This window comes from Humulus lupulus, chromosome 4 (assembly GCF_963169125.1).
Source record: "Humulus lupulus chromosome 4, drHumLupu1.1, whole genome shotgun sequence".
Classification (NCBI taxonomy): domain Eukaryota; kingdom Viridiplantae; phylum Streptophyta; class Magnoliopsida; order Rosales; family Cannabaceae; genus Humulus; species Humulus lupulus.
Window position 1 is genome coordinate 3412925 of NC_084796.1, and position 72089 is coordinate 3485013.

At 38.6% G+C, this 72089-nt stretch overlaps 1 protein-coding gene across 1 annotated transcript; it reads left to right on the forward strand.

Annotated features, from left to right (window-relative positions):
* The first annotated feature begins 24909 nt into the window (after nucleotides 1-24909).
* Nucleotides 24910-37847, forward strand: LOC133829687 (cycloartenol synthase-like). Its single transcript, XM_062259448.1, has 15 exons — nucleotides 24910-25125; nucleotides 25212-25409; nucleotides 29248-29337; nucleotides 31199-31399; nucleotides 32148-32235; nucleotides 33057-33223; nucleotides 33327-33515; nucleotides 34311-34424; nucleotides 34511-34636; nucleotides 35101-35223; nucleotides 35310-35468; nucleotides 35911-36282; nucleotides 37072-37152; nucleotides 37267-37350; nucleotides 37455-37847. Exons 1-15 carry the CDS (start codon nucleotides 24922-24924, stop codon nucleotides 37578-37580), a joined length of 2322 nt encoding a protein of 773 aa, XP_062115432.1. The 5' UTR covers nucleotides 24910-24921; the 3' UTR covers nucleotides 37581-37847.
* Nucleotides 37848-72089: the final 34242 nt, after the last annotated feature.

Below are 72089 nucleotides of genomic sequence, written 5' to 3' on the forward strand. Positions count from 1 at the left end.
CCGGAGTCCGAGCTCGAGGCTTCATCATTGGCCTCGTTCCCCGACCGCGGACTTCTCGAGCGAATTGGGAGAGATGCTTTCCTTTCCCTCCTCGGGGGAAGGATGCCTGTGGGCAGAGGCACTTCCTCCCAGCATTCGTATTTTTTACTGGACCAGTTAGAGGTTGACTGGCCCCGTCCCAACAAGCCACAAGCTCGAAGCTTGTCCTCATGTAGCAGAAATGAGAGAGACCTCCTGCCATAAGGGAGTCGGAGCAGGCTCCCTCTGTGCTCCTTCATTGTCTCGTCGGGGGTGGGACGCTGAAAGTTAGCTGAAAGGCGAGATACACTTCAACTAAACATGGATACAAGGGCTAAAGATTCGAGCTCAAAAATAGAAAGTAACGAGAATACTTACGAATTCGCCTAAACGAACGATGTCGAGACGGGAACAGACCGTCTGTCCAGAAAAAAGCCCTTTTGAAGTCAGGGGGATGGTTCGGAAGGTCTTCAAAGATTTTTGTCTCTTTGGGATAGCTCGAAAGATAGTAAAAACCATCTCCTCCCCGAGCTCGGGAGGGATTACTCTTCAAACAAAAGAGGTATAAAATCTCTTGGGGTGAAGGTCCTATCCACCCCAGCTCGTGGAATAAGGACCTCAGGGCAGACAGCACCCTGTACGAGTTGGTGTTGAGTTGGAATGGAGCCAACCCAACGAAATCGGTGAAATCTCTGAAAAAGGACTTCAGGGGCAGCAAAGCTCCTGCCTTTAGGTGTTCCTGGCTCCAGGCCGCGTACTTCACACTGGAATCACGGCCCCCAGGAGCGAAGCAGCTCCGTTCATGCCTTGTCGGAGCTCGGCAGTTCAGTGTGTCCAACGAGCTAAGGCCATGAAGGGCCAGGATGTCAGTTATCTGGTCGGAGGTGGTAACCGAGCTCTGGTAGAACTCGGCTTCAAACATCTCCCTCCTAGGCTGCGAAGACGAAGGCTCCGCCATTAAGGAAAACTGAAGTTCCCCCGGATGGTATGCTACCGTGACTTTTAACGCGGGGTCGAGGGGAACTGGCCTAGGTCCGGGGTTCGGCTCCGGATAGATGGCTTCCCGAAGGACCCTTCTCTTCTTTTCGATGACCTCGTCAATCTGGCGGCGATAGTGGGCTCGAATGTCTTCTTGCTCGCGTGCGATCTCGTACTCTTTAATCCGACGCTGGTTCCGAACAAAGACCGATTCCGGGCTCGGAGATTTGGGCTCGTAAGGGATTGCTCGTAATGACCCCCACCGTCTTTCCAGATTCTGTGACATCTAACGAGAAAGAAAAAATGGTGAGGGCCATGCATGCAAGGATCACGAACTCGATAAGATAAGCTCGGATAACTAAGGGCAAGAAACTAAATATTAAGACCCTCACTAAAGAGTCAGAGCGCGTATTCCACAGGGAAGAAAAAGAACGTGGATGATTTTTTTGAAAATCCCGAAGTTCAAGGGAAAGAAAGGTGGCGGTTAGCCAGGAAAGGGCTTTTTCGGGTTTCGTGTAATTGTCAAGAATAAGGGTTTTTACCCGAAAACTTGGTGTACAAGAAACATAGCCTAAAATTTTCAAAACCCAGAAAGTTGAAACCACATTCAAACGTTGAATCTGAATATAAACCAGGGACGAACTTCCAGAGTGAAAATCCAGAAAGCCTAAAAACCTATCGGTTCAAACCCTCCTATCGCATCATGCTAATAACGTAAACTAACATACACAGCAAGCACAGCATAAAAGGAACAACAAAAATGGCGTACTTACACAGTAATGGGGAGTGCAGCGAAATCGTCGAGTGGAGAAGAGGTTGCAGGAAAGAACTCACTGACTCGTACAAACCAAGATTCTTTTGTTTCTTCGGCCTGGAAAACATGCAATGAGCATAAACTGTGGTAAGAGGTTTAGGGAGTGTTTCTTTTTTCTGGTCTGTGATGAGAAAATGTGAAGAAGACGAAGAGGGAGTCTTGCATAAATAGGTGGGAAAACTGAATTAATCAGGAGCGTTGATTGAAATCCTCAACAGATCGAATGGAGGGGAGTCGATGATAAGATAGCGCCGAAAAGCTGTCAGACGAACGATCGTGGGCATGTTCCCAAGGTACTCAAGTACCTAAAGTGAGCAATACCCATCTGGCACGTGTCCATTTTTAAGAGTGTGACGGTATGGTTCCCGAAAAGAGTAGTTCAAAAGTTTCTTTCTCTTAGGATTCGAACAAATACTTTTGAGGGGGCAAAATGTTATACCCAGATTTCGAGCCGTAGCAAATATGACCTCGAAAGCTGAGTTCACATTAAATGGTCTCGTGAGGGTTAGGGTATGCTCTACGATTGTAAATCGGAGCCTGCAAAGTATGGTACAGACCTCGAATATGGTGACCTCGAAATGATCTCGATCTCGAAGGATAGCTCTGTGAGCCCCTCATCTTCAGAAACAACTTCGGAGCAGGGATCTCGAGCTCGATATGCCATCTCGAAAGAAATGTCAGCTCGGGAAGTGTCAGTGGCTCGCACAATGACGTGAAGCCTTGGAGATACGCAATGACTACCTTGAATATCTACAAGTGTTGTGGATATGGGATATGATCCTCATTTATTGATGTAAATCCCCAAAAATCGTGGGATATTATTTAGTCAGTTATGCGTTTCCTGATCTTTGGGGAACGTTTCCTTCTATATCTGATTATTGGCATTTAAGGCCATTTATTTTTATTCACAAAAGAGTAACTACCCAAAATATGTGGGATAGTATTCTGCATCCTTCTCTATAAATAGAGAAGTGATGCACCATTGTAAAGGACCGAATTTCTGATTCTTGAGAGAAAACTCTGGAGAATTCATGCTAAAGGATTGTTCAGAGATAATCTTGAGATTAATAACAGAGACTCGTGGACTAGGCAGATTTAACTGCTGAACCACGTAAAAGCCGCGTGTCTGATTCGTTTGTTTGTTTTAGCCATTGTCTTTAATTGTTTACGTGCTCTCTTCTTTTATCTGTTGGCGAAAAACGGCGTCAACATATATCTATACTATATATATAAGCCGTGATCTTCAATATAGTAAGAATATTCTCTATAGTAAGAATATTCTTTATTTTTTTTGTCTTCTTCTACTAAATTTTAAAACCCATTCCTATCCATATATATAACAGGTTCAATATATATATATATATATTTAAAGTAAATTCTATTTTCTTGTTCTTATTCTTCTGCTCTTGTCTGCCGCCTCCAACGGTTTTTAAAAGCCCATCTTCTTCTACAGAATTTTAAAAGCTATTCCCATTCATATATATATTTATATATATATATAACAGGTTTAACATATATGCCGTGATGTTCAAATATAGCATAGAATATTCTTTAATGAATGAATATTCCATGTATTTATTTAAATAGAAAAATATAATAATTATATATGGTTTATTGTTATATTGTTTTAAAATAATTACAATATGGTTTGTTGCTTTATTGTTTTTTTAAAAAATATAACTATTATATATAGTTTGTTGCTTTATTGTTTTAAAATAATTACAATTTGGTTTATTGCTTTATTATTTTAAAATAATTACAAAATAATATGAATGTGAATTATATGTTTCAAAATAATTTAATTAGTTGCTTTAATAATAATTATATACTTTATTTTTATTTATTTAATATATTTATTTATATTATTTAAATTTCTACAAAATTGAACATATAAACATATATTTTTCTTATTTCATAATATGTATGTATATAGTTATATATTTGTTATAATAAATTATGAAGGTATTCGTTTTTTAAAATATTAAAGTAAATGAAAAGGTGTCAAGCATGCACACTTACACTTTACTTATTAATATTTTGAATACAACAAATTTTTTACAAGTAGAAATGGAAAGATGTCTCTAATATATAGAAACGGTGATAATTAAATAAGTTAGGAATATTTTTTAATAGTAGAAAGATTCCTTATAATTTTTTGTTATTTTACATCCCTTATTATAACTTTATCATTTAACGTTTGCTTGTTTATTTGGCTGAATCTAATCAATGTAATGTTTTTATAGATTTAAGTATTTATATCTTTTTTTTAAATACAAATTTATGTGTCTATTTTTTTAAAATTCTAATATTCTACTTGTTATATATGTTAGAGCTGTAAATACAGGCTGGGCTTTTGATCACGGCACGAAACCGGCACGAGCACGACACGGCACGAAAAAATATGGGCTTGGGCCAGGCACGACACGAAAAAATATGGGCTCGGGCCAGGCACGGGCACGACACGGGCTTAGCACGGCACGGCACGACAAGCCCGAAGGCACGACACGAAAGCACGACACGTAAGCACGAATATAAAAAGCCCAAAAGCACGGCACACAAAAAGCCCGAATTAAACTCAAATAAATAAACAAATTATTATTATATCATCATTTTTTTATAGTATGTGTTGACTGCGTTTTTAGCCAACGACGTAAGCACGTCAATAACGACAAGCCTTCAAGAGAAATCAAAACGACAACAAACGGTATAAACAAGAAAAGTAAAGAACACAAGAGATTTTTATAGTGGTTCAGCCCCGATTGTCGGTAATAGCCTAATCCACTTAGAGTTGTGATTTATAAATCTATACTCAAGATCAGATGGACTATGCCAACTGAGTTTCTTCAGTATAAATTGTGAAAATACAAGAATTCTCTCTAATTTCAGCACTTTCTCTCTATAGAATAGACAGACCCAATTTTATCTCTCTAGAAAGAAGAAGCAGAAGGAAGCCTCTCTCTCATCCCATAAACTCTCTATTTATAGGCTTGGGATCCTCAACTGATATCCCTTATGATAGGGATATTTTATTATATTTATTACATTTAAACATTCAAAATTCGAAATGTAACAAACCCCCCATTTGTGGGAAGAATGAGAGATTCCCGCGTATGTTGTTGGAGTTGTGTCTAACTTAGTCTCCTCTAGCTAGTTGGTCCACCTCCTACCCACTACCCATGCAAGTGCTGGTTGAACATGCATGGTGGTAGGATATGCATGGTGGTAGGACATATTTTTGGTGGGTTGAACGTGCATGGTGGTAGGACATGCACTTCTCTCCTCTAACATGACACTCTCCTCTAGCATGCCATGTTCCTCCTTGAACCAATCTCCTTGCTTCTCCTCGGACCAAGGTGGTCCGAGGCAACTTCCTTGGCACCCCACCTTGGACAACATTGAGGCAACCTCACCTTGGACAACATTGAGGCAACTTCCTTTAGCATCCCCCAAACATGTCCGATCGAACATTGTATAGCTCTCCTTATCAAAATCTAAGTCTCATTCGTCTTGCAGAGACTCCTCCTCCTTAGCTACTTACCTTGGACACGTTCGAGCCAACACTTAGGAAATCTTGGGAGGCTTGCCTCCTACATACCCTTGGGGTCTCTTAGGACCACATCCTCCTTGGGGTCTCCTAAGACCACATCCTCCTTGGGGTCTCCTAGGACCACTCCCCTTAGCTCTTCTAGAATGCATTCTCCATTTTTTGGGTATAACAGTATGTAAAAATATCATACTATTTTTATAGATTTTATTTCTTAAACTTTTTCTTGATAAAGTTTTTAATGAGGCAATGTTTATTTTATTTTTATTTTTAAATTTGGAATTTTTATTGTGTTAATTAAGTAAATATACATATATATATATGTAAAAAGTAAAACAAGAAAAAAAGTAAAACATGTAAAAAAAAGTTGGCTCAAATTAAGCCCAGATTTTGGCTGACTTGAGGCCCATTTTTGGGCACGAAAAAAGGCCATTTTAAAAAATGGGCTGCCCACTTTAAAAATATGGGCTGGCACGATCTGGGCCCGGTCCGGCCCAGCACGTGGCCCGTGAAGGCCGTGCTTGTGGGTCGTGCTGGGCATATATATTTTTATGCAGGCTGGCCCGGCTCGGCCCACTTTCTTACACGGGCTGGCCCGGCCCGGCCCGAATTTACCAGAGGCACGAAAAATGTGGGTCGGGCCGGGCCGGGCGGCCCACATTTACAGCTCTAATATATGTGTCACGTATTTCTCTTTTTCTTTTATCCATTCAGTCTTTCCATTATATAAAAAAAAAAAACTTTTATATAAATATTATTATATGATTTTTTTTTAAATATTATTAAATGAAAAATGTGCACAATTGTAACGCCCTGGCTACCCCAGAACAGTTACGGTGAACGGTGGACCGGAAATTTGACTCATTTCTTGAGTCCTTTGGTAAAAAACGTGCTCTAAGTGTGATTAACAGGTTAAGGTACAAAACCAATAAAAAGGAAATGGAGATTTTATTACAAACTGCTCTGCAGAGCTAAACAAAACATTTACAAGTGGTTCTCAGTACAAAATGGTCATTATAGTTTCAAATTTACAATCCCGCCGACCTACGCGGCAAAAATAGGGTAAACCCCCTTGTTCCTCTGAGAACACCATGACCGTGGCGGTCAAGCGGCCGCATATGTACACACCACCACATCAGCTCTCCACTCAAGGCTAGGTGAGCTTTTCTTTCCCTTTACCTGCACCACATAGCACCCATGAGCCAAGGTCCAGCAAGAAAACATAACACTTTTCAATAACATTATCAAATGATTATCATTATAATCATACTAAACATAAAGCTTTCAACAAGAAAATGAACATCACATGATTTTAGCGGGAGAGTGGCTGTTAAGTAAGCCACTAGCCTCCAAGCTCTCTTTTCTAGCGGGAGAGTGGCTGTTAGGTAAGCCACTAGCCTCCAAGCTCTGTTTGTTCATCGACCCTCAGGGTCGGTCAGGCATTAATGCTCCTTGAGTCATTCAATGCTAATGGTCGATTAGATCTAATCTCCATTGGCTTGCGTGAACCACGCTAAGTCCATCCTTGACTAATAAGTCAGCGCTAAGTGACCAGTGTCCAGTATCACCGCCGAACTTGACTAATAAGTCACAGCTTCACAGCTGACACTAACACCTTTGCCAATTCTGACTGACAAGTCAGTGCAACGTGACCAGTGCCCAGTACCACTGCCGAACCTGACTAATCAGTCACAGCTGCACAGTTGATACTAGCACCTTTGCCAAACCTGACTAATTAGTCAGTGCTATGCACAAGCGAACAACATACGCTAAGCATCCATATTCAATCCGTGTCCATATTACACAATGAACATGCCTTACAAATATCCATGCATGTCACACTTTGGGTGCAGTTTTCTTACCTCCGGTTCGACCAAGAACAAATAAAAGAGTGACCCTGGGAACGATCGACTTTTTGGTCCTTTAGCGGTTACCTGGTCATAACCAAATTATGGGATTCCATCAATAAAATGAATAATAAAAGGTTCCCAAACCAAAACCTAACCTCCGGGACCTCAAACACTACTCAACCGGGTAGTAGGTTCAATCCCGAGGCCTTAGACTTGAATCCCCATGCTTAAAAGCTCACTTTGCCCAAAAATGTCTTAAGGGCCGCGACCCTCCTTGGCCATGCCGCGGCCCGCCCCTCAGATAGAGGCGCCTAAACCCAGCAGCCCCCAAGGGCCGCGGCTCACCCCTGCCATGCCGCGGCGCAACACCCAGTTCAGCCAAAAACCCTGTTTTTCTTCCTCTACGATTTCACTTAGAACCAACCCTTCAAACCCAACTTAAACACCACCCAAACCTCTTTCAAACACCCATTTAAACCTCCAAACATCACCCATAGCTATCCCTCATCATAACCCAAGTAAAACATCCCAAGAACTCCCCTTAATTCCAACTTTCCACACCTAAATTAAGAGCTGAAATCCATGAACGAAAAACAGAGCAAAACCAGTAAAACAATGGATAAAACTCACCTCAAACCTAGAATAGAACCCTCTCCAATGGCTGAACCAAGTCTATAGCTTAAGCCCCTTGATTTCCTAGCTTAGTTCCACCCCTTGAGCTCAAAATCTCCAAAGAGGAAGCAAAGAAAATGAAGAGAAGGGAAGGTACGGGAAGGATGAAGCAAACTCTGTTTTGGGTTCTGTTTTACAGCCTTCCATACATCATATATATCCATATACCAAAAGACCATTATACCCCTAGGCATAATAAAGCTTCTAGAACCACTCAAGGTCAATTTTGACATTTTCCACCTACACCGTTAATCATAATTAACGCTTCCCAATTCCCGCTAATCTCAATATTCTCAAACTCCAATATTTCACCTCCCGTTACCCTTTAATACCCGATAACACTCTAAACATTAAAAGCACCCCGAGACTCACCCCGAGCCCCGAGCTTAAGCCCGTTATGACCAAACCGATATTTAACATTCCTTGATCGTCTCATGCCAATTAGCTCGAACAAACCCACATTATAATGTGGTCTCAAATTATATCACCAACATGTGAATAAATAATTCAATTTACCCTCAACGGGCCAAATTACCATCACACCCCTGTGGATAAAAATATGGACTCATATGCATGCATTTCACATCATATCATAATATAATCAACATATACATGCATTTAATCAATTAATAACATAATTAAGCAAGTACGGCCCTCCCGGCCTACTGTTCACGCCGTTAAATACATCGGAGAATTCGGGGCATTACAACTATCCCCTCCTTACTGAAATTTCGTCCCCAAAATTTACCTGAACAGCTCGGGATACTGACTCTGCATATCTGACTCCAGCTCCTAGGTCGCCTCCTCGACCTTGCTGTTCCTCCACAATACCTTAACCAAAGGTATTGTCTTATTCCTGAGGACCTTGTCCTTTCTGTCAAGTATCTGAACTGGCTGCTCCTCAAAGGAGAGATCTGGCTCAAGCTCCAGATCTTCATAACTCAGAATATGGCCCACATCAGACACATATCTCCGAAGAGCTGATACATGAAACACATTATGCACGGCAGGCAACGCTGGAGGCAAAGCCAATCTGTAAGCCACTTGACCAATCCTCTCCAGGATCTCAAATGGACCTACAAATCTAGGACTCAGCTTGCCTTTCTTCCCAAACCTTCTCACCCCTTTCCATGGTGAGACTCTGAGGAAAACATAGTCTCCTACCTGGAACTCCACGTTCCTGCGCTTGGGATCATCATAGCTCTTCTGTCTACTCTGAGAAGCAAGCATTCTAGCTCTAATCTTCTCTATAGCCTCACTGGTCCTTTGAACTGCATCAGGACCTAAGTACCTCCTTTCTCCTATCTCATCCCAATGGATGAGAGATCTGCACTTCCTACCATATAGCATCTCATAAGGTGCTACTCCAATGGTAGACTGGTAACTGTTGTTGTAGGAGAATTCTATCAAAGGCAGGTACTTACTCCAAGAACCTCCGAAATCCAGTACGCATGCTCTCAGCATGTCCTCCAAAATCTGAATCGTCCTCTCAGATTGCCCATCTATTTGAGGATGATAAGCTGTACTGAACTTCAATTTTGTCCCCATGGCTTTCTGCAAACTCCCCCAAAACTTGGAAGTAAAAGTGAGGTCCCGATCTGACACGATCGATCTAGGTGCACCATGGAGCCGCACGATCTCTCTCACATAGAGATCTGCATACTGATCAACTGTATAAGTGGTCCTCACTGGCAAGAAGTGAGCTGACTTGGTATAGCGATCCATTATCACCCAAACAGAATCATGCTGACCAGTAGTCCTGGGCAAGCCCATCACAAAATCCATCGTGATGTCTTCCCACTTCCACTCAGGAATATCCAGAGGCTGCAGTGACCCTGCCGGCCTCTGATGCTCAGCCTTGACTTGCTGACATGTCAAGCACTTAGCCACATACTCTACTACATCTCTCTTCATCCCCGACCACCAATATAACGATCTCACATTCTGGTACATCTTCGTGGTGCGTGGATGTAAAGAGTAAGGTGTAGTATGAGATTCATCCAGAATCTCTCGCCTCATTGCAGTGTCTAACGGAACACATATCCGCCATTTGTATCTCAACAAGTCTACCTTAGACACTGTATAATCCCTGGATGCTCCAGCCAGAACATCCTCTCTAATCCTGATCAGCTGTGGATCACTCAGCTGACCCTCTTTGATCCTCTCTAACAGTGTAGACTGTAGCGTAATGTTAGCCAACTGGCCCACCAGCAACTCTATACCAGCTCTGGTCATATCATCTACTAACTCTCTGGCTATCAGCCTCATACCATGAATCTGCCCCGGACCCTTTCGACTCAAAGCATCAGCTACCACGTTGGCTTTTCCTGGATGATACAAAATCTCACAATCATAGTCCTTCACTAACTCCAGCCAACGCCTTTGCCTCATATTCAGGTCTTTCTGGGTGAAGAAATATTTCAGGCTCTTGTGGTCTGTATAGATCTCACATTTCTCTCCATAGAGATAATGCCTCCATATCTTTAAAGCAAAAACCACCGCTGCCAACTCCAGATCATGAGTAGGATACCTCTTTTCATACTCCTTCAGCTGACGAGAAGCATAGGCAATAACCCTCTCTGATTGCATCAAAACACAGCCCAAACCCTGATGAGAAGCGTCACAGTAAATCAAAAACTTCTCCTGGTCTGTAGGAAGACTCAGAATCGGAGCTGTAATCAATCTCTGCTTCAGTTCCTGGAAGCTGTTCTCACACTTATCTGACCACACAAATCTCTGGCTCTTGCGTGTCAGCTCAGTCAAAGCACTAGCAATCTTTGAGAACCCTTCCACGAACCGTCTGTAATAACCTGCCAATCCAAGGAAACTTCTAACCTCAGAAGCATTCTTTGGCCTTGGCCAATCTCTGACCGCTTCGATCTTTGCTGGATCTACCTTAATCCCCTCCTTACTGACAATGTGTCCAAGAAAGGATACCTGAGACAACTAGAACTCACACTTCTTAAACTTAGCAAACAATCTGTGTTCTCTTAGTCTCTGCAGAACCAACCTCAGATGCTGCTCATGTTCCAACTCAGTCTGAGAATACACCAGAATATCATCGATGAAGACGATCACAAACTGGTCTAAGTAATCCTTGAACACTCTGTTCATCATATCCATGAAAGCGGCAGGAGCATTAGTCAACCCAAATGACATAACCAGAAACTCATAATGCCCATACCTGGTACGAAAAGCAGTCTTCGGTATATCTCCCTCCTTGACCCTCAACTGATGATAACCAAAACGAAAGTCGATCTTAGAGAATACCTTCATACTCTGCAACTGATCGAACAGATCATCTATCCTTGGCAAAGGATATCGGTTCTTAATTGTCAACTTATTTAGTTCCCTGTAATCTATACACATTCTCAGAGAACCATCTTTCTTCTTTACAAACAGAACTGGCGCACCCCAGGGTGAGAAACTAGGTCTAATGAAACCCATATCTAGCAGCTCTTGCAATTGCACCTTTAACTCTTTCAACTCAGCTGGGGCCATTCTGTACGGTGCTCTAGACACTGGCTCCGTCCCTGGTGCCAGTTCTATAACGAACTCAATCTCTCTGTGTGGTGGCAACCCTGGCAAATCCTCTGGAAACACATCCAGAAACTCACATACAAGTCTAGTATCCTCTGGTCTCACTGGCACGACCTGAGTGGTATCAACCACACTGGCTAAGAATCCAATGCATCCTCTCTGCAAAAGATCTCTGGCCCTCAACACAGAAATCATAGGAACACGGGGTCCATGCACAGTACCAACGAATACAAAAGGATCCTCACCTTCAGGCTCAAAGGTGACCATCTTCCTTCTGCAGTCAATAGTTGCCCCATACTTTGCCAACCAATCCATACCCAGTATCATATCAAAGTCAGTCATAACTAACTCTATCAAATCCACTGACAACTCTCTGCCCTCTACTGTCACTGGCAAAGATCTGACCCATCTCCTGGATACCACTATCTCCCCAGTGGGTAACAAAGTACCAAACCCCACAGCATAGAAATCACAAGGTCTACACAACCTATCAATAATGCTACTAGCAACAAAGGAATGTGTAGCACCAGAATCAATTAACACATGATAAGGGGTTCCTGCACTAAGAAGCTGACCTGTAACAACTGAGGGAGAAGCCTCAGCTTCTGCTTGAGTCAACGTGAACACTCGAGCTGGGGCCGAGCTGTCCACCTTTCTGGGTTCCTCTTTCCCTATCTGAGGGCAATCTTTCTTAAGGTGACCCACTACTCCACACAAAAAGCAGGCCTTTGCCCTACACTCTCCCAAATGGCGCCTCTTGCACCTAGGGCATTCAGGACGAGCCTTCCAGGCTTCACTGCTCCCAGGATGACCCATTGTAATACCACGAGGTCTCTTGTCAGAACCTGGAACTGGGAAGGTGTCAGGAACCTTCCTCTTCTGATCACTGGGGCCAACACCCCTACCAGAACCAACAAATGGAGGACCTGGCCTCCTGAAATCCCTTCTGGCTGCATTGTCACGCCAGATCTTAATCTCTGCACTCTCAGCTGTGAGTGCCTTCTCCACCACCTGTGCATAAGTAGTGACTCATGCCACAGTGGTGATGCGAACGTCACGAGCTGACCTGGGCTGTAGCCCCTGGAGGAATCTCTCTCACCTGGTCCCGTCAGTGGGCACCAGCTCTTTGGCAAACTTTGCCAAACGGTCAAACCTTAAGGCATACTCAGTAACTGATAAGCTTCCCTGAAGTAGCCTCATAAACTCATCGGCCTTCGCCGCTCTTATAGCATCGTTATAGTACTTCTCATTAAACAAGGTCTGGAATTCCTCCCAGCTCAGGAGATTAACATCTTTGGTCTGACCAACCACTTCCCACCATATCCGGGCATCTTCCCGAAACATATAGGCAGCACAGGCCACCCTCTCACTACCCACTACCTTTATAAATTCAAGGATAGTGTTAAGCATGCTCATCCATTGTTCAGCTTTAATAGGATCAGCGCTGCCTTCAAAAACAGGAGGTTATTGTTTCCTGAACCGCTCATAAAGAGGTTCCAATATGTTTTCAACCCCAGACTGCTGCCCAATAACTGGCACTGACACAGAAGGTGCCTCTGACACATTAACCACTGCAGGCACTTGTTGCTGCCTCAGGAGACGAAGCTCCTCTCCCTGTTTCAACACTATAGCCTGCAAATCACTAAACAACTGCTGCCAGTTTGCAGGTGCTGGCTGTGGAATCTGGGAATGGTCATTCTCTTGACCCTGGCTATTGTCATTATTCTGCCCCTGACCACTCTGGCCAACTGTAGTGTCTGTCTGTTCTGGGTTCATTCTGTCACTGATACCTTACTGAAACAATAATAACCAATACGGCCAGTCAGATAGTAATAACTAAACCTCTTGCCGCCTCACGGTCCAAGAACAAGCAGACAATTATCATATTCCACAGTCATTCAATATGCACAAACAGATACATGTTTATGGCACTCAGCACTCAGCATGTATCATATAACAGTTCATGATATCTCACACATACAGGTAAAGCATTTGCACCACATTTAGGCATTTATGCACATAACTACATAAAGAGTTACCAAACCGAGAGTCGAGCTTGACTTCAGTGATGTGTGTACATGCCCAGCCAGTATACAGGAACCTTAACCTTGGCATTGCTCTGATACCAAGTTGTAACGCCCTGGCTACCCCAGAACAGTTACGGTGAACGGTGGACCGGAAATTTGACTCATTGCCTGAGTCCTTTGGTCAAAAACGTGCTCTAAGTGTGATTAACAGGTTAAGGTACAAAACCAATAAAACAGAAATGGAGATTTTATTACAAACTGCTCTGCAGAGCTAAACAAAACATTTACAAGTGGTTCTCAGTACAAAATGGCCATTACAGTTTCAAATTTACAATCCCGCCGACCTAAGCGGTAAAAATAGGGTAAACCCCCTAGTTCCTCTGAGAACACCATGACCGTGGCGGTCAAGCGGCCGCATATGTACACACCACCACATCAGCTCTCCACTCAAGGCTAGGTGAGCTTTTCTTTCCCTTTACCTGCACCACATAGCACCCATGAGCCAAGGCCCAGCAAGAAAACATAACACTTTTCAATAACATTATCAAATGATTATCATTATAATCATACTAAACATAAAGCTTTCAACAAGAAAATGAACATCACATGATTTTAGCGGGAGAGTGGCTGTTAAGTAAGCCACTAGCCTCCAAGCTCTCTTTTCTAGCGGGAGAGTGGCTGTTAGGTAAGCCACTAGCCTCCAAGCTCTGTTTGTTCATCGACCCTCAGGGTCGGTCAGGCATTAATGCTCCTTGAGTCATTCAATGCTAATGGTCGATTAGATCTAATCTCCGTTGGCTTGCGTGAACCACGCTAAGTCCATCCTTGACTAATAAGTCAGCGCTAAGTGACCAGTGTCCAGTATCACCGCCGAACTTGACTAATAAGTCACAGCTTCACAGCTGACACTAACACCTTTGCCAATTCTGACTGACAAGTCAGTGCAACGTGACCAGTGCCCAGTACCACTGCCGAACCTGACTAATCAGTCACAGCTGCACAGTTGATACTAGCACCTTTGCCAAACCTGACTAATTAGTCAGTGCTATGCACAAGAGAACAACATACGCTAAGCATCCATATTCAATCCGTGTCCATATTACACAATCAACATGCCTTACAAATATCCATGCATGTCACACTTTGGGTGCAGTTTTCTTACCTCCGGTTCGAGCAAGAACAAATAAAAGAGTGACCCTGAGAACGATCGACTTTTTGGTCCTTTAGCGGTTACCTGGTCATAACCAAATTATGGGATTCCATCAATAAAATGAATAATAAAAGGTTCCCAAACCAAAACCTAACCTCCGGGACCTCAAACACTACTCAACCGGGTAGTAGGTTCAATCCCGAGGCCTTAGACTTGAATCCCCATGCTTAAAAGGTCACTTTGCCCAAAAATGTCTTAAGGGCTGCGGCCCTCCTTGGCCATGCCGCGGCCCGCCCCTCAGACAGAGGCGCCTAAACCCAGCAGCCCCCAAGGGCCACGGCTCACCCCTGCCATGCCGCGGCGCAACACCTAGTTCAGCCAAAAACCCTGTTTTTCTTCCTCTACGATTTCACTTAGAACCAACCCTTCAAACCCAACTTAAACACCACCCAAACCTCTTTCAAACACCCATTTAAACCTCCAAACATCACCCATAGCTATCCCTCATCATAACCCAAGTAAAACATCCCAAGAACTCCCCTTAATTCCAACTTTCCACACCTAAATTAAGAGCTGAAATCCATGAACGAAAACAGAGCAAAACCAGTAAAACAATGGATAAAACTCACCTCAAACCTGGAATAGAACCCTCTCCAATGGCTGAACCAAGTCTATAGCTTAAGCCCCTTGATTTCCTAGCTTAGTTCCACCCCTTGAGCTCAAAATCTCCAAAGAGGAAGCAAAGAAAATGAAGAGAAGGGAAGGTACGGGAAGGATGAAGCAAACTCTGTTTTGGGTTCTGTTTTACAGCCTTCCATACATCATATATATCCATATACCAAAAGACCATTATACCCCTAGGCATAATAAAGCTTCTAGAACCACTCAAGGTCAATTTTGACATTTTCCACCTACACCGTTAATCATAATTAACGCTTCCCAATTCCCGCTAATCTCAATATTCTCAAACTCCAGTATTTCACCTCCCGTTACCCTTTAATACCCGGTAACACTCTAAACATTAAAAGCACCCCGAGACTCACCCCGAGCCCCGAGCTTAAGCCCGTTATGACCAAACCGATATTTAACATTCCTTGATCGTCTCATGCCAATTAGCTCGAACAAACCCACATTATAATGTGGTCTCAAATTATATCACCAACATGTGAATAAATAATTCAATTTACCCTCAACGGGCCAAATTACCATCACACCCCTGTGGATAAAAATATGGACTCATATGCATGCATTTCACATCATATCATAATATAATCAACATATACATGCATTTAATCAATTAATAACATAATTAAGCAAGTACGGCCCTCCTGGCCTACTGTTCACGCCATTAAATACATCGGAGAATTCGGGGCATTACAACAATTCAATTAAACACATAGTTTTCTAAAAAAATATTTAATTTTGTTTCATCATTTTAGTTCTAACAATTTTTTTTTCTTATGATGATATATCTCACTGACCTGTGATGTATTTTGTTTTCTAATTGAATGTATTTTTTTTTTAAATATGCTCTTTTTATTTTATCTTTCTCCTTTTTTTCTTTTTCATTTGTTTTTATCTGTTAATTTACTATATTTATAATTTACTATATATAAATGTACGGTTGTTATTTTCTTAATAAATTAGAAGGAAATCATAATTTGGGATTAGATATTACTTCATGTTTCCTTCTCAAATTTTTAATCTACAATCTCAGTGGTTAATAATATATATTATTAAACAAAATTTACATTTATTATCCAGTATTTTTTAGGTTTAACTTTGTCTATTAAATTTTTTTATATAATATGAATATTAAATTACAAATAACCTAATAAAATAAATTACTAATTTATTATAAAGTGATTACATTTTTAATTCTTTACACCCGATGTATATACATTTTGAATAATATATTTCATAATTAGTATAAGTAATACAGAGATGGATAAATAAATAAAATCAATAATAACATGAAAAAATTGTAATAATTGAATTGGTAATTATTTATTTAGATAATTACTTATTTTATTTGTTATAATTTTTCATTTTCAAAATTTTAATTAAAATTAAATTAATATAATCTAAACAAATATTTTTACAAAAATGTTAAAAAATAATAATTAACAAAAATATTATTTTAAAATTACCGGGTACGTGCCTTAGGCACGTACCTATTAACTAGTTATATATATATATATATATATATTCATGCCAATCATCATCATAGTAATTGAAGATAATCTTTTAATAATATATTTATGATTCTTCAACACACCCAACTCCAATTATATTGAGCCCAAAATCGATAACTAGACTGGAAAATGGAGAGAAAATTGTACTATTTTGACCAGATTGCGTTTTTTCTTCATTCGTATAGACCATAGACTTGGTCTTAGTTTTCTTTCCCAATTTATCTTCTTAATTTTCGTTAATTATTTATTTCCTAGAAAGGCCTTTATTTTAATTTATATTATATGTAATATTTGTGCAGAGATTTAATAAGCAAGTTGAGACTTTGAGTTGAGAATTGGTAGTGTTTTTATGGGATAAGATGAAAAATTCTCAACAGGACCCAGTTGTGACACTTAATTGTCAGATGATGCAACTTTATCCATCAACTTGTTAATTAATACCCGTGAAACTAATTGGATATATATATATATATATATTTACAACGTGTAATGCTTGTTTGACTAGTTTTAATTTTAATAAAAATTACTTCATTATTTTTTAATATATATATATATATATATAATAGAATGAATTATAGTTCTATAATATATATAAATCTTTATATGTATGACATCTAAATACAACGTTCACATATATATATATTAACATGATTACATGACATATATATAATACAATATTATTTAAAAAGAAATTAATAATATTATAAAATAATAATAGAAAAAGTCATAGTCTAGAATACACATGCATCAACTATTTTTAGTTTCTAATATATCTCACAATATCATTTGACGAAGAAAAAAAATTTCAATCACTTGATAAAAAATAAACTATCACACAAATTTATTTATAAGATAAAAAATAAATATGTGTGCCTTTATTATTTTTAAATAAATATGATTTAATTATTTAAAATTATCATAAAATATCTTTAAAATATTTTATTTTAATTAATTTATGTATTTTTTTGTTTAAGTTTATGTTTGTTATAGTTTTTGAATTTGACAGTGACAACAAAAAATTATATATTATATGTCTAATATAATATTAAGTTTAAATTTAATTAAATTTTATTTAAGTTATAAAATGTATGATTTTATTATTTTTAAATAATTATTATTATAAAATATCTTATTTTAATTTGTTTAATTATTTATTTATTTAATTTTATTTAAATTTAAGTCATATTTACAATCTACAATTAAATATAGGAAGATTTAGTTAATTATAAGAATATTTCCTATAAGTTAACAGAAAAAAAACTACTAAAACCAAGAATTTATCTTATCTACACACTTTTTTATATAGAAGAGATATATGAACCACTATAGTAGTAGTGATTGTTTTTAATCACTATTTATAAGTATTTTTACATATAATTTATGATTTTTATTTTAAAATTTATTTTTTAAATAAATGAGTTTTCCGTGGGGACTCCCTGCCCTAATTGGGGATTTCTCACCCCACCTCCGACAAAGAATAAACAGGGATGGGGCGGAGACGGGGATTAAAAATATAAATGAGGATAGAGACGGGAAACACTCCTCGCCAATTCCCCGCCCTGTGTGCATCACTCTTAAGAAGAGACTAAAAATGATACTCTTCCTCATATAACTTAATAATTAATTTGAAGTTAACCGTTGTAGACTTAGTAAAACTCTCTCTCTCTCCTGTTTTTCTTTTAATTTTTTTTGTCTCTTTCTCTCTCTTCTTTTGTTTTGTGCGACTGCCGACATCACTTCCACCAGCCCTGCCGGCGACCACCACTACAGCCAGTAGTTGTTCTTTTTCTCTTTGGGCAGAGGCACTTTTTTTTATTACTGTCTATTTTATCTTTTATAGTATTATTAAATTTAATTAAAATAAATATTATTGGTTGTAATTTAAAATAAAAAATTAAATAATATTGTGCTTATTTTGAGGAAAAAACAGATTAGTATTCTGACTTTTGTTGTTAATGTTAATATATTTTCTAAGGTTAAATTTTCAGTGTTATATAATTTTTATAAAAATTAAATTCGATAATATAAGTTATAAATAATCATTGTAATATATATTAAATAAATAACATTATAATTACAATACTATTTAATATAAACTAAATGATCATTTATGAAGATTATTTTCTAATAAGGGTCAAAGTTTGACTTTTGATTACTCAAATTATGGATATTACAAATCTGACACAGCCTAGGGTTTGGGTTGTGATACTAATTGTTGTAACCTCAGTTTAATTGGTTATTTTAATCCGATCACATTACTGATTCTTGTGGATATATAAATAAATATATATACTAGGTATAAAATACGTGCAATGCACGTTTTATTTCGGTAAAGCAAAATATAGAACACTATACCTTCATTTGGTGCCTTGTTATACGCTTATATATATAAACACACACATAGGAAAAGAAAAGTTGAGTTTTTTCAATTATAGCCTTCAAAGGGGATTGAGTTCTTGATAAATGTAAAAAATATTGGTAGTTCAGTAGTGGATGTGGCTTTGTTTCTGAAGAACACTAATGGCTTGAATGAAACAATGATCGGTGACTATTTGGGTGAGAGAGATGAATTTCCTCTGAAAGTTATGCATGCCTATGTGGATTCCTTTAATTTTAAAGGGATAGATTTCGGTGAAGCAATAAGGTTTTTCCTGCGCGAGTTCAGGTTGCCTGGAGAGGCACAAAAGATCGATCGCATCATGGAGAAGTTTGCCGAACGGTATTGTAAATGCAATCCGAGTTTATAACGATGAGAGAGGAGGTTTGATGAGATAATGATTTTTATCATGACTGTAAATGCTAATGGTTGTGTCCTGTGGTAATGGTTGTATATTTATCAACAGTTACATTGTTTGACTAAATTTCTGTTAAAGTGTTAATAACTAACTGTTAAATCGTACCAAAATCTGTTAAATCATACCAAAATCTGTTAAATACAAAATACCATTTAATAGTCATTTATATAATAGGTAAGATATATATATATATTCATGCCAATCATCACCATAGTCATTGAAGATAATCTCTTTTAATAATATATTTATGATTCTTCAAGACACCCAACTCCAATTATATTGAGCCCAAAATCGATAACTAGCCAGGAAAATGGAGAGAAAATCGTACTCTTTTGACCAGATTGCGTTTTTTCTTCAATCGTATAGACCATAGACTTGTTCTTAAGTTTTCTTTCCCAATTTCTCCTCTTAATTTTCGTTAATTATTTATTTCCTAGAAAGGCTTTTATTTTATATTATATGTATTATATGAGCAGAGATTTAATAAGCAAGTTGAGACTTTGAGTTGAGAATTGGTAGTGTTTATGGGATAAGATGAAAAAGTCTCAACAGGACCCATTTGTGACACTCAATTATCAGATGATGCAACTCCCATCAACTTGTTAATTAATTCTCGTGCACCGCCGGCGAATTAGATTGTAAATTTTTTATTTATGTTGTTAAATTAGAAGAAAAAGATAGGTTTTATTTTTATAATTTTTTTTTAAAAAAATTGAGCCACTGATATCTATTAGTATGTATATATACAAGGCATCCATTAAGTAAAAGGTGAAGAATTATTAAATGTATATAAAAATTATAATTTTTTATTATTATAAAAAAAATTATAATTGTCTTACTTATATTATATTATTTTTTAAAATATTATAAAATAATTAAATATATAAAATTTTAAAAATATATATAATTTTGTATTATTATAAAACTGCGCAAAATGCGGTTATATTTTCTAATTTTAGTAGGATAATATATATATATATATATTCTGGTTTGTTCTATAATTGTTATCTGTAGGTTTTAAATTTTGGGATATGTTATAATATGGTTGTTATGTAGCTGAAATTTTAATAGATTAATAAAATTCAAAACTAATTATAAAATAATTTCTAATGTCAAAATTGAGCACAATTAATAAAATAACTTACTAATAAAAAATAATTAAGTAAATATAATAATTAATTATCATTAAATTTTAATAAATAACTAATTACTTTTAATTAATTATTTCAAAAATAATAGAATTAATAACTTAAATAAATAAATCATAATTTTGTAATAATTTTATATTTATTTGTTTTACACTAATTAACTAAGTTTTTTATATGCAGAAGATGGAGTTGTGCACGTTAGAGTTCAAGTTACATGTCTCAACGCCGTCCCCGTGAAGCTCGTTTTTCACCTAACCCCATCAGATATGGGCATTGCATTGTGACAAGCTTCGCCATCACTTTAATATAAATTCTGAGCTGGGTTGCAGTCACAACCTCCCTAAATGCCTCCATCTGTGCTCGCTCGTCAGCCACTACAACAAATTTGATATACAATGACTCCCTACAATGTCTAACATTATTGGTGTAAGACATTAACCATTGGTGTAAGACATTAAATCTTATATAGGATTTTAAATGTCTGGTGGTAGGAGACATTGAAAGATTTTATTAATAACTACAATTGGAAGACATTAAAAACAGTGAAAGACGTTGAAAATATACTGGATACGTGGCCAGGAGGATATCCAACATCTCTCACTGTGAGACGTGGGACACGTGGCACGTCTCCCACTAAGAGACGTTGGATGTATAAGGGGGGACATCCAACGTCCCACTGGGAAACGTGGGAAGTCTCTCACCTCTCTCATTGGGAGTCATGAGACATATACCTACAATGACCCCACCAACTACTTCTTACTTCGCTCCGAACTACTGCGGTTGCAGATTTTAGTGAAAACCGAAGTAAATTCAACTTAAAAGCCGAAGTAAAAGCTATTTTTTCTTGTTGGGAACGTCTCCCCAATTGGGAGACATTGTAGACTTTCAATGTCTCCCAAATAAAGTTATAAAACTCCTATTTTGTTGTAGTGACGATATCATTGAGTTTTGTAGATAACAGTGACGATGATGATGCTACGAGCTTAGGATTAGGATTAGGGTAGTCTAATGTTAGATTGTAATAAATATTACAAAATTAATTGAGACGATTAGTAATTGCGAATATTATTATATATTTATATTTAAATTAATTTGACTAATTGACACATGCATATCTAGTAATGTTGAATATTATTATATATTAAACTTTTAATTAATTTAATTAAAATTTTATCATATATTAAAATTTTTATTAATTATAATTTAGGGAAATTTATGGCGAAAATCATTAGGTAATTTGAAAAGTTACACTTAGGTCACTAAGTAGTTTTTTTGGCGACAATAGTCAATAAATATGCTGAAATGTTGCACTTAAACTATTAAATAGATTTTTCGGTGGCAAAAGTTAGTAAGTAATTTAAAATATTATACTTAAATCACTAAGTAGTTTTTTAGTTGCAAAAATCATATTTTATACTAATTTTTTATCTCAATTTTAATTAATTAATAAAAACATAAAAATATATAATTCTAATATTGAAAAATTATTTGAAATTTATTTTACAAATAAAAAAAATCAAAAGTTATAACATGAAAAATTATTTAATTTTAAATAAACTAAGTTTTGATTTAATATAAGTTGTATTATTTTTTTAAATTTAATTTAACTAATATTGAATAATATTTTTATATTAGAAATTTTAAAATCATTTTTTATTTTTAAAAGAGATTCCATTTATTATAATGATTTTATGAATATATATTTTTAGATATTTATTGATTAATTAAAATCAAGATAAAATTGGTGTAAAATATGCCTTTTGAAACAAAAATAATCACTTAGTAAAATTTGTATTAACGACGAAGTAGTTGCGGCAAATTTATGAGGTATTTGTCACGAAATCATTCGCCACAAATAAACCCAGATTCTTGTAGTGTATTTCTCAATTAAGGATGATCTCTTTCTCTATATTATTGGTTTTGGTCATAGTTGTAAAATCTTTGAAGAGATGAGAGCCAGAATTGTTATATATGATCACTATCATCATTACTAACCACCTATCTCTCAACGATATTCTCTATTATTGGTCTTAATTAGTTGAAAATCTCTGAACAGATAGAGCAAGAAATCACATCAAATTATGTAACATTATAGTTATACATCTCTTTCTCTCTCTCAAAAAAGGAAAAAGCATTCATCATCACTGTAATAAAGTCCAAATATATATATATTTATAGAATGACTTAATAATGATCCAATTTTAAGACAATAGTTGTATTTATAGATTTTGTACTTGATCACACCCAAGTCAATTTAACAGGTTATAAATTTAATATTTTCTACCATTTTGGGAAAGAAAAAAAAATCGGAGATTTTGTGTTTATTTTTGGGTTGAAAAATGAGAATTTTTTTTTGGGTCGAAATATAAAATTTTGTATTTTCTTTTTTGTAGTCGAAATCAAATATTTTGTTTACCATACCACACAACATGCTACTTATGGGAGCGAAAAGGAATTGTGTAAGAAATGTTAGTCAATCAGTACTACTCAAAAGTAAAAAAATATCATAAATAATAATATTGAAATGGAAGAAATTGGCTAATAAACTCCACTGGACACAAGTGCATACATCTTTTCTTGCAACTCTGATAAGCTCAAGAAGTAATAAATATGATTATTGCTATATGGGTATCATATTACTCAATAAATATTATTTTATAATGTATCATAATGATGCGGTCCTACATATTTTACACTAATTATATATATATAGGGCCGGTCCTGAAAAAAAAGTAGGTCTAAGACGATTTTAATAAATTTAAAAAAAATGGACCCTTTTGTATATGTAATTTTAAATAAAATTAAACTAATATTTAGTAATTGTTAAATTGTAAAATTGTTGGTAAATTTGGTAAAATTACATGATATTTGGTAAAATTGGTAAAAGATGATAGTTGGTAAAATTGTAAATTACATGATATTTTTGGGCTTGGTAGGGGTGGGCCCTAGGCACGGGCCTAGCCCGCCTATGCCCAGGGCCGGCCCTGTATATATATATATTATGTGATGTTGGATATTATATAGTACCAAATAACAATACTTAATATAGGAAAAAATTTAGGTAGGGGTATTATTTTTGTCTTTAATTTCCGTAAGTTGTTTTTGTTTTATTTTTGGCATATGAAGAAATTATAATCTAATTTGTTTATATAATCATGTATTACAGGTATAACAAACATCTCCGACTGGCTTTGAGAAATTTTAAATAATCGATGATGTAGAAATCAAGGTTGAAACAATCAGTTACACACACCTGATTTTTTTTATATGCGTGTAAAAACAAACTATTTTTTAACCCTAATTTTGACATCACAAATTACTCATAATGTTTTGAAAAATTGGCGAGAAGTGTCTACTATAACTATCATGTAGTTACATAAAGAAAAAAGTTTTAATTTCTCTAGGTGTCAAATATAAAAAAAATGTCACTATATTAAGAAGCTTCCTATATATATATATATATAATAAGAATGGTGGGGTGAGACTGTTAAATAAGACATCAAATGAAAGAAAGTGACCTAGATAACAATGAAGCAAAAGTAAGAGTTGTTTAGATCAATGATATTAATGAATGAAACCTCAGTTGGCCTCAGTGGTGGGAGAGTATTGGGGGCAAAGGGAGTTGTATGTGCTAGCTAGTTGATATTAAAAAAATGTTATATATATATAAGTGAGAATATGAATTGTGAAGGATAAGATTTGCCTCCAAATACATTAATTTAAGAAAACGATCAAACAACCACCAGCATTAGTTATGTAATAGCCAAATAAAGAATAATATGGTACGTACAAGTTGGCCAACATGACAAATATATTTGGGCCTTATTTGGGTATTTAATTTTACAAATTTTATTTAATTATTTTTTAGGGTTTTTTGCAGTTAATAATTAAATGCCAGAATTTTCATTCTATTGATACTTCAATACCGAAACTTTAATTATATATTTATTTATTCGGAAAAATGTCAAATTATTACTTTAGCAGCAAATAGGTTTGAGGGGTAATATTGTAATTTTGTAATGTTGCTCATTTGCTGACATATATTATAGAGAAGCGTAGTACTATACTGTACTACTATATATATGAGAGTCTTCTTCTTCTTCTTTGAACGTAGGAAGCAGTACGTAGAAGAATATATATATATATATTATACAGTACTATAAAAATCTTATATCATCATCATCATCATCATGTGGAAGCTCAGGGTTTCAGAGGGAAAAGAGGATCCTTGGGTGAAGAGTGTGAACGAGAACATAGGGAGACAGTACTGGGAGTTCGACCATTATAGCAGCTTGTCACCTCAACACACAGCTCAACTCCAACACCTTCGCTATCTCTTTCATGTCAACCGCTTTCACTCCAAACAAAGTTCTGACCTTCTAATGAGGCTTCAGGTATATCTATATCTATCTCTATCTATATTTTCATTTATATATATTTATATAATTATATGATGATGATTATTATGATATTATTGCAGTTTGCAAGGGAGAATAATAAGCCAGTGGAGAACACAATAACAAAAGGAGTGAAGGTGGAAAGTGGAGAAGAAATAAGCAGCAAGGAAGAAGTGAAAATCACGTTGAGAAGAGCCTTGTCATTCTTTTCAACTTTGCAAACTCAAGATGGTTTTTGGCCCAGTGATTGTAGCGGTCCTTTGTTTCTTCTACCAGGACTGGTATTAAGTAAAACTTTTCTTGACACACTCTCGATCGATATCTTATTAGAAATATTTATTATGGGCTCCATCAAGATTAACGTATCATATTCTTATTAATAACTTAATATTCTTAAATTTATTTCATATGCGTCATCGTACTCTAATATGCCTTTAAGATGGTGGTCATTTTTTGTTCATCAATGTTGAATCACCTAGTCACTAGTGGTTCATTTTCAGCTCGCTTATTTTGTTTAGATCTCAAGTGACTGTTTTTACTAGGCTTAGCTCACTACTTAGATCTCAAGTGTGTATTTTTGCACTATGTGAATTTTGTGCGGCTTGACTCACTCTTTAGATCGGTGTGTATCAAATGCTCGCTAGGGAATTGACTCATGATACCATAACAAGAATCGTGTGGCTTCATATCTAAAAATCAATAATTGGTGATTAGTGGAGCTACTCATGTTCTTATTAATGGCTCATCAATATTCTTATACTTATTCTATATAGGACACCATATACTCTAATAAATAAGAAAGGGCGGGAATATACTAAAATTAGAATATAAAATTAATTAAAAAATTATGTATATTAGTTTTAAAATTTTAACTTCTTTTTTCATAGATAATGACTAAAACATTTTTAGTGGAATCATAATTAATTGGTATCACCTAGACTAAAAAAATGAGAGAAACGAAAAATTCTTGAATGCAAAATTTTAAGAGTAGGAGATTCAAGCTTTGACGAACTTATTATACACTACAACAAAAATAAAATTGAAGTTTTATTATGACTTTATTTGAGAGACATTAAAAGTGTATCATGTCTCCCTTTGTAGATGGAGTCATTGTACGGGTAGATTTGATGTCTCTCATATGGAGACATAGGAGATATTTTTTTTAAATATCTACAAAAAAAATCTCTTATAAAATTTGCAGAAAATATTTTCCTTCTATTTTCCCTCATAATTTTTTTTTATTAAAATTCAAGGTCCAAATAAGGCCTATAGAGTCCCCATTTTTTTTTAATTTATTAATTAATAAAATTGAATTATATTTTATTAAATATAATATTAATTAAAAAATTTAAAATAATAAATACCATCTTATATTCTTTATTTTATATATTTAAATAGTTAATAAATTTTAAAAAAATTATTATAAAATAATTAATATATGAAAAATATAGAAGGATAATTATAAACTAGAGGAGAAATAGTAAAATATTTACTTTCTAAGCAATATGAGACTAAAATTGGGAAATAGCAAAGACTTCCAATGATGACTCCCCATAGGACACATGATATGTCGTTCATGTCTCCCCGCATGAGACATGAAATCTCTTTCAATGTCTCTCATATCTTTTTATGTCTTACAAAATGAGACATAAATAAAAAAACTTTCTATGTCTTACTAACTTAGACATAAAATACCCCTCCAAGTTTTTAATGTCTTACAACTATAGGGTAAGACATAATATGGAGTCATTAAAAATATATTTTGTAGTAGTGATACTTTGTAAAAAAAGATATAGTATCACTAGCTAGGTTATGCCTCTAATAATACTAAAAAAAAAGGTAATATTATGGATATGTGTGGCACTTTCCAAAATGTATTACTCATTTTAAGTTCTAAATTATATCATGCTATTAGTAAAATCAAATCTTGCTCAATAATAAAATATCTATATATATATATAAAGAATGTAGTGATGATTGTAGCACTTAAATACCTAAGTAATTTTTTTAGTGCAAAATTTTTTGTCATTAATGTTTTGGTTCGCAGTTGGTCCCTTGGCCACATGTCTATATCAGATTGGATAAAAAAAATAACTTCATAGGAATTTAAGTGCTACGAATATCCATATTTTATATAATTATTTTTAGCAACGCTTGTGTTTTATAAATAATTTTATTTCTAATAAAATCAATATATTTTTTTAATAATTTTATAGTACAATTTCTTTATTTTTTAAAATTAATTTATCTAAAATATTCTATATATCATTATTATAGTATAGTTTTCTTTAGTGAAAGTATATATTCGTAATCAATATTAAAGTATATATATTTATCATTTTATAGTATAAATATACATATTACAAATGTTATTACATTTAGTATAGATAAAAAACTATGGATACATGTACTTTTATTATTAATAAAATACAAATGTGACTAATAATAATAATAATAATATAAAATAGGAATATTTGTTGCGAATTTTTTTTAGATAATTATATTGGTAGCACTTAAATCTCTATGTAGTATTTTTTTTATCCAATTTGCTAGGAACACAGAGCCCCATTATCATAATTAATTAATGACTAGGTAGGGAGTAAAAACATTACCATATATATAGGAATTTTCGCTGCAATTCTCTCTTTTATATATATACACCAAAATTATACCTTAAACAAGCTAATTACTAAACTAAGCTCTTAATTATTATTGGGAAAATGTTATTTTGGCCCCTGTGATTTTTTCGAATACGTGACCGGTCTCTGTGTTTTGTTAAATAACAATTTGTACCATGTGTTTTACAAAATGGATCAAAATAGTACTCTAGACCCGATTTTGGTCAAAATATTTTCAATTATAAGATCACTTCTCGGGTCGTTAGTGATGCGATGGGTTTATAGAAGCGAAGAAAGTGATTGAGGAGTTGAGAATGAAATATTATATTTGAATTTTGTTTTACCAAAATTAAGTATAATGTACTATTTTGATCTATATCATAAAACACAAAGTCTGAATTATCATTTAACAAAACACAAGGGTTGATCGCGTATTTGGGAAAAACACAAGGGTCAAACTGGTATTTTCCTATTATTATATAATATTATAATACAAAATTTGCATAACAAATTATAGCTTGAGTGAATAATAATTATTTAAATTTAAATAATCTAATTAATTAAAATTTAAAATTTGTGAAATTAAAAAAAACTATTCATAAATTGTGTTAATTTTAATAATTTTTTGTGTTAATTTTAACAATTTTTTTTATCTATCTTTATAATTTTCTAAGAAGTAATGAATAATTTTTTTAATATTTATTTTAACAAGTTGTCATATTTTTTTCATTTTGTTTGAATGTTTTATGTCTAAACATTTAAAATTGGTAGTTTTTCGTATAAAAAAAGGTTGAATAGTTTTGCCGGAAAAAAAAAAGTTGGGTATTTTAAATGTTACGTAGTTTCATTGCCAATTTCCCTTCTACATAGTTAATGTTAAGCAGGTACAATAACTATGTTTTTGTAACTTTGGTAGTTTTGCCCCAAAAAAAAGGTAATTAACTGTAAAAAAATCGAAAACCTTGGTAGTTTGTATGCATTCGTGTGAAGCAAACAAATTAGATCAAGAAAATACACAATATTTTATATTTGATATTGATATATTATAAATAGTAGGTACTAATTCGATACCGTGTGTTTTAACAAAATATAGATTTGGTATCCTATACTCTTGATAATGATCATCAAGTACCCTGTAATTTGAAAAGTGGTATAAAATTTTATCTTGTGTTTTCAATAAGTCTTTGAAGTGCTTGTAATTTGAAAATCGATATAAAATGGTATCATATTATTCATGAAAATATATCCATTTAGTACTCTTTTATTTGTGGTCAAATTTGAGGTCAAATTTGGGGTCAAATTTGGGGTCAGGGTGTTATTTTATTTCGATATTGCAAATTAAGGGTACCATAATAGTATTATTTGTAACATATAGAAAGTACCAAAATTACACTTTGGTATTAAATAAGGAACCAAATAAGTAAATTTTATATTATAAATATATACATAAGTAATAATTAATGAGTTTGATAATGATGTATATATATATTTCTATATATAGGTAATTGGATTGAGTGTGACAGGGGCTCTAAATGCCATTTTACCCCTTGAGCATCGACGCGAGATCTGTCGTTTCATCTACAATCATCAGGTAATATAATTAATGGTAATACTATGCTCTTAATAAATGATTAAGGATGTATTTAATGTGTCCTATTATATCGTATTGTATTATAATGAATTATGTTATATCATATTTTTATATAGTATCAAAATATATTACTATATAAAAATATGTTATAAAATACAATTAATTAAAATACAATAAAATACGACATATTACAAGGTAATAAACTTACCCTAAGTTTCTTAATGTCACAACTTGGTGCATATTCTAAAGTCAATTTTGTTAGTTGTTGGGGTCTTATTGATAGTTAGAATCAAAAGAGCCTTCTTTCATTAAATTTGCTTTGAACAAATGTAGTCTTTCTTTGGCTCCATCTAAAAATTGCATTAAAAATGAGATAATAAAAGGAAGTCCATTTGAAAAGTTTACATAATATTTGTGCATAAGCATGTTTTTTTATAGCAATTAGTAACTATCAACTAAGTTACAAATCAATAGACATTTGATAATTAATAATTAAGGGTTAACTTGGGTCACGAAGAGAAGCTTTGACAATGTAGTCTTGTTATAATGAGAGCTACACCAGCTCTTGTGTATCAAAACGATAGCCTTTTTTTTCAGAGGGAAAATAGACAGATAAATAAATAAAAAAATACGGAAGAAGAAGAAGACAAGACAATATCTAGTTTTTCAAGTCAAGCCACATGAAATAAATTTGGTGCAAAACGTTGTCTACAGTATGTCTTGATTAAATAATATTCTCTAGATATATATGAGTTGACAAAGACATTGATATGCATATGGGACACACACTTAAGTCAATTATGATGTGTTATCAGCTATTTGAATATATTTTTAATAAATTATGTAACTAAAATTAAAATTAATGATATATTATTGTGCAACATTTGAGTATATAATTTAAGTGCGTTCCAATCATTACTCATAAGGATATATGTGTCTTCACTGATCTTATATAATTTCTTTGCAAAGTCGCCCTACTATATATCATGTGATGTACTCAATCATAGGTATAGTCTAATAATACTATATCTCTCATCACAAAGAGTAGGTCATGTGATTTTAAAATGAGAATTGCTAAGGGGTATTATTAGTGCTCTTGGCATATTGATATTGGTGCAATTTAATATCGGATCTCACTTATTTAAATTTAATAAGTATTATGAGATATCAATAATCAATCATAGAATGCCACCTCATGTGGTGTTGGACACCTTAAATTGCCAAATTACAATACTTTTTTTAAATTCCTCTCCCCAAATAAATTAATATAGATATGAATGTCATATAAGAAGCATTATGATAATGCTGTAGCAAATGATATCGTGTTAAAATGACATTTTTTTTAAAAAATATACTATTTTTCTATATACCTATATAAAAAATATATATTTAAATTTGAGACCCCAAAATTATGGTAAATCTATTTTTAGGCCTCCACTTTCTCAAGATCGACTTTGTTTATATTACTCTTTTGTGTCAACTGGCTTTGGATATCAGCTTAGAATTCAGTATTAAGATGTATTTGTCCAAATTAAGCAGAGTTTAGTCTCATAAACATCCAAAAGTGTTTTGTAATAGAGTTTGATTAACACTCTTGTGAACCACATATAATTTGTTTTCATACTCATTTTCTTGATTTCCTGCTTGTTAAATTTCTCAATTACCTACTCATTATGATTAGGTTTTTTGGTTTTCTACTCATTTGGTTAAGCTCTTTTTGTTCAGTAACAAAGTTCTGGTTAAGTGTGATTGTTCTAATAATCACAACATATATACTTTATATTATTAATTAATTTATTTTTATTAATTACCTATAATATATATTCATAACATGCATAATAATATTATTTTCAAGATGCAGAATGAAGATGGAGGATGGGGACTACACATAGAAGGACGAAGCACCATGCTCAGTAGTGGACTAAGCTACGTGGCTCTGCGATTGCTCGGAGAAAGCATGGACGACGGTGGCGATGATGGAGCCATGCACAAAGCCAGATCATGGATACTCCGCCATGGTGGCCTTACCTACATTCCTTCATGGGGCAAAATGTGGCTCTCGGTACAATTAAACATTTATTCACTCACAAAAATCATTAACGGAGCCAAGAATAAAATATAGAGGGGACCAAAAAAAATTATTTTAATAAAAATTATACTAATATATAAGGGAATAATTCTCCTATAAGGCTTCACTTTAAGCTTTACCGGTGGAGCTCTCAATGTTCTCAACCCGTGAACTGTTTTCGGTGCAATTTTTTTTATGACCGTGTATATTGTAGCTATTTAGAGCATCCTGCAAATTTTCATAAAATTCCGAATAGTTTACAGTACCAAAAACTAAGTTCAAATATGTTGTTGCACGCGTGACTAATTTTTTTTATGCGCGTGGAAAGCAACATGTTTGAATCTAGTTTTCAGAATTGTAAACTACTCGGAATTTTCTGAAAATTTGCAAGATGCTTTAAATAACTATAATACACACGTTCATAAAAAAAATCGTGCCGAAAACTGTTCACGGGTCAAGAACACTGAGAGCGACACCAGTATGACCTAAAGTGAAGCCACTATAGAAGAATTATCCCTAATATATATATAGATAGAAGATATATAAATACATAATTTCTTTTTCAATTTTAGAGAAATGAATATGCATTTTTACATATATTTATATTAATTTTTTGAAAAAATACAATGTGTGAAAATAATGTAGAAAACAAAGTTAGGAGGCCATGGTGACTCCTACTCCCCCTAGCTCCGTCAAAAATTATACCATAATATAGAGAATTAATAATATTATAATTAAATAGGTCCTTGGAGTATATGAATGGAGTGGCAACAATCCAATACCTCCAGAGCTATGGCTTCTTCCATACACTTTAAATCCTATGCACCCAGGTAGGTTATACGTACAAACATATATTATATACGTATATGTATATATATTTATATATATATATATAACATTAATGGAAGGAATTCACGACTTATGGTAAAAAAAAAAAGAAAATAATTAAACCAATATTAAAGATTATACCTTGTAAGTATTGTACGTAAAATTTAAAATGATGAGAATAAAAAATGAGTGAGAATTATTTTATTAGAATTACATAAAAAAAAATCTTATAAATTTCAAAATCACATTTTAATGATATTTAAATGGAGAATGAGGTTGACAGACAAGTCTATTTTCTATTCCACATGCAGTGTGAGGACACCACTTATTTCTTTTCTTTTTTTCGTATAAAAAATAATAATAAAAAATAATCATTTTTTTATATAGATGTTACAGTAAAACTTCTGTATAAGAATAGTTTCTGGACCAAACTAATTTTATTATAATTAAAAGTTTATAACTGAACAGAGGTACTGCAAAAATTTCCAAACACCCAAAAGAATCAATTTAACAACAATAACAATAAAACTCCTTAATAACTGTTATATATTTAAAAGTAACTTAAGTAATTCAAATGTAGAATAAATTCTTGATTTTCTCATTTGTATACAAATAATTGACATAATAACATATATATTTATTTACTGACTGCATATGTAATTATTACAAAGGTATATTTTTTTTAATGTAAAACTTAAAAAAACGTATAACTAATTATATTTTAGAAATTATTTCAATTTATAACTAGTACTTGACCAAATTTATATTTTTATATAGAATTTTTATTGTATATATAAGATTGTATGTGTATATATGATTGCAGGAAGAATGTGGTGTCACTGTAGAATGGTGTATCTGCCAATGTCATATCTATATAGGAGAAAATTTGTGGGTCCTGTTAGCTCCTTGGTTTTGTCTCTTAGGAAAGAGCTTTATACTCTTCCCTACCATCAAATCGACTGGGATGCCTCTCGTAACCTTTGCCATAAGGTATATGTATTTATATACATATATAGAAGAATAATAATCACATGTATTATTAGATGATGATGATGATGATGATGATGATGGTGATGATGATTTTCATTATTAGGAGGATTTGTATTATCCACATCCAAAGATACAGGACATACTTTGGGATTGCCTGCATAAGATAGGAGAACCTCTTCTCAAGAGTTGGCCTTTGTCGAAGCTAAGGCAGAGGGCTCTTCATACTGTCATGCAACATATCCACTACGAAGACCAAAACACTAATTACGTCTGCATTGGCCCAGTCAACAAGGTCAACCTCTAAATTATCACTTGCTGTACACATAATTTAATTTTAAATAAAATATATGAGACCTAATTATATTATATTAACTTGTGTTAGTCTCATTATGTGTGACTCTATATGTGATGTTAGAGACAATCGAAATCCCCTGTAATTAGTTATATTTTATAATATTTATTAAAGGGAAACATATGAGATATGATACTAGATTACAATAATAAAAGTAGAGAAATGTTAAGGAGTATTATTGGTGTCTAACATCACAATAAAGTGTCATACTAATTAACTATATAATATTGTTAAAGACCACCGATGTGGTGGCCTAAATATATGAGATACCTTATTGTTTCAATTAAATATATATATATTTATGAGAATTTTTTTATTGGAGTTTTACTTTAAGTCTTATCGGTGGGACTCTTCAATGTTCGTGATTCATAAATAGTATATATTGTAGTTGTTTAGAGCATCCTCCAAATTTTCACAAAATTCTTATAGTTTACAGCACTGAAAATTAGGTTCAAATATGTTGCTTTCTACGCGCATAAAAAAAATTAGTCACGCGTGCAACAACATGTTTGAACCTAGTTTTCAGTACTGTAAATTATTCAATTTTTTCTAAAAATCGCACTAATGCTCTAAATAGCTACAATATATATTGTCATGAAGAAAAAAAATCGCGTCGAAAACTATTCAAATGTCGAGAACACTAAAAATCACACCAATAGAGCTTAATGTGAAATCCATGGGAGAATTGTTTATATCCTGATATAAGTAATAATATACGATAATGCATGAATGCAGGTACTCAACATGGTTTGCTGTTGGGTAGAGGATCCACATTCTAATGCATACATGTCTCACCTTTCCCGAGTAAAAGATTACCTTTGGCTGGCTGAAGATGGTTTGAAAATGCAGGTTTATTATATAATTTTACTAATAATTTCTTATATATATATAAATGTGTATATATATATATATATCATCACCTCCTCATGCTTCAGATATATAATGGGTCTCAACTATGGGATTGTGCTTTGGCCGTTCAAGCCATCGTGGCAACCCGTTTGGAAGACGAATATTACAGTTCAATGCTTAAGAAAGCTCACTACTTCATCAAAAAAACACAAGTAATTAATATTTGTAATTATATATATATATATATATGTAGAGAATGATTACAAAGTTTTTTTTTTTTCAACACCGGTATATCTTTTTTCTATTTTTTGCACCTGAATAGATATAATTTAAAAAAAAATTATAAGACGGTGTACATTGTAGGTATATAGAATATCCTGTAAATTTTCAAGAAATTCTGAATAGTTTACGAAACCAAAAATAAAGTTCAAACTGTCAAATTTTACAGGCATACACAAAAAACAGGCACGTGTGCAACAGACAGTTTAGACTATTTTTCGGTACCATAATTTATTCATAATTTCTTGAAAATTTGTAGGATGTTCTAGATAATTATAATGTACACCAACATATAAAAAAAAATTAAGATTATAATTATTTAGGTGTCTTAGAAAAAAGATACACCAGTTTTTTATAATTAATTAATATTTATTGTTTTGAATTACATATAATGAAGATAAGAAAAAACAGTCGGGGTAATGTAAGTGAGTGGTATCGCCACATTACAAAGGGAGGATGGACCTTCTCAACTCCTGACAATGGTTGGCCTGTCACTGATTGTACTGGCGAAGCTTTGAAGGTCATATATACATATATATTATAAGAGTTTTTCATCACTGATCAACCAAAAAATTCACGAAAAAATTCATATAAATATATATACAGGCAGCCGTCTTACTATCAGAAATGGCATCTGAGATTGTGGGAGAAGCCATACCAGAAGATCACCTTAAGGATACTATTCATCTTCTTTTATCTCTACAAGACAAGAATAATGGAGGGTTTGCACCCTATGAACTCACAAGATCCTACGCTTGGCTGGAGGTGTATATATATCTCTATCTATATATGTATAAATATTTAGGACAATTCTCCCATGGCTTCACTTTAAACCCTAGCAGCATGCCTTTTAAGTGTTTTCGACTTTTGAATAATTTTCGGCTTAATTTTTTTTATGACTGTGTATATTGTAGCTATTTAGAGTATTAGCGCGATTTTTAGAAAATTATGAATAGTTTACAATACCGAAAACTAGATTCAAACATGTTGATGCATGCGCATGACTAATTTTTTTTAATGCACGTGGAAAACAACATGTTTAAACCTAATTTTCGATAATTTTCCAAAAATTTGTAGATGCTCTAAGCAACTACATGAGTCAAGAATACTGAAGAGTCTCGGTGATAGGAGTTAAAGTGAAGCTCATAGAAGAATTATATTTATATATTTACAAATATATAATAATGTATATTAATTATATATGCAGTTGATGAATCCATCTGAGATATTTGAAGACATCATGATCGAACACCAGTACGTGGAGTGCACAGCATCAGTGATCAAAGGGCTGAAGTCATTCACAGAGAAATACAAGGAGCACAGGAAGAAAGAGATCGAAGAATGCATAGAAAAGGCGGCAGAGTTCATAGAGAGCAAGCAAGAAAAAGATGGGTCGTGGTATGGATCATGGGGTGTGTGCTACACCTACGCCACTTGCTTCGCCGTAGAGGGCCTGGTCGCCGCCGGCCGCACCTACCACACCAGTCCTTCCATTAGAAGAGCTTCTCGTTTCTTGCTCTCCAAGCAACTTCCTTCTTCTGGGGGTTGGGGTGAGAGTTATCTTTCATGCACAAACAAGGTACACTATATATATATATATATTGATTTATGATAATAATAATATTATATACGGTTACCTTTGAAGAGTAGAAAATTGGATTATTTGATTTTGTTACGAAATTAGAAATAATAAGACCCTTTTCATTATTTTGGGATAGCGTAATCCTTTGAAAAAATATCCTATCCATTCTTACATATATTCATGGTTGAAAATAAAATTATAATAGCATATGCAAGGTATGAAGTTGGTAAAGCAATATTGATAAAATATATATAGCTCTTATTTTAAAAAAAAAAAAACTTGCTCTAAGTGTGCCGAAAATTGTGCCACTAAAAGTTGGGCCAAAATTTGGCATAGGCACACATTTTACATCATTTTAAATGTTATACTTTTTTATTTACTTTTATGACATTTTTATTATTTTAGTATTATATTTATCTATTTACATTAAATACTATAATTTTTACCATATTATTTTATTATTATCTCATACTATCATTAATAAAATATTTAATTTTACAACAATTTTTATAATTGTGTATTAGAGCATAATACTAAAAATTGTGTTAAATATGTAATATATTGATTTTTTGTGCTGGATATAGCACACTATTTACATTTGTCAACGAAGATCGTCTAACTATGCATCCAACTAGGTTTATCCTAATTTATTATTGACAAACAATGAACTCATTTATTCTTTTATGTTTTATAGCTTATATTTTTTTAATCTAAAAGTTACTCATACATACATATATAAAAACACTCACTATATACATACATATATATATATAAACTATATAATAGGTGTACACCAATTTGGAAGGAGATAAACCACACTTGGTAAACACTGCATGGGCCATGTTAGCTCTCATCGAAGCTGGCCAGGTACATATACTATATATATATGAATCGATCGATCATATATATATATATGCTATGCACTTTTAATAATAATTCACATATATGTTCATGTTCATGTGTATGTATTTGAATATATAGGCCGAGAGAGATCCCACACCCTTGCATCAGGCTGCAAAATTGTTGATTAATTCACAAATGGAAAACGGGGATTTTCCACAACAGGTAATGTTACAATAATTATCAAGAATGTGTATTTATAAATACTAATAATTAAGTTGTTTTTGGCATATATATAATAATTTGTTTATTGGAAAAATGATGAATAGGAAATTATGGGAGTGACCAATGGAAGCTTGATGATCAGCTATACTGCGTACAGAAACATATTCCCTATATGGGCCCTTGGAAACTACTTCACTCGGGTTTTGTTGCCTTCTTCTAACAATATATAATATATTATCGTAAGCTGATTTGGTATAAATAATAAATCATTGGCATTTATTGTCAATTTTTTCAGTCTATTTATTAGTACTATGTTTGTTTGTTTGTTTAATTATGTAAAAACGTTAAATTTAAGTCAATATAGCTAGTAATGGATGCATGTGTGGACGGTAAAAATTATATGTTCAAAGCTATGTATTATGAATGAATAAAACCAAAAAAGCTCATCTCATGAGTGCTACTGGTGATGTGTATTAAGTATCTTGTGTTTTGATAAATCAATATTGACCACTTTATTTATTATAACATTATATATATTCACCATTAGTTATTATTAAAGCTGAAAAAGTATCTAAAAATATCAAAATTTCGATATTTGTATGCTGTCGAAGTAAGAAATCATGACATATATGTTTGAAATATATTCAATATCTCGTTAAAAGATTTTATACACCTGCCTTTTCTCAAGACATTTCTTTAGACAAAAAACCCTATTTTTTCCTCTTTTCGGATGGTAAATATTTCTCATAATGTGGACGGAGTGAGAAAGTAGGTGATGGAGAGATCGAAAAAGAGGAAAAACAATAATGAGAGATGATAAATCATCTTAATTAGCAAGAGATAGAGATTTTGGGAGGGAGAGGAGAGTTGAGAGGATTGCAAGCCCCATCTCAAACCACCCATTTAGAATCCATTTCTATCTTCATTGTTTTTATAATACAAACATATCTTCTTAAAATATTATTAAAATATTATTTACTAAGCAATTTTAAAGAATTCTTACTCTCATCTCTCCTCTCCGCTCCCTCCATCCTTCATTAACTCTCCATCGTGGATCTAATCTTCCTCCACCCTACCATAGTGTATAAATGTTTTTTGATCTTAATATGTGAGAGTGTAAACGTATTTACCATGCAACATAATATTAAAATTGCATAAAAAATAGTCACACTTTAGCTATATATCATAACTAAAACAGAATTTTCTCATTCACATAGATCTAAAAAAAAATAAGTTAAATAAAAACCAGAAAAGAGTTGTTACCGCAATAGAACTCGAGATCCAAAGCACCAAAAGTCGGAAAGACTAGCTTTTTCACTAATTGTTAGAGTTATTATCTTAAGGTTATTTTAGTCTTTTTTGTTATTTTATTATCTTTAGCCTGTTATAAGGCATGGCTAATTATTTTATTGTAAGAGAATATTTGTTCTTCTTTTGCAATATCCTTATAGCTCCTCCCTTTCTTTCTTCATCTATCTTTTTGTCTTTTGCTTTCTTTTTGAGTTGTTTAGATTGTGTAATCTTTGCATAATTATCGGTGGTGTTTGGTAAAAATTTTGTTTTTTAATTTTTTAAACACAAAAATAAAAAAAAAATATCTTTGTTTTTTTTTATTTCAAAAAAATTAAATGTGTTTGATAACTAGTTTTTGTTTTTTATTTTTGAAAATAAAAAATATGTTTGGTAACTTTTATTTTTATTTTTTGGAATCTGTCTATCTTGGAATCATTCTTACAACTTATACTGAGCTGAAACAACCAATGCGGCCAGTTAAGCAATGATAACTAATCCTCTTGCCGCCTCACGGTCCAAGATCAACAGATAATCACCCATATTCCACAATTATACAAATATACAAATGGATACATGATCATAGCATTTAGCATATAACACATATCAGTTGATAATTGTTGAGTCTAGTTTTTGTCATGTTTAGGTGGTGTTTTAGGTAGTCTTTTATGTCATTTTTTCTTTCATTTAGTGGGGGTTTATGCTTTGTTTGTTTGTCTTGTAGTTTTTGTGAATAACAGGAAGATTTGAGTAATTGGAAGAAAAATTGCCAAAAAGAGAAGAAATATCCAAGTTTTGATATTATTTTTGACAAAGGTTGGATCTCGACATGATTTGGATGCGTTGGTGATCTTTTCGGGCTTAAAAAGGCATGGGTTGAAAAATAGCTTAAAAGTCGTGACATGAGCACTGTAGAGCTGCCGCCAGCCCTTGAAACAGAACCATTGTTTTGGAGGAGAGATGTGATCCGCGGCATCGCTAAGGAGGGTCGCGGCATGGCTAAGGAGGGCCGCGGCATAGAAGGACTAAACCCCAGATTCAGAGACATGGGCCGCGGCATGGCTTTGGGAGAGCCGCGGCTCAGCATTTCAGATCCGTGTGAATTTGGGACACGGGCCGCGACATGGTACATGTAGAGCTGCGGCCCGCCTATTCAAAAATTGAAAAGATTAGGTTTTATGAAAAAAGAGAAAACGAGAAAGAGAAACATAATGATTTTGGAGAGGCTTGAAGGCTAAGAAGGCTGTGAGAATTCAAAAACTGCATATTTTTCATCTATTTTCTTATGCTATTTTTAAAATTTCTTTGTGATTAGAATTACAATTATGAACTAATATGTTGTTTAGGATTTTTAATTGAATCACTTGAATCCCTATTATGAATTAATGCAATTTCAATTTTCTTCTTCAATCTCTTTTCAATTCCTTATAGCCTGTTCTTATTGATTGATTATTGATTGGCCGTCTATAGTCATTATCTATATGTTTGTGAATCAAAATCTGATAAGTGCGCTTTGAATTTGCTTTGGTTATATTGGACATAATTCTAATTTGGAACGAGAGTATCCAGGTTAGTTGTGTAACTATTTACTGAGTTATTAAGATTAATGTTGTCTTTGTGATTCAATGTACCATAGAAATATAGGAAATTGTCACTAAGGTTGAGTTTATAATTCATAATATGATTATAAGCTACTTTTGTCAACTCGTTAATTGAAATAGACAGAAAGAAGAAGAATTCAGTATTTTGTATTAGGGATTGATATGGAGGATAGTTGATGAGATTAAATATCCTAATTACTCTTTTATTTTTTAAATCCAAGGTTTTGCTGCTATTCGTTGTTTTATTTAATCTTTAATTATTGTTTCTGCATTTTATATTTTCTTTTACTTTGTCTACAAGAATCGAAATTCTAATTGACCAAATAGAAAAAAAAAAAAAAAAGATTAATTGATTGGTAATTGAGGATTCAGTCCTTGAGGACGATACATGATTTTACAAAGATTATTACTAAATTGCGATACGTGCACTTGCGTAGCTTTAAAACCCGCAACAATAATTCACAATGAACAATACTAATAAGCATGTTCTAGCAATATTAGTACTAATAAGCATGTTCTTGCTGATGATGCAGTAGTCAAGGCCCAGCCTTATCAATGTATTTCATGTAGACAGGTAAATAATTTATACTTTATTTAAGCAGTTAAGTATATAACTACATAAATAGTTACCAAACCATGAGTCGAGCTTGTCTTTAGTGGCGAGTGTACATGCCCAGCCAATCTACAAGAACCTTAAACCTTGGCACGCTCTGATACCAAGTTTTAGCGCCCTGGTTAATCCAAGACCGTTACTGTGAAATTTGAACCGTGCTTAACTCACTAATCGAGTCATTTGGTTACAAATGTTCATCTAGGTGTTATTAATAGGCTAAGGTGAAAAATCTCGATCAAAAGAAAAGTATATATTTTATTTAAAACATAAAATTGTACATGGGCCCATAAAAGCGTTTACAAGTTATTTACAATCCAAAATGGTCATTACAGTGTAAAAATTACAACCCGCCGACCTAAGCGGCAAAAATATAGGGTTAACCCCTAGTTCCTCTGAGAAACACCTTGGCCGTGGTGGTCAAGCGGCTGCATATGTACACATCGCCACCTAAGCTATCCACTCAAGGCTAGGTGAGCTTTTCTTTCCCTTTACCTGCACCAGATAGCACCGGTGAGCCAAGGCTCAACAAGAAAACTCATTACTGCATGTATACATCATCAAATGATGATTATGATAATCATACTGGGGTTATAGCCCTAAACAGATGAGTGACTAATGAGTAAGTTACTAGCTTAAAGCAGATGAGTGGCTGATGAGTAAGTCACTAACTTAAATCAAATGAATGACTGGTGTGTGAGTCACTAACTTAAATCAAATGAATGATTGATGTGTGAGTCACTAACTTGGGATCCGCACCCTTAGCCATGTGACGACGTAGTCACCTGGGCCTTCTTGCCCTGGCTCTAAGTAACTAGCCATTAGACTAGACAAGTGCTTTTGTGTTCATCGAACTTAAGGTCGGTCAAGCATTTCATGCTTATGACGATAAAACTTATGTCAATTAGATCTAATCTTTTCGGCTTGCGTTAAACATGCTAATATCATTCTTGACTCATAATCCAATAACATACAACCAGTGCTCAGTACTACTGCCGAACTTGACTAATGAGTTACTGCTTCACAATCAATACTGACACTATTGTGGATTCCTGACTCATAGGTCAGTTCCATTAACAGATAAGCAAGATTGATAAGCATTTAATATGCAATCAAATTCCACATATAATACACTCAACATGCCCCATTAATAACCATGCATGTCACATATGGAGTGTCGTTTTCTTACCTTTGGTTTGAGCGAAAATTAATAAAAGAACGACCCTTGAGAACGATCAATCCTTTGATTCCTTAGCGGTCACCTAGTCATAACCAAATATAACTTCCATCAATGAAAATGAGCAATGAAAGGTTCATGACCTAAACCTCACTCTGGGACCTCGAATCGTACCTAAATGGTTAGTAGATTCGATCCCGAGCCTTAGGATTTGAAACCCCAAGCCAAAAACCCTAAAAAATGCTGAAAATAGGAACCAGGAAAAATAGGGTAGCGTTGTAACACTGCCCCCTTAGCGCCATAGTGCTACAAATAGCGAAGCTTTTCCCTGGCTAGCGCTGTAGCGCCCTCCCTTGGGGGTTGTAGCGCTAGAACCAGGCTGAGCTGCCCTGGTTTTTCCCTCCTTCGACTTTTCCATTTCCAACCTTAAAAACCTTATTCTAAACTCCATTCAAACTCCCAAAAGAACCCAAATATCCACTCTACAAGTCCTAGTCATCATAACCCATTCAACCTTTGCCAAAAACTCCCATCAATTCTTAACTATCAACCTTAAAAATCCAGCTGAAAATCAAATGAAAACAGAGCAAGAACTAGAGTTTCTATGGTGAAAAACTGGCCTCAAGCTCAGTATGGAACCTTCTTCAATGGTGGAACACAAACCTAGACCATCAAAGCTTAACTCCCTAGCTTGATTCCTCAAATGAAGCTAAAAAATTCCAAAGAAAAAGAAGAAGAAAAACCTAGTCGGGAGAAGAAGGAAACTTACTCTGTTTTCTTAAGCTTCCTACAGCTTCTAATGGCTGATATATATCTTAAGGTCAAAAGGCCAAAATACCCCCAATCTTAAATAAAAACCTTAATAGCCACCAAGGGCATCACCATCCTTTCTCCCATATCTCGTTAATTATAACTGTTGACGTGGTTCTTCGCCAACAGGTAATTAAGAAAATAAGAGAAAGGGATTAGTGCTGGATAATGAACCGAAACAGATGAATGAGCTTAAAATGGACTGATGAAACAAACACGTTTTTAGGTGGTTCAAAGGTTAAAATCCTTTTACTCCACCAGCCAATATTATTGCTATACTTCTGGTATTCTTTAGAGGGTATTTTGTTACACAATCGAATCTGTAATGCCCCGGATTCCCTAATATGGTTTAATGGATGGATTAGTAGGCCAGAAGGGCAATAACTATTTAATTATGCTATTTAAATGTATTTATGCATGTTTATGAGAATTATATTATTATATAATGTTAAATGCATGCATGTGGGTCCACATTTGTTTACAAGGGGTGTTTTGGTAATTTGGCCCGTTGAGGGCATAATTGTATACTTGATTGCATGTCAATGATATATTGTGAGACCACATTATAATGTGGATTGGTTTGAGTATTTCGGCATGAGACGATCTTTAAACATGATTTATCGGTTTGGTCATAACAGGTTTGAGCTCGGGGCTCGGGGTGAGTCTCAGGGTGGTTTTTAGTGGTTAAAGCGTTATCAAGGATAATAGGGTAACGGGATATGAATCATTGGAGTTTGAGGATATTGAGATTAGCGGGAATCGGGAAGCGTTAATTATGATTAACGGGATAAGCGGAAAGTACCAATTTTACCTTTGAAATGGTTTTAGAGGCTTTAAGTAACTCAAGGGTAATTTGGTCATTTAAGGGTGGATATATATGACTTAGGAAACTTGTTGAAAGAGATCAAAACAGAGGCATTTCCTTCTTCTTCCCGTACCTTCTCCTTCCTTCATCTTCCTTGTGAGTTTTTGTGGTCTTGTTGAGGATTTGAGCTTGGGAGCTAGGCCTTGGTACTTTGGGAGAGTGTTCCACTGTTGAAGAGCACCATAACTTGAACTTGAGGTAAGCTTTTAGCCACTAGTTTCCATGTATGCTCTGTTTTCTCTTTTATTTTTTAGTTCTTGAATTTGATGTGGGAAGTGAGAATCAAAGGGAGTTTTTGTGTTGTTTTGGTTGGGATTTGATGAGGGTGAGCTAAGGGTGTTATTTGGGGGTTTAATTATATGTTTGGAGGAGGTTTAGAGATGGTTTGAGGGACTAGTTTGAGAGGAAAGAACACAGGGGAAAAACTGGGTTCGTTTGAGGTCGGTTGCTGGTCTGGGCTGGGCGCCGCGGCGCTGTAAGGGAGGGCCGCGGCCCTTAAGGCCAATTTTGCCAAAATGTGGTTTTTAGCTTGGGGATTCAAACCTTAGGCCTCGGGGTTGGACCTAGTACCCGGTTGGGTAGTATTTGATGTCTCGGGGGCTGGGATTTGGTTTGGGAACCCTCAGTTATCATTTTATTAATGAATCCTATAATTTGGTTATGACCAGGTGACCGTCAAGGAATTTAAAGGTTGATTGTTCTCAGGGGTCGTTCATATAATAACTTTTACTTGAACTAGAGGTAAGAAAACAGTGTATGGATACAGGTTCACCCTGTATATGTATATGACATGCATGGTTTGTTATTAAAACATGTTGGTTGATATATGTGGACTTGGAATGCATATTAAATGCTAGTGAACGCTGATTATCTGTTTATGGCACTGACTAGTCAGGGACCGACTCTAAAGTTGATGATCACGTATTGAATAGCTCCATGGCATTAATGCGGGACCGACCCTAAGGTCGAAGAACTTATAAGCGCTTGCCTGGTCTAAGACCAGATGTTTATAGCCAGGGTATATGACCCCGATGACTGTTTGTCACGTGGCTAGGGGACGCTGTCCATAGTTACGACTCTATAGTCGAGATGAAGGTTATGTTGGTGATTAATCACCATGCACCTGTCCTGATCAAACTTATGAAAGAACCAATTATCAGTTAAGCCCTGGTGACCCTATAGTCACATGGCTAGAGGGAGTTGTGCTCATTATTGTGACTTTTGGCTATTGTCACCTATCTGTTATGGACTGATAGTCCTGAATCGTTATTATAATCATTGTTGATATTATATCATGCTTTATTATGTTTTCTTGCTGGGCCTTGGCTCATGGGTGCTATGTGGTGCAGGTAAAGGGAAAGAGAAGTTTCACCAACCCTGAGTGGAGAGCTTGGGCGATTTTGTGTACATATTGGGCTGCTTGACCACCACGGTCAGGGAATTCTCAGAGGGACTAGGAGTTTATCCTATTTTTGCCGCTTAGGCCGGCAGGGTTTGTAAATTTGAAACAGTAGCAACCCTTTTGTATTAAGAACAACTTGTAAATGTTTTGAAAGGCTCATGAGCAGTTTATTTACTTAATGAAATGCATCCTTTCTTTTACTGGTTTTTCACCTTAACCTGATATTAACACTTAGATCACGTTTTTAACCAAAGGACTCGGGTAGCGGGTCAAATTTCCAGTTCACTGTTCACCGTAACTGTTCTGGGGTAGCCAGGGCGTTACAGAATCCAACCCCTTGCAACTCCCAGGGTCTCCATATTTATAGGAGAGGGCACCTGGGAGTTGGTAAGAGGGGTTATCCCGTGACCTTCTGACCCATCATGTCACTTCTGTGACATTCATGATAAATTCCTAAAACCTGACAAATGAAGTGTGGTCTAATAAATAGGTAAGGGGGATAATGGGCCGCACGGCCCAACTCAGTCGTGGGTGCCTGAACACGCACATTCATGCGGCGTGTCTGAGAATTCAAGGATATATCAGACACGTAATGTCTGATATATACACATTTACATTGCGTGGTTGACTTTATAAAGGGTCATAGCGTCCAACTCCAGCTCGTGCCTCGAGCTGGACGCCTTCTTGACCTGCGGTCTTTATTTTCCTGACTTGGCTCTTAAATAATCTTGATAAACCTTTGGCTACCTCGAGCTAAAGAGGTAGGACCTGATGACAGCAGCTCCGGCCATGCGGTATCCACGTGGCTGATATAATTAGGCCATATCTGAGCTCGCTAATAACCCGTGGATAATCAAGGCGTACATTTTCCCCCCAAGCCTCTGCTCGTGGCACACGACATCATCTGGTGCCAAAGTGGGGGCTTTTAGGCTTCTCCATGGACTCTCCATATTCCACCTATTACGCAGGCGTCGAATACGTGGAGCATTGTGGTTGGTGATGGTACGTCTTCCGAGAACCGCATTAAATGGCCTAACCTATACTCAGCCGTCGTTTCGCCTTTCGAGTGGAGAGCCTTGGATCCCACATCAGGGCAATCCAACGGCCCTCCTCACGTGGCCTTTCACGTATATAAAAGGGGTGGCCACCTTACGCATGGGCCACCCGTTTATTTGAAAATTTTCTAAATTTCCCATCTTCTTCTCTCTTCTCACCCTCAAAAAACCCTCTTTTTCTTCCGGTTACCGTTACCAGCATTCCAGAAAGTCAGGTGCAAGGGCTCCTTTGAGTTTTTGGTACCAGTCATCCCATCGAGGCCCCAACCCAGACGACCCCTTCATCTCCCCCATAGCAAAACATTTCGTAAGTTTTCTGACTGTGCATGCTTTAAATTTTCTTTTCACTGTAGCCTAGGTAAATAGTTACTGTAGCTGCATGCAATATTCTGTTGTTTTTTGTGAGTATGGAGGGTGTAGGTTTTTATTTTAGGGCATCGATTGAAGAAGTAAACCATTTAGGAGCATGGTTCATAGGGTGCGTTTTCTGGGGAAATTTTCTAGGTAGGATTTTTTTTGGTATGCTTGTTTGAAATATCCAGCATTTTGGGTGCAAAACCGGGTAGCTTAGGGGACACGCTACACAGGCGGTTTTGCACTTCTTGCTTACTTAAACTTTCCGTCCAAGGAAAACTTTGATCCTGACCCTCCTGACACACGAATTCCGAGTAATCGGGGATCTGTTGGGAGCACAGGCGCGTGTTCATAGAACCGCGTGGTCTCACTCTCCACAGGCTAAGCTTACCTCAACCCGTGCAAAGGAGACACTTCTCTTCAGATTCTTTCTTATGTTTAGGTCGCCTTTTCTAAAATTACTTCTTTTGTTTGCTAGGCAACCAGATGAGACCCAAGAAGAACGCTCCTAAGAAGAACGCAGGCAGCTCGTCCTCCCAATAATCCAAAGGAAAAGAGGTGATGACAGACTCCCCAATCCCCATCTTTGGGCCAGCCGTGGAGCAGGAGCTCGAGGTGGCGCCCGATGCTTTTTTCGAGGCCGAGAGGATTGTCTCGAAGATCACCGACCAAGGGAGAGTGAATAAAATATTCCTCTCACACAACATCGAGCTGGGGAGGGGCGCCCTGATCGCCCGACCAACCCTAGAAGGTGAGCGGAGCTGCGCGCCACTCGACGAGGAATACGCGGCTTGGAGTGAAGAGCACTTCAAGGCTGGGGCCTTCCTCCCGCTGGACCAATACTTCGCCGACTTCCTCAACTACGTGAAGTTGGCTCCTTTCCAGCTCCCCCCCAACTCTTACCGTTTGTTGGCGGGGTTGAGATATCTATTCCTGAAACAGGAATGGGAGGTCCCCACTCCGTCGGACATCTTATATTTTTTCTGCCTCAAGGCCAGCTCGGAGCAGCGGGGGCGAGGCGACGAGTTCTACTACCTGACCCGCTTCCCAAACACGGCTGCGGTCATCAAGCTGCCCAGCCACCCCAATGACTTCAAAGACCAGTTCTGTATGTCCAAGGGGTTTCACAACTGCGAACTTCATTACTTCAACCGTCCTCGTAAGTACCTTTTACTCTTAACTCGTAAGTTAAGTATTGATTAGCCCCCCTTTATCAGTTTCTGACTTAGAACAATTCTGCAGCCATTTTCGCGAGGACAGACAAGTCTGTGATCCTAAGGAGTCAGTACGAGACACTGGCGGGTTTTCCCCCCAGTGAAAAGGACTATCGCCAGCTCGTGACAGACGAGACGATGTTGGTGTGCAAACTGATCTCTCCAGACTTTGGCCCTGAGGAGACCCCAGGGGCTTCCCCCAGCTCGCGAGATGAGGCCCATCCCCGAGGAGGAGGCTGCGGGGGAAGGAGAGGACGAGGACGAGGAGGACGAGGTGTCCCTCGTAAGGATGAGGAGGAAGCGGGTGCTGGAGGTCGCCCAAAGAACGGACAAGGAGAGGATCCGGTCCGGAGCAGCCGCAGGTCCCTCTGGGCAAGGTAATTTTTTACATGTTCAGGGGCTTAGATAGGGCCACCGCCGATCCTCGGTTAGCTAGGTTTATTCCCAACCAGCCCGTCCAACGCCATCGAAACGACCCAGACCTCGACGTAACCCTACTCTAGTGTGTCGACCGGCTCGTGCTGGATTACGACAGTAGCCGCCCTAGGGGTACTGTAGTCGTAGACAACACCTTAGCCTTTAGGTCGGCCCTCTTTGAGGAGTATGGGACTAACCTCCGGTCGTGGCCCTCTCTTCGGGAGGGTACCGTAACTTCGGGTCTTAGGCAGTATGTAGAAGAGTCTAGTCCCGAACCAGATTTGGACCCCGAACCTGTTCCAGCTCGCGAAGTCATTGTCTTAGATTCCCCCGCAGGAGCTCTGGGGCCGATGGTCGTGACCATAGATTCCTCTTCTAGCTCGGGGGGTAGGATCCCTTTCAATATATATACTTGAGTTCCGCTTTTTCCCCCTTATTTTTGTTCTTGCATAAATGCTTATTTGTATACTAATGTTGTTATTGTTTTGCCAGAGGAAATGTCTCAGCCCGGGAACAAAGACCTGCGAGCTATGTTCACCAGAGGGAACTTTTAGGCTGGGGCCTCTGGGCCCAAAATGAAGAAGCTCCGGGTGGCGAAGAAAGTCGCTGGGACCCCATCCAAGTCCCCTGCAAAGGGGAAAGACCAGACCCCAGCTGCCCAGGCCAAGGTACCTCCACCTCCTGCCGTAGTGGAGAAGATGCCCCCGCCCCCTCCACGAGCTCCTGCCTTTGTTCGGGATACGGGGGCGGAGCTCGGGATTTTGGCAACTACAGCCCCCGAGGTGCGCATTCCGGTGGACCCCCAGGCCTTGGATAAAATTCCTGACGTCTTTCGGGGGACAGTGTACGAGACGACGACCTACACCGTCGACCACTACTACGGCGCCACCGAAAGGGACCTGCGGGCGATCGAAACAAAGAGCCCGGAGAGCGTGATGGAGTCTTCACTGGGAATGGCTCTAACGGTAAGCTGGCTTTACATATTGTAATTTTTGGTTATCATGCATCGCACGTTCTTTCTATTTTTTTTCTGAGGCAATTGCCTCTTTGCATTGTAGGGTGCCTTGGCTCTTCACCGGAGCATATCCAGGTCCAAGGCTCAGCTCGAGGACATGAGGGGTGAGCACCAGGCTATTTTGGCCGCCCAGTAGACTACCTTGGCCGCCTTGAAGACTACCCAAAAGCAGGAACAGGAGGCTAAGGATGCCTTGGCGGCCGCGTGGGCCGAGCTAGATGCGTCCCATCCCAAGCTGCAAGAGGTTGAGGCTACCAAGGCCGCGCTAGAAGCTGTAACGGCCGAACTCGAGGAGGCCAAGGCTGCCCGGGCCGCGCTAGACTCTGTGAAAACCAAGGCCGCCGAGGCCAAGGCCGCCTTGGCAACGGAGAAGGCAGCTTCTAGCTCCGCCATGGAGGACATGCTATACCACTGCTGGGTTTTCAACCCGGATGGCGACTTCTCCTTTCTAGGGTCGGATGTCTGGGAGCCCCTCCTGGAGGGGTTTAGAGCTCGTCTTCAGTAAGAGGCGCCCTCTGAGACCGGGGAGACCTCCACAGCGGCCGAACAGGAGGGTGAGACGGCGACCTCAATGGAGCATCCCGGTGGAGCCTAGGGCATTTCTTTTTCGAACACTTATTATTATTATTTTTTGTAACTTTTGTATGAGGTTTTTCCACCTCGAGACAATTGGCTTTATCCATTTCTGCTTCTATACACTTTTCTTTTTTCCACCTCGAGGTTTTTCTTTTAGTTGGTGCCATGATTGATGCTTTTATACTTTTCTTAGAAAAAACATGCTAACCAATCTTGACCCAACTTCTAAGATAAGTCCCGGTTGCACTCCGGACATTGCATTAAAAACTTAGTCTGCGTTAACCTCTTATTGATATCTCATGCTTTTTAAGAAAAACAACGATCAATCAATTTGAATTAACTTCTAAGTTTTAGGACCTGGTTATGTCCAGGATGTTAGTTTGAAAACTTAGTTCGTGTTAATTTTTATCAATATCTCCTGCTTTTTATGAAAAACATCGATCAATCAATTTGAATCAACTTCTAAGTTTTATGACCTGGTTATATCCAGGATAGGACTTAGTTCGCGTTAATCCTTTATCAATATCTCGTGTTTTTTAAGAAAAACAATGATCAATCAATTTGAATCAACTTCTAAGTTTTATGACCTGGTTATATCCAAGATAGGACTTAGTTCGCTTTAATCCTTTATCAATATCTCTTGTTTTTTAAAGAAAAATAATGATCAATCAATTTGAATCAACTTCTAAGCCTTTAAGGCGACCTGGTTATGTCCAGGCACCATATGCCCCCCAAGTAACTAGGAAAGGATCTTTCGTGGTTACTTGAGATTACACCCACAAATATACACAATAATAAACAAAGATTTAATTCTCATTGCTTAAAAAAAAAAAAAGTGGCCTTTAAGCCTTACAAGGGTGCTACTGATAATATTTCTTCAAATGAATAGCGTTCCAAGTTCGTGGGACTGCTTCCCCATTGAGCCGAGTTAATCTGTAAGTTCCTTCCTTAATGACCTCGGTGATTTGATATGGCCCTTCCCAGTTCGGTCCCAATACTCCATCTTTGGGATCCTTACCAGCTAAGAAGATTCTCCTGAGGACCAGGTCGCCAATGCTAAAGGCGCATTTTTTTACCTTTGAGTTGAAATAACGAGTGATTTTTTGTTGGTAATGCGCGAGCTGGAGCTGTGAATCTTCTCGTCTTTCATCAATCAGGTCGAGGGACGCGCAAAGTAGTTCGTGGTTGCGGTCCTGGTCATACGCCTGGACTCTATGTGAAGATATCTTAATCTCGACAAGGAGGACTGCTTCACTCCCAAAAGTGAGAGAGAAAGGAGCATGACCCGTAGGAGTCCGATGCAAGGTCCGGTATGCCCACAGAACCTGGGGGAGCTGTTCTGGCCAGACCCCCTTGGCTTCGTCTAGTCTCTTCTTAAGGCTCGCCTTTAGTGTCTTATTGACAGCCTCGACCTGGCCATTTGCCTGGGGATAGGCCACGGATGAGAAGCTTTTCACAATTTCGTACCTTTTGCAAAATTTGGTGAAGAAGTCGCTGTCGAACTGAGTCCCATTGTCGGATACGATTTTCTTGGGCAGCCCGAATCGGCAAATAATGCTCTTGACCACGAATTCGAGGACTTTCTTGGAAGTTATTATTGCCAAAGGTTCTGCCTCAGCCCACTTCGTGAAGTAGTCGATGGCCACCACAGCGTAGCAGACCCTGCCCTTTCCAGTAGGGAGGGCGCCAACCAAGTCGATTCCCCAGACCGCAAATGGCCACGGGGACGAGATCATCTTCAGCTTGACTAGGGGAGCTTGGGCAACTGTGGTGAATCACTGGCACTTGTCACATTTCTTGATGTATGAGATCGAGTCCTTTGATAGAGTGGGCCAGTAATACCCTTGCCTTAAGACTTTTAGGGCCAAGCTTTGCCCCCCAGTGTGATCCCCGCAAAAACCCTCGTGCACTTCCTGCAGGATGGCCTTTGCTTCGCCTGGCAGAACACATCGTAGGAGAGGTAGGGAATGCCCACGTCGGTACAACACCCCATCTACTATCGTGTACCTTGGAGCCTGATACAGTACCCGCTGTGCGTCATTACACCCTTCGGGTAACTTTCCTTTGGTGAGATACTCGAGGATGGGGGTCATCCAGGTCGGTCTAGCGTAAATCATCTCGACCTCCGCTCTGACCTCTTCTATGCTTGGTTTCTCCAGGAACTCTACCGATACTAACCCCAAAGCCTCCGTCTCCCCGAAGGTAGCGAGATTGGCGAGGGCGTCTGCGTTAGCGTTCTGCTCTCGAAGTATTTGCTCGATTGAACCTCGTTCAAACGCGGACAGTTCGACTTTTACCTTGGCCAGGTAAGCAGCCATTTTGGCTCCCCATGCTTGATTCTCACCTAGCACCTGGTTTACCACGAGCTGGGAATCGCTGAAGCACTGAACGGAGCTGGCCCTCAGCTCCTGGGCTATCCTTAGCCCGGCCAGCAAAGCTTCGTATTCAGCCTCGTTGTTGGAGGCCTTGAATCCGAATCTCAGTGCCGAGTGGAATCTATGCCTTTCTGGGGATATCAAAATGATTCCGACCCCAGAGCCCTTCTCATTAGATGAGCCATCCACGAATATCTTCCATGACGCCTGGGTCGAGGTGACTTGGGGCGACCCTTCCACATGATCCTCCCTGAATCTTGTGCACTCTGCCACAAAATCGGCCAGGGCCTGACTCTTTATAACAGTTCGTGGGGTGTACAAAATCTCGAACTGACTAAGCTCGATAGCCCATTTCAACAGGCGTCCCGATGCTTCAGGTTTTTGCAAAACCTGCCTTAAAGGTTGATCGATCATGACGTGTATTGAGTAGGACTGGAAATACGGCCTAAGCTTCCGGGAGGCCGTGATAAGATAGAACGCCAACTTTTCCATCAACGGGTATCGGGATTTGGCTCCGAGAAGTCTCTTGCTGATGTAGTAGACCGGTTTCTGAACCCGGTCTTCTTCTCGGACCAATACGACACTAGCTGCATCTTTTGTGACAGCTAGGTAAAGGAAAAGAGGCTCTCCTGCCTTTGGTTTGGACAATACGGGTGGCTCGGCCAGATGTGCCTTCAGGTCGAGGAAAGCACTCTCACACTCCTCTGTCCATTCGAACTTCTTATTTCCTCGGAGCAGGTTGTAGAATGGCAGGCACTTGTCGGTGGAATTTGAAATAAACCGATTAAGGGTTGCCACCCTTCCTGTCAGGCCTTGAACGTCCTTACGTGACCTGGGCGAGGGAAGCTCTAGCAATGACCTGATCTTATCAAGGTTCGCCTCGATTCCCCTAGTGTTGACAATGAAACCCGGATAGGCTGGAATATCTCGGATAGGCTGAGGAGGAGACGGATATCTTATCGGTTAAGGAGGATGTCTGACCGAGGATGCAATCCTGGTTCCGTCAGGGCGGATCAAGTTAGGTGGGGGCCTTGCGCCTGGCGATCTAGACGAGGCGCAGGACGGCTGGCCGGGATGGGCTGTCGCTGTGAGCCCTCCCCAGATCTCCTTCTAGAATTCCCTCGAGCCCTCCTAGGCGCGCTCGAGGCTGGTTGTGAGTTAGGAGTTGAAGTTCGGACCGAGCGGCTATACTGTTGTTCGGCCCTGGGTATTTCTTCGAAGTTTGCCTCTTGGCAGTGCGATGAGGGAGTAGAGTTGGGTGTCGGAGGTCTGGCCGAGCGGCTAGGCCTGAACCGATTACCCCAGCGCGACTTATGAGTCTCGCCTTGCCTCTTTCCGACGTTAGCATCGGTTGTAAGAGGGGGTAGTCGGGCCAACACCTCCTTAATCTGCTGACTAGCTTTCGCCAGCTGACTCCTCAGCTGAGCATTCTCCATCTCTACCGCTGTGTAAAAGTCCGGGTTCGGATTAGGTGGCCGAGGTGCCGAACTTCCCGTGTCATCCTGGCCTATTGGCTGCTTGCCCGGCCGCTGCTGAACTTAGAGGTTTTGCTCACCGGAGATGGCGGCATGATGAGCCTCCTGCCCATCATGTTGTTTCGCCTCGTTACCGTGTCTTGATCAAGTGGTCACCATAGTTGGATATTTGCGATAGCACCAATCTAACAAGCTCTCAATGAAAGCACCAATCTGTTGATGCGGTTCTTCGCCAATAGGTAATTAAGAAAATAAGAGAAATGGATTAGTGTTGGATAATGAACCGAAACAGATGAATGATCTTAAAATGGACTGATGACACAAACACGTTTTTAGGTGGTTCAAAGGTTAAAATCCTTCTACTCCACCAGCCAATATTATTGTTATATTTCTGGTATTCTTTACAGGGTATTTTGTTATACAATCGAATCCAACCCCTTGCAACTCCCAGGGTCTCCATATTTATAGGAGAGGGCACCTGGGAGTTGGTAAGGGGGGTCATCCCGTGACCTTCTGACCCATCATGTCACTTCTGTGACATTCATGATTAATTCCTAAAACCTGACAAACGAAGTGTGGTCTAATCAATAGGTAAGGGAGATAATGGGCCGCACGGCCCAACCCAGTCGTGGGTGCCTGAACACGCACGTTCATGTGGCGTCTCCGAGAATTCAGGGATATATCAGACATGTGATGTCTGATATATGCACGTTTACATTGCGTGGTTGACTTTATAAAGGGACATAGCTTCCAACTCCAGCTCGTGCCTCGAGCTGGACGCCTTCTTGACCTGCGGTCTTTATTTTCTTGACTCGGCCCTTAAATAATCTTGATAAGCCTTTGGCTACCTCGAGCTAAAGAGGTAGGACCTGACGACACCAGCTCCGGCCATGCGGTATCCACGTGGCTGATATAATTAGGCCATATCTAAGCTCGCTAATAGCCCGTGGATAATCAGGGCGTACAATAACTAACGCCATCCAATTCTCGTTATTCCCAATTTTCTCAAATGTTAATAAATCATATACCATTACCCTTTAATTCCCGGTAATGCACTAATCACCAAATTACCCCGAGACTCACCCTGAGCCCCGAAATTAACCCCATTATGACCAAACTGCTAACTTGCACTCAAAGATCGTCTCATGCTGAATAGTTCGAACAAATCCACATTATAATAATGTGGCATCATCCATAATTCACCAACATGCATGAAAATATACAATTATGCCCTCAATGGGTCAAATTACCAAAATGCCCTTATAATGAAATGTGGACCCACATGCATGCATTTATCATCATATAATAATATAATTCACATAAACAGGCACATAATCATTTAATGGCATAATAAATCAATTATGGCCCTCCCGGCCTTCTAATCCAACAACTAAACATCATTAGGGATTTTGGGGCATTACAACCACTTCCTCTTCCTCTTTACCAACTCAATCTACTCCTTCATCTCCAGTAGCTTCTATATCATCTATACCCTCCCACGCCCCAAGCTGACCCACCTATACATGTGTCTATATCCTCACCACAACATGTTAATGATGTTTCCCAACATCCTTTAATGTCTAATCTTGTTTCAACTAACAATCCTACTGTGAATGCCACTAATGTTGTTGTAGGTACAAATACGCACCAAATGGTTACTAGAGCTAAAGCTGGGATTCACAAGCCCAAAGTATACATTGTTGCAGCTGAACCAAGGAGTCTTAAAGATGCTATGCAGGTGTTGACTGCGTTTTTAGCCAACGACGTGAGAACGTCAAAAACTTTAAAGCCTTCAAGAGAAATTAAACGACATAGACAATTTTGAACAAAAAGTAAATAAAACACGCAATTTTTATAGTGGTTCAGCCCCAATATGTTGGTAATAGCCTAATCCACTTAGAGATACGATTATATATTTACACTCAAGATCAGATGAACCTGCGTCAACTGAGTTTCTTCAGTGTAAAATTCTCATAATACAAGAGTTCTCTCAAGGAAAATCTCTCTCTCACTAGAAATTCATATCAAAGCTCAAAATTTCCCAAAAATTCCTTTTCTAATCCCATAAGCCATATATTTATATGCTTAGGATCATACATCTGCTATCCTCTAGAATCAGGATATTTCATTATATTTAAATTACAAAAATATTCAAAATGTAACAAAACACCCAATTTGTGGGAAGAATGAGAGATTCCCGCGTATGCCAAGACCGATTCTTGTTGAAGCCGTTTCTGGGAATCTCGACGTAGTCTGTTCTACCTGGTTGATGACTATCACCTTCTGGTCGCCCATACCTCTACTGGACAGTTATGCTCTTGACTGGTAGGACACGCACTTGGCTGGTAGGACACGCACTTGGCTGGTAGGACATGGACTTGGCTGGGCAATCAAGGTCATTCCTGGGCAGACAAGTTTGTGACTGGTCGGTCAAGTACCTCACTGGTCGGTCATGACACATCTCTGGTCTAACATGGCACATCTCTGGTCTAACATGGCACATCTCTGGTCTAACATGACACGTGACTGGTCAGTCAAAAATCTTCATCGGTCGGACATAAATTCTATCAGATCAGTCAGATCACTTTATCACAACTCCGAAGAGCCAACACATTTATTGACTATTAATGTGCCATTTACTGACCATGCACTGCCACTTGTCACTTCTGATTGCCACGTCATCGAACTGAAATTTTGGGGATAACAACAGGTAACTCATTGGCATAAGGCTAGGATAGATGAGTTTCATGCTTTACAAAATAAATCTAGTTGGTCTTTGGTAGATTTACCTCCTGGAAGAACTCTAAAAGGGTACAAATGATTGTACAAAGTGAAATAGCATCCCGATGGTACCATACACAAGTACAAGGCTCATCTTGTTACTAAAGGGTTCCATCAACAACAAGGTTTTGACTATAATGAAACCTTTAGTCCAGTTTTCAAGCCGGTTACATTTCAAACTGTGTTGACTATTGCTCTTTCTAAAGGATGGTGTATTCGTCAACTCAATGTAAATAATGCTTTCCTCCATGGGGATTTGCAAGAGGAAGTCTATATGACACAACCACCAGGGTTTGAAGATAAACTACATCCACATAGAGTTTGTCGATTACACAAAGCACTATATCGTCTCAAACAAGCACCACATGCTTGGATTGTGTTATCCCCAAAATTTGAAAACGATGACGTGCAATAGAAATGACAAATGGCAAGGAATGGTTGGGTGATCTGGCTTAGGAGTGCCCCGATAGACCAGCGAAGAATGTTAACTGGCCAGTCAAGTGTCATGACCGACCGGGCATGACCTTGTCCGACCAGTCACATGTTTGTCTGCCCAGGCATGACCTTGTCCGACCAGTCACATGTTTACCTGCCCAGGCTTGACCTTGACCGACCAGGCATGGCCTTGGCCGATCGGTCATGACCATGTCCGACCATCCCAGTGCATGTATGCCTAGCCAAGTGCATGTCTGACCAGGCAAGTGCATGTATGCCCAGCCAAGTGCAGGTCTGCCCAGTCAGGTGCATGTCCGTCCAGTGAAGGTTTGGCTGACCAGCCTAAATGTGATATGGATCGACTAGACAGAGCAGGGCTACGCAAGAGATCCCAGAAACGGCTTCAACAAGAATCGGTCTTGGCTTGCGCGGGAATCTCTCAGTTTATCCCACGAATATAGTATATTGTTATATTTTGAATATTTTTGTAAATTAAATATAATGAGAATAACATAATATCCCGATTATGAGGGACATCATCTGTACGATCCCGAGCCTATAAATACAAGGCTTATGGCATCATAAAGGGGACTTTTGGGAACTTTTGATTCGAATTCTAATTTTCTAGAGAGAGAGAGAGAGAGTACTTGTATTTGAGAGAATTCTTGTATTCTTGTAATCTACACTAAAGAAACTCAGTTGACTCAGGTTCATCTGGTCTTGAGTGTAGATCTATAATTACAACTCTAAGTGGATTAGGCTATTACCAACACATTGGGGCTAACCACTATAAAAATCACCTGTGTCGTTTATTTCTCTTGAAGGATTTTATCGTTTTTGACGTCTACGTGTCATTGACCAAAAACGCGGTCAACATTTTGGTGCTTTCATTGAGAGCCTGAAGAGAAAGACAGACGATTCCTGAAGTATTATGGCGCCTAAGAACACCAATGCGGCTTCCAAGAAGACAGGCTACTCTAAAGAGCCTGCCAGATCATAAGGTCCTGGCCCTCAAGACCGTGAGATTGAGCCTAGAGTCGTGCTCGAGGACGTGGCTCCAGAAGTTGAAGAGCTCTAGGAAGCCATGGGGGCCTTCCAGGAGGAAATGGCACAATTCAACGCCAGACAGGAGGCGTTTGCTGAAGAAATGACTAGGCAGAAGGCTGCATTCGAGCAGCAAAGATGGGAAATGGACGCCAGGAGTGAGGAGATCTGGCGACAGTAGGAGGAGGCCGATAGGCAACATCACGAGGTTGCACTCGCTCTGGAGGCAGCTACACAGTTGACCAGGGCCAATGCCCAAGCTGCAACACGAGGAGCAGCCACCCCAGGAGCAAGGACCACAGAAGCTGGTCGTAAGAACACTGATAGACCCCATTCTCGAGGGCTAGACAGGAGTGGTAGTAACCCACCTGGTCGGGAAGAAGATGGGGTCCGGTCGGGCACTGCCTCAACTCAAAGGGGGAACTCCAGAACCCCCTCAAGGATCCACTGATCAGGGACTTCTAGATCCGGAAGACAAAAATCAGGTAGCAAGAAAACTCCACCTGAGCAGGAGCAAAATAAAGCTGCTCGAGGTAAAGAAACTTCTCACTTCAAAGATGGGCATGGTCGTGATGAAGTCGATAGTCATCACACTGACCAGTCGAAGGAGAAGAATGATAACAACCATCGAGGAGGAAAAGACCGCCCAGCGCAGACAGGAAGGCCACCACTGCTTCCCAACCAGTGCAGTGGCAAGGAGCATGTTCCGCATGGCAAGCCTTCTGAAAAAACTCAGAGTACGGTGTTCGATCGGTTAGGAAAGCATACCACTCAGAAGGATCTAAGAGACGTCATTGATGATAAGAGAAGGACCGTCCCAGTCGAAGGGCAAGATCCGAACTAACCTACCAGTCAAGTATAAATAATTGATGATGGTATGCCGGGTAGGAACGCCTAACCAGGCGGTCCCGAGGCGGAGTCCCAAGCAGTGGCCCCAAGCATCCAAGCCCAGCTTGATGCTCTGATAGCAACAGTTCAAGGTCTGTCGAAACGACCCTCTGCGATTGATCTAGTAGACCACAGGAGTGGCAGCCCGTTCTGCGCTCGAATTAGAGCAGCCCAGTCACCAGCAAAGTATAAAGCACCGGTACTGCCAGTTTATACAGAAAAGGCAGATCTGATAAGGCATGTGGGGAAATTCAAAAATCAGATGGAGCTGATCGGAGTGAGTGATGACTATCGGTGCAGAGTCTTTCCTACTACATTGTCTGACACTGCCCAGGAGTGGTATTGGAAGTTTAAGCCTAACTCTATCACTTATTGGGAAAGTTTTAGAAAGGAGTTTTGCAGGCAATTTAGTGCTGCTCGGACCCCTCCAGTTTACGCCAATCACTTGGTCGATATTAAACAAGGGAAGGACGAGTCTCTCAAGAACTACATGCAAAGGTTCATGAGAGAAGCAAATCGAGCTACTGCAGTTGGAGATGAGGGGAAGATGGTGGAAATTTCTTCTGGGATAATCTATCGAAGTCCTTTGTGGGATAGCATTCATCGCAATCCAATTTCAACGTTACAACAATTTCTTGACCAGGCGGACAAGTAAATGAAATTGGATGATGCAATTGAGAAAGGAGAGAAGGGCCTGAACAATCCGAGCGGATTGACTGATCCTCCTAAGAATGGTGAAAATGATCAAAATGGTGGTAAGAAACGTGGGAATAACGGGTCTGGCCGCCACAATGAAAAGAAGGCTAAGTCGAGGTCAAACGACAAGCCAACTAAGTATGAACCTCGATTCACCAATTACACCACTCTTTCGGCGAGCTGAGTGGAGATATATTTGGCAAGTCATCAGGAGGTCCCCTACCGAAAACCCCCCACCAATCAAGAAGGAGATGAGTAAGAGAGATATGAACAATTTCTGTCTTTTCCATGGGGACTATGGTCACGACATGAATGAGTGCAATCATCTCAAGGATGAAATAGAGTTTCTCCTCCGGTCGGGGAAATTAAAAAAGTATCGAGCAGAGAAGACCCAAGGAGGGGGAAGTAACAACAATCCTGGGTTCAAGCGGCAACGATCCCCACCTTTGCAACCTGAGCCTGTTGTAACGACCCAAATTCGCTAATAAGGCTTAAGGACCTTGATTAGTGTGCCAGGAGGGCAGGTTGGGATTTATGTGTGATTTTATGAATTAAATGCATGGTTATGATTTAAAGCATGTTATTTGACTATTTGTTTATCTGAGATGCATGACTATGTATACTAGTATGCATGTAGGCCCGGATCGTGTTAGAAGGGCGTAAATGTAATTTTGGCCATGATTGGCATAACGGTATTGATATGTGATAATTGTATTCTGTGAATTGTACCACGTGGGTGTGGTTGTATTATTGTGATGCACGTGCCGAGACGGTCCTAGAGAGCTAGTTAACTCAAGAGTTGCAACGGGATTTCTGTACCCGGCTCGGGAGGAGCCTAGGGGTACCTCGGGAATTTTATGGTTAAGTTGAGATTTAGCGGGTAATGGTTATTGGAGATTTAGTAACCTGGGTAACCATTAGTTACTGCTGAGAGTAACAACTTTTAGAGAGAAAATGGTAGAAATGAAATAGAAATGAAAGGACTTAAGTGCCCTTGAGGTTTAAGTAGGAAAAGATAGGTAAGTAAGGGTAAAGTGGTCATTTGGCAAGGTTAATAGACAAATTTGGGCTGTGTATATGGGGTGTACGGTTTGGGGCTTATTTATGTTTAGTCTTGATAGAGTTTGAAGAGAAGAGAAATGAGAGGGAAAAGCTAGGGCATGAGGAAGAAGAAGAAGAAGAAGAAGAGAAGGAGAAGTGGGAGTCTAGGAAGGGGTCAAGCAAGCCTTGTGTGGATTCTCCATTGGAGGTAAGAGATTTATACATACCTAAGTTTTGATTTCTGTTTTGAATTGTAAAATCTAGAGCTTGAGTTAGTTGTTTGAGTTTTGGGATGAGTTGCTGAAAATAGGAATCAATGGGTGTGAATCTTGGGTGTATTGATGTTTTGAGCTTGAACCTTGAGTTATGGGTTGTTATATAGTCTATTTGATGTTTGAAAATGATTTTGGGGTTTGGGTATTGGTTTAGTATGAATTGGGAAGGTTTTAGCTCGGAGAAAACGCAGGAGAAAACCCAGAATTCTGGGTCTGCGAAGGCGTGCCGCGACACAAGTTTTTCGTGCCGCGGCAAGGGAGCCTCTGGCTGGTGGGTGCCGCGGCACAAGGATGTGGTGCCGCGGCACAAGGCAAATTTCAGGGCATCATTTTTAGGCAATTTTAGGCCTTTGCTCCGGGGGTTCGGGGGATGACTCCGGGGTGTTGTTTTAAGGTTTTAGAAGTCCCGAGAGTGCGGGATTGGTCCCGGGAAGTGGTTTTGGGTTGATTAGTATTGAGGGATGTTTCTTGTGTGTTGTGACTAGGTTGTTGGTGAGGCTCGTGCTTGAGGACCGTGCTCGTGGCTTAAGTGCATCAGGAGGCTCGGTGTGCAGGTAAGAAAACTATAACACCCGAGGTTAGGGCATGGCCCCAGATTGTATTATGTGCAAATGTTTAAACCTTAAATGAATCATGATGTGAGTGAATGATTATTTTGAATGTACTATATGTGTGATTATGATGAAATGAGCGGCAAGGGCCGAGTACGGCGTAAGCCGGGGCGGCCGTGGGCCGGGTACGGCGTAAGCCGGGGCGGCCGTGGGCCGAAAGTAACACCTAGCACATGGGATGCTATATTCAGGGTGGGACCCAAGGGATACATGAGTTATCCTCGCGGTGAGAACCGATACCCCAGGCTTCGGTAAGGCTCTGGGGCGGCATGGCCGTGTTTGCTTAGTCTAATGATTGACTTGTTTAATTGTGGATTATCTGTTATGATAAACTGTATACGTTGCATATGTTATGTTCTGCATGAGTTTTCTTGCTGGGCTTCGGCTCACGGGTGCTCTGTGTTGCAGGTAAGGGCAATGATTGAGTCAACCAACCATGAGTACGGAGAGCGTGAAGCGATGCGTACATGTTTGGCCTGCCCGACTGCTTTGGTTGGGGGTTTATTCGAAAATGGCTGTAATAATCTATGATTTTGTAACCGATCAACTGTAAACTTATTTCATGATGTAAATAGTTTTCAAACCTTATTTTGGGATCCCAATTGTTTAAATACTAGAAGTTTTTATTGAGTCAACGCATTTTCAAAGAGTACAGCCTTAACTTTTTATTAGTCACACTTTTGTTTCAAAACCTCGGTTAGCGAGTTCATTGCACTGTTTTGTCTTAAAACTCACTTAGTAACGGCTCTAAGGATGTAGGGCGTTACAACTTGGTATCAGAGCGAGCCAAGGTTTATTGGTTCTGGAGATCGACCGAACATGTACGCTCGCTGTCAGTGACAAGCTCGACTCAGGGTTGGTTGGTATGAGTGATGGACATGTCTAAATATATGTTTGAATGCCTGTTTGCCTGCTTATTTATATGGAGCATGGGGAATGAAATGACATATGCATGAGATACTGATAGGGCCTGGCCCTTGACTATTGCATGTTGGGATTGATGCATGCTGAATAATACTATTATGTATGTGGATGAATATTGGCATAATGGTTCGCATATTGAGTGTATGTGGTTAATTTTCTGGATTTAATTCATTAGTTATATTTGTATATTGGCTTGTTTGAAGCATGATAAGTATGGATTTACTTAGTAACGATTGAATCTGGTAGCTAAACGTATATCATTGTGGATTTGACCTAGTATATGCTTGTGTGTGCATTATACCTGTGGATATTTGGATTTAGTTGTGAGTTGGTTCAGAGTATGAACCTCTGAGTTCAGGAGTTTGGTCGGTTTGGACGGATGAACTTGAGTTGTTGGTTCCTAGAAGGGTTTTGTGGACGTGATATTGTGTTGAAAGGGGGTTTTAGATATAAGTTGGAATTGAGATCTCCAGTTACCCCTGAAAGTAGCAGCAGAGGATCACTAGTGTGTGAGCTAGCTGTGGAGTTTGTTAGTTGAGATGGGATAGAAGAACAGTGGATTCCTTTGGGGAAACTAGCTGATTCCGATGTGTTAACAGTAAGGTTACCAGTGTTGGTTTACTGTGAGGTATGGACAGATAAAGGTATTACATGAGAGGTTTAAGGGGTGTTATCCTCGGGTTTTGAGGAGAGCTCGAGTTGGCAAGGGATTTATCAATAGACGAGCAGAGTTAATTCCACCCTTGGTTAAGGGGATGAGGGATCCTGATTAGAGGGTCGTGTTAATGTTGAGGCAGAGAGGTACCCGGATTTGGTACTCGGGCTGAGGTACTGGCTTAATGGGTTTGGAAGGACCTATATGATGAAAGGTTAGAAGAGATTTTAAAGACATGATTTGCACCATGGAGATTGGTGGGCTTATAAGTTTGGCTTGGACTGTTGGGGGTAACAACAGTGTAAATCAATGGGTTTGGTGATCTGGGTAATTCATTTCGGAAAGTTATACTGATGGATGTATCCGGAATTGATGACGACCCATTTAAGGATTTAAGATCGGGAATAGTCTAAGGTATTTGGGCTGCTCTGAGGTATGAGTTTATCGTCTGCATGTGGATGGCGGAGAGGGCCATGTTGTTCGAGGAACTGATGGTTGATGTTTAGAGCATGAGTGATAGAGCCGCAAGGGCGGTGCTTCCTTTGATGGAATTAGTAAGGATAGATTTGTGATAATCAAGTTAAAGGGACCCCGGATAGTTCTATGGCTTCTAGTTTGCCAGAAAGGGGGAAAAGTCTGATTGATAAGATGGTACTTGTGGTGATAGAACGCAGTGAGGTCGGATTCTCACTTTTGAGGGGAAAGGACCCCAGACAGTGCTTGGGCACCTAATTTGAGCTTTGAAAGAAGTTTGGTTACTAAGGTGGTTGTCAAGATGGCGATAGGAACCAGGGAGGTTATTGGTATACATGAGGAAGAGGATGCCACCTGAGAGGAGGCCAGGTGAGGGCATGACTTCTACGTAGAATGACTCGAGATGTTAGGATGGATTTCCCATGGTGCGGGAAACGGAGAACTGGAATGCATCGATACATTCGAGGTTCGAGGCTGAGTCCTCAAGGATGAGCATTTAACTGACGAGCTTATGCTTTGGACATGTAACGAACTGGAAGGGCTCGGTGTTGGGAATGTTCCGAGAGGGAGATGGACATAGAGAGGTTGCCTCAAAGGTGCCATTTGAGAGGCCGAGGACAGTAATACTTATTGAGAAGGAATTAGAAACTCTGGCAGATGAATTGTTGAGGATATCATCTGGAGTACGTAAAGGAGACAGAGCTGATCAGTGGAAAAATTACGTGGGTATGTAAAGAAAGATTTAGGGGATACTTCAAGGTCAGACTACAGATAAGGATCGGTATAAGGAATGTTGTAAAAGACGGTTTTGGCCGACAGAAAGTCTATTGAAGCAATCGAAGGAATCTGAGCCTGGTATAGCCAGTGTGCTATACTGCGGGGATTGTTGGCATCGTCGGGTTAGAACAAAAGTTTAATGTTGGATACAAGATGGGACGATAAGTTGATCTAGGACCTGGATTTTACCAGTTGGAAACCAAGGATAAAGACTTTTCGTGAATTGATTAGGTGGCACCGGGTAGGGTGTGAGAAATTGGTAACAAGGATTCTGGAACTGTTCAAGCTGCAGCAGCACAGGTAAATTCTTTAGGCGGAGAATGCGTGAACGGTATGGACGAGTCCCCTTCAAGCTCACGAGCAGTGCATGTGGATTACTCCCAGACGGAAATGGTGAGCAACTGATTATTAGGCTGAAGACGTTAGTACCCAGAAGGCGGTGTCTCAGGTAAGGTTCTACGGAGTGTTAGTTTGGGAGTCGTCAAGAGTATTCAGAATAGAGCTACAAGAAGAAAGGACAGGTATGAGGAGATTTGATCTGAAGCCGCAAGGAAGCTAATGAAGAACATCCAAAGAATTGAAGGCATAACAAGACTGGTAAGCGCGTCATCTACTGCATAAGCACCTCCGAAGATTTCTACATCAGAGATGAGAAGAACAGTAAAGTTTGAGGTTAGATGGACTGAGTGGTGTCAAATCAGAAAGAAATTCAGAAGACAAGGTAAGATTTGATTGGTTACGGACGATGATGGAATTTGCGTGTGTTTTGGTTAAGTAAAGAGTGATTTCATAAAGGACCTGATCTATGGTAAGGTTATGAAAATGTGGGAGTGCATCACGGGTTGGGCACGCCCAGGATTAAATTGATGCGAGGATGGATTAAACCTTGCGGGAGGCGACAGAATGGATCATGGTTGATGCACTTGGAACATTAAGTCGACCGTTGTGTATGGCATAAGGAACTTAAGTCTTGAGTATTAGTAAGAAAGGTTATCATTGAGACTCAGTGCGGTGAAAAGTAACAGACGGATGATCAGTGTTTGAAATCCTTGATTGAAAGAAGGGCGATGTAATTGGAGGCGGAACTCCTAGCTGTGAGGCATGTATAAGTCAAAGGATAACGCCATAAATTGTAATAGAATAGACAAGGCAACGTCTGAGATTGGCATAATGTTAGTAGGCAATGATTAGCTGGTGGGTGTCACTGAGCTATGGAATTCAAAGTGTTGGCTTGAGTTGAAACAGGGAAGGACCCTGTCATGGTGGTACAAGTAGGATACCAGGATCGAGTGAAGGATCCAGATAGGATTTGGTTTTGAATGAGGGTTCTGTATGGACATCATTCCACCTCCTAGGGTACGTCGTACCGGGAGGGTCGAGCGGGTGACGGAATCTTGTGTTTTCCTTTGGACCCTGAGGGGTTAGGTGATGTGGTAGTGTATCACGGGAATAGACCACTTTGGACCTTGAGTAAAGTGATTGGACATGAAAAATTTTTAACTCGGTGGTTTGAGTTGATGTAGTTGGTTCAGGGGAACTGGTAGCAGGGTAAAACGTCGATGATACGGAATTGAGACCCAAGAGTATTTTAAATTGTTGGAATGGATTTAGAGGACAAAAAGAACAGAGTGGGAACCTGGAATTATCAGTTGATTGCAAGTGATTGGCAGTCTGAAAGTTATCAAATGTCTTATCGAGTTGAGCGCTGAGTAGGCGAATACTTGAGGTATTAAGGGAAGTGTAATCCCTGATGGATTAGTCGTGGTGGCAATTGCTGGTGTCTTGATTAATGTAACGCGACATAGGGCTTGGTAAGAGGTGAAGGATAGTGAATGCTACAGTTTGGCTTTAGTTCAGAGTGAAAGCCAAAGAAGTCGTTGAAACTTCTTAAGGCAGGAGTGTCTGCCTATTTTGAAAGATTAAAGAGTTGGTAAATTGCTAATTTATGAGGAAATAAAGTTCCGGAAGGAAAGAGCTGCGTCTCTGCGTAATAACAAACGAGGATTGGTAAGGTGTTCAGAGGACGAAGGGAGAGTTCTGACTCTTAATTCAGCCTAAAATTCTGAAGTTGTATTAAGTGTTAGGCCAGCGGGGCCTACAAGCTGATCCCACCTAGTAGAGGTGATGACGTTTGAGAATCTCTGGAATCAGGAATAAGACAATGAATTGGTCATTGTAACCTAGGCAGACCCTGGGCTTCGGCAGGGTTGCGGTGTAGCGAAAGGCTATCGAGAGTATGGCCGTGAGACAAGATCTTGTGAGGCAAGATTGTTACTCCTGTAAGACTGTTGTTGAAAAGTAAAGTAAAGGCGGTGGACCTTGGAAGTTATGGCCAAGAGCTGCGGGTTTATTGACTGATATGTTGGATAAATTTCGAGGACGAAATTTTTATGAGGAGGGGATAGTTGTAACGACCCAAATTCGCTAATAAGGCTTAAGGACCTTGATTAGTGTGCCAGGAGGGCAGGTTGGGATTTATGTGTGATTTTATGAATTAAATGCATGGTTATGATTTAAAGCATGTTATTTGACTATTTGTTTATCTGAGATGCATGACTATGTATACTAGTATGCATGTAGGCCCGGATCGTGTTAGAAGGGCGTAAATGTAATTTTGGCCATGATTGGCATAACGGTATTGATATGTGATAATTGTATTCTGTGAATTGTACCACGTGGGTGTGGTTGTATTATTGTGATGCACGTGCCGAGACGGTCCTAGAGAGCTAGTTAACTCAAGAGTTGCAACGGGATTTCTGTACCCGGCTCGGGAGGAGCCTAGGGGTACCTCGGGAATTTTATGGTTAAGTTGAGATTTAGCGGGTAATGGTTATTGGAGATTTAGTAACCTGGGTAACCATTAGTTACTGCTGAGAGTAACAACTTTTAGAGAGAAAATGGTAGAAATGAAATAGAAATGAAAGGACTTAAGTGCCCTTGAGGTTTAAGTAGGAAAAGATAGGTAAGTAAGGGTAAAGTGGTCATTTGGCAAGGTTAATAGACAAATTTGGGCTGTGTATATGGGGTGTACGGTTTGGGGCTTATTTATGTTTAGTCTTGATAGAGTTTGAAGAGAAGAGAAATGAGAGGGAAAAGCTAGGGCATGAGGAAGAAGAAGAAGAAGAAGAAGAGAAGGAGAAGTGGGAGTCTAGGAAGGGGTCAAGCAAGCCTTGTGTGGATTCTCCATTGGAGGTAAGAGATTTATACATACCTAAGTTTTGATTTCTGTTTTGAATTGTAAAATCTAGAGCTTGAGTTAGTTGTTTGAGTTTTGGGATGAGTTGCTGAAAATAGGAATCAATGGGTGTGAATCTTGGGTGTATTGATGTTTTGAGCTTGAACCTTGAGTTATGGGTTGTTATATAGTCTATTTGATGTTTGAAAATGATTTTGGGGTTTGGGTATTGGTTTAGTATGAATTGGGAAGGTTTTAGCTCGGAGAAAACGCAGGAGAAAACCCAGAATTCTGGGTCTGCGAAGGCGTGCCGCGACACAAGTTTTTCGTGCCGCGGCAAGGGAGCCTCTGGCTGGTGGGTGCCGCGGCACAAGGATGTGGTGCCGCGGCACAAGGCAAATTTCAGGGCATCATTTTTAGGCAATTTTAGGCCTTTGCTCCGGGGGTTCGGGGGATGACTCCGGGGTGTTGTTTTAAGGTTTTAGAAGTCCCGAGAGTGCGGGATTGGTCCCGGGAAGTGGTTTTGGGTTGATTAGTATTGAGGGATGTTTCTTGTGTGTTGTGACTAGGTTGTTGGTGAGGCTCGTGCTTGAGGACCGTGCTCGTGGCTTAAGTGCATCAGGAGGCTCGGTGTGCAGGTAAGAAAACTATAACACCCGAGGTTAGGGCATGGCCCCAGATTGTATTATGTGCAAATGTTTAAACCTTAAATGAATCATGATGTGAGTGAATGATTATTTTGAATGTACTATATGTGTGATTATGATGAAATGAGCGGCAAGGGCCGAGTACGGCGTAAGCCGGGGCGGCCGTGGGCCGGGTACGGCGTAAGCCGGGGCGGCCGTGGGCCGAAAGTAACACCTAGCACATGGGATGCTATATTCAGGGTGGGACCCAAGGGATACATGAGTTATCCTCGCGGTGAGAACCGATACCCCAGGCTTCGGTAAGGCTCTGGGGCGGCATGGCCGTGTTTGCTTAGTCTAATGATTGACTTGTTTAATTGTGGATTATCTGTTATGATAAACTGTATACGTTGCATATGTTATGTTCTGCATGAGTTTTCTTGCTGGGCTTCGGCTCACGGGTGCTCTGTGTTGCAGGTAAGGGCAATGATTGAGTCAACCAACCATGAGTACGGAGAGCGTGAAGCGATGCGTACATGTTTGGCCTGCCCGACTGCTTTGGTTGGGGGTTTATTCGAAAATGGCTGTAATAATCTATGATTTTGTAACCGATCAACTGTAAACTTATTTCATGATGTAAATAGTTTTCAAACCTTATTTTGGGATCCCAATTGTTTAAATACTAGAAGTTTTTATTGAGTCAACGCATTTTCAAAGAGTACAGCCTTAACTTTTTATTAGTCACACTTTTGTTTCAAAACCTCGGTTAGCGAGTTCATTGCACTGTTTTGTCTTAAAACTCACTTAGTAACGGCTCTAAGGATGTAGGGCGTTACACCTGTGGACTTCACTCTAGACACCATATGTGGAGGTCCACATCTGGCTGGGGACAGCAACAAGGCAAGGGAGAGGTATGCTCGTACCCTTTGTCATGAGTTGGATGCAGCATCAACCTCCGAAGTTAAGGCTGTGGAGGAGCGGCCATCGAAGTGCATGTCTGCCCAGCCAAGTGCATGTCTGCCCAATCAGGTGCATGTCCGTCCAGTGAAGGTTTGGCTGACTAGCCTGAATGTGATATGGATCGACTAGATAGAGCAGGGTTATGCAAGAGATCCCATAAACGACTTCAACAAGAATCAGTCTTGGCTTGCGCGGGAATCTCTCAGTTTATCCCATGAATATAGTATATTGTTATATTTTGAATATTATTGTAAATTAAATATAATGAGAATAACAGAATATCCCAATTATGAGGAACATCATCTGTACTATCCTGAGCCTATAAATACAAGGCTTATGGCATCATAAAGGGGACTTTTGGGAACTTTTGATTCGAATTCTAATTTTCTAGAGAGAGAGAGAGAGAGAGTACTTGTATTTGAGAGAAATCTTGTATTCTTGTAATCTTCACTGAAGAAACTCAGTTGACTCAGGTTCATCTGATCTTGAGTGTAGATCTATAATCACAACTCTAAGTGGATTAGGCTATTACCAACACATTGGGGCTGAACCACTATAAAAATTGTCTGTGTTGTTTATTTCTCTTGAAGGTTTTTATCGCTTTTGACGTCTACGCATCGTTGGCCAAAAATGTGGTCAACAGATTGAAAAGCTCTATATTGCACTGTTTAGCTATGATTTTGTATCTACTAAGGCTGACTCTTCCCTTTTTGTTTGTGCTACATCCACCCATTGGCCCTATTTTCTTATTTATGTTGATGATATTTTGATAATGGGCAACTCTAACATCTTCATATCTCAACTTATTTCTGATATGAACTCCTCTTTTGCTCTAAAGGATTTGGGCCAAATCAACTATTTTCTGGGTATTCACGTGACTGCCACAACTAATGGTTTTCACTTGTCCCAAAGGAAGTATCTCCAAGATCTTATTTTTAGAGCTAAAATGCAAGGTGCTAAGCCGATTACTACTCCAATGAATGCTGGTTTGAAACTCTCCAACTATGGAAGTGATCCTGTCCAAGATGCCACTTTGTATAGGTCCATTGTTGGTGCTCGACAATTTAACACGGTCACATGGCCTGAGATTGCTTACTATGTAAACAAGGTAGCTCAATTTCTGCACAATCCTCTTTCTTTTCACTAGATTTCTATCAAAAGGATATTGAGATATCTTGCTAGAACACTTGATCATGGAATACATATGCAAAGGTCCTTGCATTTTCAACTTGAAGCCTTTAGTGATGCTGATTAGGCTTCAGACCCTGATGATTGCAAGTCCACAATTGTAATGCCCCGGATTCCCTATTATAGTTAATGGCTGGATTAGTAGGCCGGGAGGGCCATAACTGTTTAATTATGCCATTAAATATGTTTATGCATGTTTATGAGAATTATATTATAATATGTTGTTAAACGCACGCATGTGAGTCCACATTTGTTTACAGGGGTGTTTTGGTAATTTGGCCAGTTGAGGGTATAATTGAATATTTGTTTGCGTACCTAAGATATATTGTGAGACCACATTATAATGTGGATTGGTTCGAGTATTTCGACATGAGACGATCTTTAAACATGATTTATCGGTTTGGTCATAATAGGTTTGAGCTCGGGGCTCGGGGTAAGTCTCGGGGTGATATAAATGGCTATAGCGTTACTGGGGATTTTAGGGTAACAGAATATGAATTATTGGTGTTTGAGGATATTGAGATTAGCGGGAATTGGGAAGCGATAATTATGATTATTGGGTTAAGCGAGAAGTACCAATTCTGCCCCTAAAATAGTTTGAGAAGCTTAGAAGGCTCAAGGGTAATTTGGTCATTTTAGGGGTGGATATATGTGATTAAAGTGGCTGTAGAAGGTGGTAGACTCAAACAGAACAAAACAGAGATATTTCCTCTTCCCTTCCCGTACACAACTTCCTCCATTACCTTCTTTGAGGTTTTGAGCTCTAGGTGTGGTTTCAAGCTAGGAAACTTTAAGGCTGGGTTGGTGGCTTAATTTAGCTTGTAAGGGAGGTTCAAAACCGGTTTCAAGGTGAGTTTTAGCCTTTGGTTTCAGGTGTTGCTCTGTTTTCGTTTTAGTTTTCAATTCATGGTTTTTGATGTGGGAAGTGAGAATCAAAGGGGGTTTTTGTGTTGATTTGATTGGGATTTGATGAGGGTAAGCTATGGGTGTTGTTTAGAGGTTTAAATGGGTGTTTGGAAGGGGTTTGGAGTTGGTTTGAAGGGTTAGTTCCAAGGGAAAACGCAGGGGAGAGTTGGCTGGTGCATGCTGGTTTCTTGGCTGGTTTGCGAAATGAGCCGCGGCCTGTCTATGGTGTGCCGCAGCCTATGTTGGCTTAAAAGGTGAAAATGGCTCTATCAGGAGGGTGAGCCGCGGAATGGCTCTGGTGAGCCGTGGCCCATTAGGGCAAATTTAGCCAAAAACATGTTTTTAGCTTGGGGATTCAAACCTTAGGCCTCAGGGTTGAACCTAGTACCTAGTTGAGTTGTGTTTGATGTCCCGGAGGTTAGATCTTGGTTTGGGAACCCTCAGTTATCATTTTTATTGATGAATCCTATATTTTGGTTATGACCAGGTGACCGTCAAGGAATTTAAAGGTTGATCGTTCTCAGGGGTTGTTCATATAATAATTCTAACCAGAGGTAAGAAAATAGTGTATGGATACAGTTGCACCCTGTACAGGTATATGACATGCATGGTTTGTTATTGAAGCATGTTGGTTGATATATGTGGATGTGGATTGCATATTAAATGCTAATGAATGCTGATTACATGTTTATGACACTGACTAGTCAGGGACCGACTCTAAAGTCGATGATCACGCATTGAGTGGCTCTATGGCATTAGTGCGGGACCGACCCTAATGTCGAAGAACTTATAAGCGCTTGCCTGGTCTACGACCAGATGACTATAGCCAAGATATATGACCCCGGTGACCGTTTGTCACATGGCTAGGGGACGTTGTCCATAGTTTCGACTCTAGAGTCGTGAGGAAGGTTATGTTGGTGACCAATCACCATGCACCTGTCCTGAATAAACTTATGAAAGAATCATTTATCAGTTAATCCCTGGTGACCCTATCGTCACATGGCTTGAGGGAGCAATGCTCATTATTGTGACTTTTGACTATTGTCA

Bases quoted from the DNA above. Each gene is read 5' to 3' on its own strand.
- LOC133829687 (XM_062259448.1), top strand. From the start codon at position 24,922: ATGTGGAAGCTCAGGGTTTCAGAGGGAAAAGAGGATCCTTGGGTGAAG. The intron at 32,236-33,056 runs GTAGGTTATACG...ATATGATTGCAG, and splicing joins TTTAAATCCTATGCACCCAG to GAAGAATGTGGTGTCACTGT. The intron at 35,469-35,910 runs GTGTATATATAT...TTATATATGCAG, and splicing joins GATCCTACGCTTGGCTGGAG to TTGATGAATCCATCTGAGAT.